At 40.7% G+C, this 58869-nt stretch overlaps 2 protein-coding genes across 3 annotated transcripts; one reads left to right on the plus strand and one right to left on the minus strand.

Moving 5' to 3' along the window:
* Window positions 1-312: 312 nt before the first annotated feature.
* Window positions 313-7733, minus strand: eci1 (enoyl-CoA delta isomerase 1). 2 transcript variants are annotated; one of them, XM_034190764.1, is made up of 8 exons: window positions 7636-7733; window positions 4114-4233; window positions 3905-4032; window positions 2922-3068; window positions 2528-2649; window positions 1020-1198; window positions 830-918; window positions 313-439 (listed from the first exon to the last, which is right to left on the minus strand). In XM_034190764.1, the coding sequence occupies exons 1-8, from the start codon at window positions 7676-7678 to the stop codon at window positions 419-421; spliced, it is 849 nt and encodes a 282-aa protein (XP_034046655.1). In that variant the 5' UTR covers window positions 7679-7733; the 3' UTR covers window positions 313-418. The 2 variants fall into 2 exon arrangements, with proteins under 2 accessions (XP_034046655.1, XP_034046654.1); XM_034190763.1 differs by lacking the exon at window positions 313-439 and having other exon boundaries at window positions 740-918; window positions 7636-7678.
* A 7194-nt stretch (window positions 7734-14927) lies between these two features.
* Window positions 14928-28934, plus strand: LOC117528724. The gene is made up of 5 exons (XM_034191361.1): window positions 14928-15066; window positions 20276-20451; window positions 20564-21392; window positions 25639-26236; window positions 28811-28934. Exons 1-5 carry the CDS (start codon window positions 14928-14930, stop codon window positions 28932-28934), a joined length of 1866 nt encoding a protein of 621 aa, XP_034047252.1.
* Window positions 28935-58869: the final 29935 nt, after the last annotated feature.

Here is a 58869-nt window from a genome sequence, read left to right on the forward strand (position 1 = left end):
AAATTATTTGCAGAGATGTTTGCAAAACAGCTGAAAACCCCCGTTTTACATCCATAAATTTGACAGAGGACACCGGGCGAACTATTGCATTATCATCACAGATATACTGCTGACTTGAATAAGTGAATGTTCGCCGAAGTTTAACTTTGGACAAACAAACCTATATGATTGGTTTTACTATCTCGCATATGAACTTCTGCAGAGGGAAAGTTCTGGTTTTTCCAAGAAACCTTTCTAATAATTCTCAGGCCATTTAAAAAAAAATCTTTTCAGATACACTGATACAAATGAAATTCTCTACATGTCAAGATATTAGTAGGGGTATGTCAGAAAACATGTTTATTCTTTGTGACATAGTAACAAAGTACTTACATAAAGAATGAACACGACTGATGATGATTCAGTCACTGAAATCAGTTCAAAGTAGTTGAGTAAAGTACTAATTTGTGAGATGCTGACTATTTTCCCCCCTAATTTAGGATACAGAGACACACAGCAATGTACTTTTCTTGTACTATTTCCCAAAAGGTCAGTAAGATGCAGTACTTTAATGGTGAAGGCGTGTGGACCCAGTAACTTCCAAAAAACAAAACTAAAAACACACAGCGACATGTCATCTAATCTTAAACAACGTTGCTGGGTAAAACCTCTCTCCCAGTATGTACAAACACCACTAATGATAGACGTATTTTCAAGTAGAGTCTCAAAGCCCCATTAGTGGGTATTTCACTTTACATCTGCCCCATCTCGTCTAGCTCTTCCTGTTCTTAAGCATCTCCATATACATGCTTAGTGACTTCTGAATGGAGTCTTTGGTGATGAAGCGGACAAAGTACTGGATGTCAGCATCTCTGTTAGATGCCAGTTTATCGATGGTTGGCTTCCTCATCATGGACTTGGTAAGCTGTCTGGCATGTTCTATAAGCAAAAGGAGAAACAGTTAGCAGTAGGGTCCACGGTGCACCAGTAGCCCTCAGACTGCTACCGCTCTTCAGGCTGTGAATGTAACAGCGTCATACCTGGAATGGCCAACCATTTGGTCATGGTTTGGGTGGCTGTGGTGAGTAACTGGTCTTCAGGTACCAGCTGATCTACCAATCCTATATTCAGGGCCTCTGAGGGGCTGTAGAGCTGCCCCAACTCCAGGGCCATCTCCGTTTTCCGATGGCCGATAGTATTAAGAATGGTGTCCTTAAACCTAAAGACAGCAAACCCAAATGTTTCATCAAATTAGAGTCTTTCCAGACATACCCATCTCAACTGTGTGAAATTCACTTTTAACATGTTTCATTTAATAATCTCTGGTAAACAAAAGCACCGAGGGTGGTCTGTCTTCACTGTACTATGTAAAAACAAAGAGGGCGACTACTTTGGGAAAGTAAAAGGAACAAAAATGGAGCTTTCAACCCCTTTTCCCAACAAAGCTAGATTTTACATTTCCACATAAGATGTGGTCAAGCAGCATTTCTGTATTATTCTGTTCCCACATTGTCCCCTTTCAACTCTTTTTATACATTACCCTGTGATTTGAATCACGATTTATCTCGACATCCAAAATTTAAAAAAAACGTTTAAAACTTTTCTGATTCATCACAATGTTCTACAATGCTACAGTGATCACGGACTACACCCAATGGCACGCCCAGATTAGGCATCTGATTTTTTCCTCCCTGGAAATCGCAGGCAATCAGATATCAAAAATCTGTGAAGGGAGACAGACTTCACGGATGCAGAGCTCTCAGTACAAAAGGGAAAGGGTCTATAAATGGCTGTTAAAATATTCCAACCTTCCAAAACTTTACAATACTGTAACAAACATTAAAGTATTTTGATATACTTTTACAATTAGAAGTCACTATTGTAATACAACAGTATTAAAAAAGAATACTTCAGTTTTCATTCATTTTCTTCATGACCATCACTGTACCACCATCATATCACAGTCATCACTGCACAGGGATGAGAATTTATCAGATTTTTTTCAATAACAGTGTAACCAGTCTACTTCTTTATCAGTTCCTTTAATGATGCCTGATCAACTTTCTTTGATGCCTGATCAACTTTCCTGTAGCTAGATGAAAATTCAGTAAGGTATGTCTTCTATAATATATTCCAATTCTAAAGTACAACTCTACTAGTGTATACTGAGGTATATCTAAATATCTAAAAAAGAAGAGTAGAACAGAGTAGAGTAGAGCCACTGAGGTGCCTGGTCTTGAGAACCAGGGATGGTAGGTTGAAAAGCTTTTTTAATCACATGGGAACTCTCCCTACCCACGCAAGCGGCTCAAGAAATTTGACATCATGTATATAAGTGATATTTCCATGACATAACACCATGACTGTCAAACGTGACGTCAAACTTGAGTTTTTGCAAAGTGGAACTGTTAGAAAAACACACTGGCACTGATAAGCATCTTGATACACATGACTCCAAACGACTGAAAAATTCGGAACCAGTTCCCGATTCTTATCTCTATCGCTGCAACCACAACTCTCACACCCGTTGTCAATCATCATTCCGTACCAGAAAGGTGCTACAATGCCGAGCTGCGTCTCGTTAAGACCGATGCTGTAACGAGGGTTTTCAACCATTATTCGATAATCACATGACAAAGCCATCAGACAGCCACCAGCAGGGCTGGATCCCTGTAGAGAGTTGACAGAGGAGAAAATCTTGCTCAGGGGCAAGTTGCCAAACAGGTTTGATTCTTTTCATGTTGCTTTAAGCCCTTTTTGCTGTAGCAGAAGGACAGAGCTCACCTGGCAGTCAATCAAACGGAGCAGCATTATTTAACACATTGTTTCGGTTTGTCTCAACCACAGTGGTGAAATCATTCTATATGTTAAGCTGCCGGTAGTTCTGATGCATTTATAAAACATCACTTTTTGTGTGAAAACTGCCCGACATCTATACATACATTTATTGCAGCTATAGTGATCATGTTGGAGCCATAGAGTTTTAGCCACATCTCCTGAACGGCCCTCCAGAACTCTCCACAGTGCTCCGGACTCTTTCCGTACATCTCTGTGATGTCCAGGCCTGCTGAGAACACCTTGGGCAAGCTCTAGACAGCAACAATGCACACAGATGACAAAGTGTGGAGATTTCAATACTTATAATGACACAAAAAAAATTGTTAAGCAATATCAGAGTTAAGACTGAACTTTTTTTTATCACACACTTATCGCATTATACAGCATGCACGTTTGTGCTTAAACGTCTGAGACACTGGCACAAGCTAAAAAACACCTGTGCAGCAACGTCATAAAAATGTTTCCTTTTGATTTGACATCCAGTTTTTAATATATTATCAGGTGGTCCAATATGGACTTTTAGGAGTGCTTAAATACTGGAATCAATGGTAGATAAGCCAGAATAAAAAAAAAATTCTCACTGCACCCAGATGACTGCAATGCCTTGCCACCTCCACCAGCTAATTTTTCAACTTGGCTTGATGCCATAGATGCCAGAGGGCCGATACATTTCGTAGCTTGAGGGGAGCAGAAGACTATGCAGAAAGCCACATTTCAATACCTCATCAAGTTCCTTAGATATGGTAATTTGTGTGTTTTTGGTAATGACCATTAATTTGGACCTGACCTTAGACCTATAATCAGTTTGAAAGAATGGTTCACTGTGGGGATGCACGATCCACATTTTTTCCAGGTCCTTTCCTGGATTGGAAATCTCTGCAGGTTGTACTGGAAATTTCCGTTCCGTGACTTAACGTTGGTATCGGAACCCGATACCAATATTGGACTGGATCGGCCACATCTAGTTAACTGTTTATCCATCAAGGTTAACTGAAATTGTGCTTTGCATTTTCAAGATATGGCCACAAACAGACATATTATATTAAACAAACATTTATTATATAGACAGAGAGATGTTGTACTGTACCGAAGTGATGATGAGGCCTCTGCAGCTTTTATCCATCTCCAGTTTCTCCAAGCTGATGCTGAACTGTGTGAGGAAATCTAAACTGAGACTGTTGACAGGAGGACTCTGCATGCGCATCACTGCCACGCCTACAATATAATGACACAGAAAGGTTGTTTTACCTTAAATGTTTGATAAAAGACTGCTCACATTCAAAGCAATATCCTCACCTGAGCTTTGGTCTAAACTGACGTTGATCTTAGATGAGGTGGAATTGTTTCTCTGCTGACAAACGAGCACAGGAGCTGCACAAACACTGTCATGACTGCTGCAGAGCAGCCGGGAAAGACCTGTGGGCAACAGTGTTTCAGTGAGTGAAACAATAACAACACAACCTTTGGTGGCAAGCATGCAGCAACTCTGTCTAGGTCGCTGTTCATGGAAATATCAACACATATTCAAACTTCATAACAGCTGAATCGTTAGTTCAATTAGTCATTCAATTTGACACAAACATTTTCAACAGTCATTGGTGATGATCAATTAACTGCTTAAATGATTGCCTTTTTCGCAATCCTTGTATTGGAGGGGACATTTTTCAATGAAATTTCCAAGTTTCAAAGGGTACAAAAGCACATTACTTGAAAAAATATCTCCACCAGCATTAAATAAATGTTTGAGATAGTACTGGAGTATCGGAGGCAGCCTGCCCTCCATCCAGGACCAGGAAGCGACCTGGTAATATCTCTGCAGACCCCACACCCTGGACACACTGTTTAAACTCCTCCCCTCTGGTCGACATTACAGAGCTCTGTACGTCAAAACAACGAGACACAGGAACAGTTTCTTCCCACAGGCCATCACACTGATGAACAATTTAACCTGCCAAAACACTCACTAATTCATATTCCTCTTGTACTACTCAATGTTTGTCTGTTTCTCCTTTGCACACATTTTTATTGCACATTTTTATTGTGAATTATGCAGTGTTTGGTGTATATTTATACATGCTTGTACAGAGAGAGTGCAGTTCAAACTGCAGACAAATTCCTTGTGTTCTTTTAGATATGCGGTGAATAAAGGCTATTTCTGATTCGTAGATGCCAAAGAAGGGTTTTTAATATAAAATATAGCCCTGCCTTCTATAACACTATGTAACACAATTTTTGTTCCTGGCTTCTAAGTGTTATATTTCAACTGCTTATGTCTAATGTCTATGGAAAAATGACTACATTCAGCACAAACTTTGATTTTATTATTTTTTTTAATGTTCTAGAAAGTTCTAAAAGTTTCTTGAAATTTCTAGATAATTCTGGAAACTTCTAGAAAATTCTGGACAGTTCTAGCAGTTAAAGAATATTCTAGAAGACTACTCAGTAGTAGTGAAGGCGAATCGAGAATATTCTTGAAACAGACAAATTTCAAAATATCATTGTGCTGATCACGGAAGCAAAGTTTCTGTGGAATAACAGCTATTTTCTATTTATTTAAGGCATAACAGGTTAGGAAAACACACTGTGTACCCAGGAACAAAACAAAAATAAAAATTTGTTACATAGTGTAATTTAATAACAATGCAAGTTGAAATATACACTTGCTTTTTCTGACACACAAATTTACCCACAAAACAGGTATTTAGATGCAAGGTGATCACTCCTTTGGAGCAGTAGCACCTAGGCTATAGAACACTCTGCCTCTTTCCCTTCGCTGTCTAGAGACCATTAGTGTATTTAAGAAGCAGTTAAAGACTTTTCTTTTTAAACAGGCTTTTAGTTAGACAAGGGTTTTTATTGATTTATTCTTTTTATGTTTTCCTGTTTAAAAAAACTATTATTTAAAATGGACCCTCGCTGTATTTTGTGTATTTCACTTGGTTGTTTTGTAAAGCACTTTGTGATGCCATATCTATGAAAGGTGCTATATAAATAAATTTTACTTCCTTACTTATATTTCCAGGGTGTACCCCGTGTCATGCCCTATGACTGCTGGGATGGGCTCCAGCCCCCTGTGATCCTTAATTGGCACAAGTGGGTATATAAAATGGATGGATGGAACTTTTTAACACCTCATGGTAGAATTTGATAATTGCCATGATTATTCACAATGTGGGCCACCATGTACAAGAAACTAATATTACTGAACTAAAAAAATGTAGTCACAATTTCATTAATACCTATTTTTCCACTATGAATCCTTTAATGTGAAAATGCTCATATAAGAGAAAACAATGAAGCTGTTTGTAAGGAAGATGTCTTCTGTGCAGTGACATTTCACAAATATGAGTACAAAGGACTCCTCTCACTGGAATGCTTCTGAAATTATATTTAGGATCGCATCATTTATCAATATTAAAAAGAAATTAATAATAACTAAAGCACCGTGCTCATAGAGTGCAAACCTCTGTCAACACTTCTATTTTCCAATTCCACAAATTTTTGCCTTGGAAAAAATTTTCAAGATTAAAGTCCTGTTAGACACAGCTTTTCATGAGCTAAATCAGATGTGATCAAATGTCAGGAGTACGAATTTACTTCATGCACTTGAAGTTTTTTTCTCTCAAATATGAAAGAAATTTGATCTTTTTGGACAGAGTTCTGAATTTTTGAAAACCAGTTCAATGTTAAAGGATACAGAATAATTTCCTAAAGGATAAGGATTTTTCCAATATTTTTCCTGACTTTGACCTATGATCTTGAAAATTGAATCAGTTCTTGCCTATCAGGATATGAATCCTCTGTAAAAAAAATTTCACAATGATATACGAAGTGTATATTTTGCCGGATACGGCAAGCACACACCTAGCGATATTTGACCGGATCTCCTCGCTAATTGGCTAGTTCAAATGACGTCATCGTAGAGAGTATCAACATGGCGGCGTCTTCGGCATTGAGTGTTGGTGCTAATTTTTCATCTTTAAATGCCGTTTTGGGTGCCATAACGTCATTTGAATCGGAACAGAAAATTACCTACTGCTGGAGGGATTCTCGGACGCTAAAAGCAGCTCAAAAACATGGCATAGCCGTGCCCCAAATTATTTCCACCGTGTGGCGAAAATTTTCTACCGTGCCTGAAATTATTTCCACTGCCGTGCCCAAAATTATCTCCACTGGTGTTTTTTGCGGCCGTTCCGTTCCGTCATGAATAAATTTAGACGGCCGGCAAAACAGTGCAACCCGCCATTTTGCTGGTGCTGCGTACAGGGAAATATCGTACAGTTCAACTTTGCCGAGGGCGCCGCCATGTTGAAATAAACTCTACAATGATGTCATTTGAACTAGCCAATCAGCGAGGAGATCCGGTCAAATATCGCTTGGTGCGTGTTTGCCGTATCCGGCAGAATATAACCTGCCAATGATATATGAAAAATTGTGGGTTCCGGCCTGCTCACAAACAAACAGGCGAAAAACATAACCTCTGTCCATCTTTGTTGGCGGAGGAAAAAAAAAAAAAAAAAAATCAATGACCAACATAATGTGAATGACAACTTGAACTAATGAAAGCTAGCACTGTAAATCTGATATCATCAACAACGTGACTGCACGTGGTGCACAAACCAAACAAGTCAAATCACAGACCATTAAATCCCTCTGTGGTGTGACCTTTCCTCTACTTTGTCAAAGTGCAGAGCAGCTAGCTAACACGGCTAACTCCTCACTGCTTTTATAATAATAATTCCGACACAAACACCTCGACGCAAACCACCTAAGCGTATGCATAAAACTAAATCAAAGTGTATTACCACACAAACATACCCGAAGTGACGCACTTAGTTCTCAATACAGCTTTCAATGCCATTTTATTCGAGCTGCAACAACAAACTTCCACAGCCACACTGCCTCGCGGAGTGACGTCATGAAGGAGGCGGGGCCAAAACTTTACAACCCCCCCAAGAACAACTAAATAATAATAAAATAATCAAATAATAATAATAAAATTATGATCTGATGAATATAGTGAATGGTTCACTGTCTGAACAAAACACTGCAGGACTTGTATTTCATTGTATGCAGTATGAACTCAAGATATTTCAAGTTTTGCATGATTAACCTAATTTTTATTTGTTAATTCCTCATAAATTTCAACATTTAGGTAAGTGGAGATCCAACAGGCAAATGTTCCACCATTCCAAGTTTCACCACTCACATCAAAGCCAGATTTTTTCAGAGCATCAAGGGTGTCTCTTGGTTTCCCCCATCCCTTACAGAAAAAACTATAGGTAATTCTATAGGCATGACCTATAGGTTGCTATAGGCTAGTCCATAGAATTTCTGCAGACAAGCCTATAGAGAAACCTATAGGCCACCATAGAAAAACCTATAAGCGCCTATAGGCAATTGGGATGTTTCGCCTATAGGCTCTCTATAGGCAGTCCTATAGGATAACTATAAGAACCTGCAGGCCAACCCATAGGATCTCCATAAGAACCTATAGGCCGGCCTATAGCATTTCTATCAGGACCTATAGGATCTTTGTAGGAACCTATAGGCCAACCTATAGGATCTCTATAATAATCCATAGGCCAACCTATAGCATTTCTACCAGAACCTATAGGCCAACCTTTAGGATCTCTATGGGAACCTATAGGACAACCTATAGAATCTCTATAGGAACCTACAAGTCATAATGCCATAAAATATGCAAAGGATAATGGTAACAATTAAACATTTAAATATAAATTTTATTTCACAAATACACAATAAACAATACACAAAAAGTGACAAAATTTAACTTTTTCTTGGATGAAATATTGAACAAACTTTAGGGCAAGCCTTTAATCAGCGGTATCACACTTCTTCAGCAAGCGTTTGCCTTTGGTGTTCAAGAGGTGAGTGATGGCCGTTTTGACTGGTTGAACATCAGGAGAACGGGTCTGTTCTTTGATATAATCTGCATATGTAAAATAAATGAATATATAAAATCTGTAATTTGTGGATGCAGCTTACAGATAAAAGCAAAACCAACCAGCACAGGGTTCAACAGCAATTAAAACATTTATTCAAAAATAATTCTCCAAGAAATATTAGTTAAAAATTATACCACCAGTTCCCAAAGCTGGGGAAAAATATTACCATATTTCCTCTATTAGAAGCGCATGGGCTTACGTAAATAACGCGTGTTTTTATGGTTAAAATGAGTAATATTTTAATATTTCTGTATCGAAAGAATTTAATTTTTGGTCTAGGTGCACCTCTAATAGAGCAAATATATTATATGTAAGGCATTGCATTAATAATGTTATTGTTATACCATAGTGTTGTTATGCCTTTGTGAGGGAATCTGATTGTAGCACTTCTGGTGTGTGAATCATCCACAGCAGGGTGTTTGTGTATTCTTTAACATTTGTTTTTTTTGTTTGTTTTTTTTATTTAGTAACCTCTTTTGCCAAACTGTTATGGCCACCCCTGGCCAAAAAGTTACCTAAAATTAAAAGACACTAGGTTAGGCACAAAATAAAGCTTGAGATGATGTACAACAGTAAAAAGTTTCCTACAACAAACAGTATACAAAGCATTGTCTAGAATAAGAAAAACATATTTTTTTCACCATGGAGGCTTGATGTGCACAAATGGAAGAAAAAATATTACTGCCTGGTTTAATTTTGAATATTCCATTATTATTTTGTCTTTTTTTTCCCCCTCTCTTATTAACTGACCAAAATAAAAGATAACTCAATGGCAGTGACTGTTTTTTTTTTTTTTTTAATCTGGTACGTGTTATCAGTAAATTGCACCAAGTAAATAATTTGGCTTTTTGCACAGAACATGATTGTCTGTCCTTCCAGCACAGTCATCTGGTTTTTGAGAATAGTGGTGCAGCTTAGCTAAAATTTCTAAAACAATTTTTCATTTTGTGACTAAAGCACCAAATTTGTCACACAAATGAACTAACACTTATTTTCAGATGTGGAGGTATCCTGGAGCTGACCCCATGACCTACAGGGGCCAATGAAGAATTACACAGAGATCAAAATTTTTGAAAATGTTCCAATCATATTGAAAGGTATATCATATTATTTATCTGAACATAATTCCAAAAAAAAAGGTATAATTTAGACTGTCCTTGACTAAATGTTGTAGAGTTACAGGGTAAAAACAACAAACATGTTGACAAAGGTCAATTTCAGTTTATACAAGGGTCAAAAGATAAAGTTGTTCCAGTTTTGGTAATACGTGATGCAAATTATTGGTTGAGGTAATAGGGTTTTAAAAAGGAATAGTTTGCACCATCTGTCATGATTAGTTATCATATTACAGGGTAACATATGTCACATGTCATAGAATCCAATGGACATCAACCTTGTTTGACCTTTACTTTTGAGACTTTTGGAGACCAAGCATTCAACACAGACAAAACTATTCCATTTATTAATCCTATTAGTTCAATAATTTGCATCACTTTATTGCCAGAATTGGTGCAACTTGAACTTTTGACCCCTGTAATAGTTGAGATTGTCATCTTTTTTGCTGGATTTACCCTGTAACGCCACAAAATTTCAAGTCAAGAATAGCCTAAACTATACCTTTTTGGAATCATTATGATCAGACAAATAATATGATATCCCTTTCAATATGATTGGAAATGTTTAAAATTTTGACCCCTGTGTAATTCTTCATTGACCCCTGTAGGTCATGAGAGGTCAGCTCCAGGATACCTCCATATCTGAAAATAAGTATTAGTTAATTTAGAATATGTGTGCAAAATTTCATACTTTAATCACAAAATGCACAATCATTTTACATATCCACTGCACTATAACTGATACAGATTTAGGATATATATGTGTAGCGGGATGAAGCTCCCGGGTCCTGATTGAAAAGACGTTCCCGCTAGCTTGGCTAACGGGGAATTCCCCTTTGGCTGACCTGGTAGAGTAATGGTCTTTAGTGCGAGCCGTCTGGGGTTCGATCCCACCGCCATCCCGGTCACAAAGGTCCTGCGGTCACATATGTTTACTCCAATCAAGGATCACAGGGGAGCTGGAGCCTACCCCAGTGTAGTGATGGTACTCTAATCTGAGTTGTTTTTTTACTCCTCCCACTCGCTCCCCTCAGGATGTGAACTCACAATTTCTTGCATTCGAGGCAGATGCTCTGACCAGTCGGCTAAAACCCGGGCTCTGGCCTGAGTGACTAGAGTATCCTTTGGTTATCGGGGGAATGAGACCTGTTGGCTACCACATGCACAGCAACTCCTGCTGGCCTCCATCACACTAGCAGTCACAGGGCGTGACGCAGGGTACACCCTGGACAGGACACCAGTCCATCATAGGGCCACATACAGACAAACACATTCTGTTGTGAAAGTGTAGTGACACGGACCCACAACAGGGGGCCAAATGAACGGTCAATAGATGAGCCAAAAAGTAACAATTTAATGTTGTGAAGGTGCACAACGAACATACAAACAATCTCAGAATCTGATAACAGTCAATCCACAAAGGTGACGTGTGGGCAGGCTCGAGGATAGAAGACGTCTGTCCTGAGAAGAGCCAGAACCACACAATTTCCGCCGCCACCGAACCTGGTGAATACTGGAGCCGTCAAGTCCCGAATTCCCAGGTGATCACCGTCCCCGACTGTCGGATCTGGTACTGCTGGCGAAGAGCAAAGACAGTTAAGTGTGGGTGTGTGTACACCCCGTAACAACAACGGTGGGAATGCCACCTCCACCTCTAACACACTCGTGCAGCTCCTGTCTCAAACACTTATCTGACGGGACGTAGGACGAAACAGTCGCGACCCACGCCGGTCCTCTGGTTAGACAGCTGCAACACAATAGCTCTTGGAATCAATCAATACAGGCAGAGAAAGTTACCTCCATAGAAGTACGATATCTCGGTGATGAGGTGGAGATGACGTCTGGGTTTTATGGAGTGAGATGATGAAGAATGAGTGACAGCTGTCAGGAAATAATGAGTGACAGCTGTCACTCCCGGCTGTGTCCGTGGCGGCAGCGCCCTCTCGTGCCTGAAGCCCGCACTTCAGGCAGGGCGCCCTCTGGTGGTGGGCCAGCAGTACCTCCTCTTCTGGCGGCCCACACAACATTAATAACATAAACCACCTTGCTGGCGTCAGACACGTACATCACGGGTCGTTGTGCAAAGACGAGCGAACACTGCATCAGAAAGCCCGCACTTCAGGCAGGGCACCCTCTGGTGGTGGGCCAGCAGTACCTCCTCTTCTGGTGGCCCACACAACACATTCACACCTACAGTCAATTTAAAGTCTCCAATTCACCCAACCTGCATGCTTTTGGAAGCCAGAGCACCCGGAGGGAACCCACGTGAACAAATCCACACAGAAAGGTCTGGGTGGGAAGCGATCCCACGACCTTCTTGCTTTGAGAAAACAGTGCTAACCCCTAAGCCACCTGTATTTCTTAATGATTGATGTAAATAAAGTGCAAGACATTTTCAGTTACTTGAAAACGTTTGTGAATCCATCCCCTGATTTTCTAAAGAAAAATAGCTGTAAAAATGATTATTTAATGACAACTGATCATTTAATATTATTCCACCCTTCCTGATAAGTGATAAGTTAATAATATTGCCTCCTTCCCAACTTTTTTTTGGAATGTGTTGCATTCCTTAAATGCAGGAACAGATGTGTCTTCACAAATGAAATAAAGTTGACAACACAAAAGTTCATACTGCCTGCAAGTCAACTTAAATGTAAGAAGCACTGCAGGGTTTTTTTTTTCTTTGCATATACATATTCCATATCATCCCAACATTTTCTGATTTGGGGTTGTAAAAAGAAAAAAGAGAAAATAACAACCATTTTTGCAAGTTTTGTTGCAAATTTATGCAATTTTAGTAATCAAGTTAATTTTATAGTAACTTTACATTAATTTGTCCGATGGTGACCACCATATTTTATGTTTTGTGTGGTTAACTTAATTTGTTAATTCCTTGTAAATTCCTACATTTATGGCCTGGAAAGTTGTAAGGGGGATTCAACAGGCAAGTGTTCCACCATTCCCAGTTGGTTCATTTTGAAATCACCCCAGTGCGACCTCGCCCCAGGTTATGTCACCCCACTCCAGTAACACTATATTTCAATTCAGATATGTTCACGTAATAAATTATTTATACACACCAGTGGCATAATACATTGTTCTTACTCAAGTTTTGTAAGTGTGAGATGATGCTTAAAGGTTGGGGAATGTAATTGTCAGGTAAAAAGTCCATTGATGGGAGAAGCAGGGACCATTGTCCAGTTTGATACATCACACTGGCAGGTCCCTAACTTTGAACTAGTCATTCTTAATTATTTAAGGAAATAGGGGTGACTTCACCTAGTCCATGAGCCAGTCATCAATTTTGACCTAATCAGTACCACTTAAGGTGACTAAACGACACTTAGAATCCAGCCTCAATGTATCATGGCCTACACAAAATGTATGATAACCATCCCAGGGTGGTAGCTGTAGCCAGCTAGGGGTCAATGAAGAATTACACAGAGGTCAAAATTTAAAAATGCTCCAGTCACATTGAAAACTATATCACATTATTTGTCTGATCATAACAATTCCAAAAAAGTATAGTTTGGACTATCTATGATGGAATGTTCTGGAGTTATGGGGTAAAAACAGCAAAAATGGTGACACAGGTCAGTTTGTGTTTGTACAGGGGTCAAAAGTTAAAGTTGCTCCAATTTCAGTAAAAAAATGACGCAAATTATTGGTTGAAATAAAATGATTAATAAAATGAAATAGTTTTGACTGTGTTGAATGTTTGGTCTCCACAGTAAAGGTCAAACAAGATCGACATCCATCATAGATAGTCCAAACTATACTTTTTTGGAATTGTTATGATCAGACAAATAATGTGATATAGTTTTCAACGTGATTGGAGCATTTTTAAATTTTGACCTCTGTGTAATTCTTCATTGACCCCTACCTGGCTACAACTACCACTCTGGGATGGTTATCATACATTTTTGTGCAGGCCATGATACACTGAGGCTGGATTCTAAGTGTTGTTTTGTCACCTTAAGTGGTACCAAAAACCTGCTTGGCCCATGGACTAACCTGGACTGGAGTGACTTCACCTGGGGCGAGTTCACAGGGGGGTGACTTCACTCGCTACCTTCCCAGTTTCACCACTCACATCCCAAAAGTCTGTCATTGTTTCTTTTTCTTGAAGTGGTCTGAAATGGTGTTCTAAAATGTACAAAACATAAGTACAGTAAAGAATGGAGAGAGAGAGAGAGAGAGAGAGAGAGAGAGAGAGAGATGCAAAGCATGAGTGTAAAGACAGATGATGGAGGAATTGACGATGTCCCACTGAATGACTATTTATTACTTTGAGGTATATAAGAATGAGTATGAGAAGAGTTAGTTTGGAAGGTTCTATGAAATTAAGATGTTGACCAAACCTGTTTTGTTATTGTTTTCAGTGTTCATGAAGGCAGATTGTTTTAATTTTCAGAGATTTGCAGTAATGAGCAATGCAGTAACAGTCACTGGCATGCAGTATTATTACGTATATGCGGAGTTACATTTGCAAATCTGCTGTCCTAGGATACACACATGCTTAAAGAGGCACGCCTTCATATGACTTAAAGGGTGCAATATTGCCATCGGATCTCAAATTTTCGCCACATTGCTTTTCTTTGTTTTGACATACTGGATATCTGTGTTCTTTTTCAAAGTAAAAGTGATGCTGTAGAACTGAAAATTAGAATTGGTGTCAGGGATGTTTTTCACTTGAGCAATAGTAAAAGACTGCCTCATGAGTGTACTTGTCACAAAAAGTGTGATCACTTTTGAAGCAATCAATATTTAGTTTAATTTTGGGGGTCTTCACATTCAAAACAAGTTGCCTAAAATGTTTCAAAGTACTGCATGCATGCATTTTCATTTTACTTTGTTGTGTATCTTTTCCACTTGACAGATTTGAGCATCTTCAGATCAGCGTGTGACTGAGTACCATAGGAAATCCATGTGTGTGCGTCAGCTGTGTGTCCGGTGAGGTAGGAGACTCGTGCACACTCCTTCTCCTCCTTTTGTCATTTTCTTTCCAACCCCACCTTGGATCATCATGGATCTCGTGGAGTATGGAGACATAAGCAATGGTTGTGAAGATGAAAATTATGGCTTGGTGTCAGGTTTCTTGGAGGACTGCTCAAACCACACAGAGTACCAAGGGGAGGAACCAGGTTTTGGATTGATTGAATTAGGTAGGTGCAAACTCATTAGAATTAAAAACATTATTTATGTAATGTTATATGAATTATGACATATGACAAATGAAAAATGAGTTACCTTTGGGGTGTAGTTGACAGAGAAGAGAGTTGGCAACAAATGTGCCAGTATGCTTTTATGTAAAGTGGCACATACACCAAGGGGCAGGCTCAAGGTTACAAGCATGAGGTGAAGGTTCAGCTTAAAACCTTTGTATTCCTTTAATGTTTGGCACTGAGCAGCATTTTCTCCTAAATGAAAATTTAAACTCGCACCAGATAAAAATAAATATCAGAAATACAAATGTCAAACCGAGACTACAAGTCAAATTTTGTTGATATTTTTATTTCTACATTCGGAAGAATCTATATAATGACTCACCTTTATAATTATTTTTACACACAGGACTTATTTTCTCAAAAGAATAATTCAATTATAATTATATATAGTAATATAATTAAAAATGGAGAGTGCTCCTAGAGCACATGCCTCCACCAACACCACACATACAGTGCCTTGCAAAAAAATATTCCTCCCCTTTGTATTTCACACATTTTTATTTTTTAAGCTATTTCTAATACAAAAAGTAAATTAGGCTTCTCAACATAAAAAAATTCTAAAATTATCTTCTTTAAACTCAAACTCAAAGCAAATCTCTACAACTTGATATAAAGTAATTGAAAATATAAAATTAGCATGAAATGACAAACAAACCGATAAACTGCTTGGATGGAAAAACTTTTTTTTTCCTCACCTCCTCTTGTAAATAATCTGAGTGTCATCTATAAATTCTGTGGCGTAGCATTAAAGAAGAGACATAATACTATATTATACTTTGTAAAAGTTAATGTAACATTAAAGGGGAGTTGATGGTCTACTGGTTAAGGCATTGGGCTTGAGACCAGAAGACCCTCAGTTTAAATCCCTGCCTGACTGGAAAATCACTAAGGGCCCTTGGGCAAGATCTTTAATCCCCTATTGCACCTGGTGTGTGGTGAGCGCCTTGTATTACAGCACCCTCACATCGGGGTGAATGTGAGGCATTATTTGTAAAGCACTTTGAGCGTCTTGTGCAGATGGAAAAGCGCTACATAAATACAGTCCATTTACCATTTAAATAAAATTACAGGCTTTATGATAATACCAGCTTTTAACAAAAATCTAACTTCTTACTTCTTGCAGGAATACACCTCACTTGATGTACTTTATCAGTGTGTGTTTATATATATATATATATATATACATATACGAGGTCTGTGAGAAAAGTATCGGACCTTTGGCTGGGGGAAAAAAACTGGCTTACCTGGAGCGTTGGAAACCTAATCACCCTCGAAGTAGTCTCCTTGGGACTCCACACACTTCTCCCAGTGTTGTCGCCACTGTTGGAAGCATTCCAAAAAAGCCTCTTTCGGGATGGAGCGCAGCGCCGCTGTCGTTGCAGCCATGATGTCCTCCCTTGTCTCAAAATGCGTTCCTTTTAATGGTGTTTTGATTTTTGGGAACAGCCAGAAGTCGCAAAGGGCCATGTCAGGAGAGTATGGAGCCAGGAGTTTGGTTTTGAGACAAAAAAGTCCGAATTAAGTTGGAGGAATGAGCTGGAGCATTGTCGTGGTGGAGGCGCCAATTTCCTGTGGCCCACAACTCCCGTCTCTTGCGCCGTACAGCATCACGGAGGCGACGGAGGACATCTCTGTAATACTCCTTCGTTACTGTTTGACCCTGTGGTGCGTACTCGTGGTGTACCACACCACAGGAGTAAAAAAAAAAACCCAGTCAGCATTACCTTAACATTGCTGCGCACTTGGCGCGCCTTCTTCGGTCGTGGCGACGTGGAATGCTTCCACTGTGACGACTGGAATTTGGTTTCCGGGTCGTACCCGTACACCCAGGACTCATCACCAGTTATAATGGTGTCCATAAAGCTGGGATCAGTGTGAATGGAGTCCAGCATGTCCTGTGAGACTTCGACACGGAGGTGCTTTTGCTCCGCTGTCAGCAACCTCGGCACAAACTTCGCAGCCACTCGCTTCATGCCCAAATCTTCTCTAACAATGGAATGTGCCGAAAAAGTACTGATGTCCACTTCCCCCGCAATTTCTCGGATGGTCACTCGCTCGTTCCCGCATCACCACAGCGTTCACTTTGGAAACGATCTCGTCATTTCGGGACGTTGATGGTCGGCCGGAGCGCGGCTCACTCGCCACCGTTACGCGTCCGTCTTTAAACCGGTTGTACCACTCCTTAATCCGTGTGGTGCTCATGGCTTCATCTCCGAAAGCCGTCTGGATTTTTCGAATTGTTTCCACTTGGCTGTCACCAAGTTTCTGGCAGAATTTAATGCAATAGCGCTGCTCCAAGCGTTCTGCCATTTTCCGCACAAACAGAACTCCGACGAGGGGGGTGGAGCACTCCTCCCGCAAGGTGTGCTCACAGGCGAATGACGCAACCGACAGGCGTGGAAAAACTCACGCATGCGCACGAAGGTTCAAGCTTGGCTGACGTAAAAACATATGAATCAAATCCATATAGTTTTTTAAAAAAAATAAAAAGGTATGATACTTTTCTCACAGACCTTGTATGTATCTATGTATATATATATATATATATATATATATATATATATATACACACACACACACACACACACACACACACACACACACACACACACACACACACACACACACACACACACACACACAGTCCTCCAAAAGTTTTAGAACACTTGGTATTTCACACTTTTTATTTTATTTATGCCATTTCAAATAAAAAAAATACAACCCCCCCCCCAAATGATCACCCTTAAACTCAAACTGAAAGCAAATCTTTACAACTTGGTATAAATTAATTAAAAATATCAAAGCCAAGATTATGGGTTGCATAAGTAATGGAACTCTTTGGTATAATACTTGTAAATAGTCAGTTTTATTACCACTTTTCTTCACACAAGTCAGGGGATGGATACATGAACATTTCCAAGTCACTGAATATGTCTTGAAGTTTATTTACATCAATTACCAAGAAATACAAACAGTATGGTACTCTAAGATAAATCTGTGTGGAATAGACAGTTCTCAAAAACCGAGTGAGTCTGCAAGAAGGAGAAGAGTGAGGAAAGCCACCAAGACACCCAGACAACCCAGAAGAAGTTATAGGCTTGTGTGCGTTGCGAAAGTGTAGGAACACGGACCCACAACAGGGGGCGTAAATGAACGGGCAATGGATAAGCCAAACAGTAACAATTTAATGTTGTAAATTGTGCACAACGGAATACAGACAATAACAAGTTTGGAACTACACGCAATTACACGTTGAGTGACGTGTGGGCAGGCTTGAGGATAGGAGGCGCCCATCCAGAACCGAGCCGGATCCCACACGGCCCTCACCGCCAGTGGATCTGAAGAACACCGGAGCCGCCAAGTCCTGGGTCCCCAGGTGGCCACCGTCTCCAGCTGTCAGACCTGGCACTGCTGGCAGAGAACAAAAACAGCACAGATGAGTGTGAGTACGCACACTCAGTAATCCCACAGTCTGTGTTCCTTTGGGAGGGAGCACCTCCACCTCCAATCACACACTCGTGCAGCTCCTGTCTAACCACTTACTTATCTGGTTGGGGTGTGAAGTGAAGCCGTCGCTGATCACACCAAACGCCAATCCCACAGATAAGGCAACACTTACAGGAAAACGGCTGCAAAGAAGTTCAGACTATAAGTCAGTGTTAAGTTCAGACACAGCAGCGAATATTACCTCTAAGGTAGCTGATTTCTCGGCGGGGAGGTGGAGTGGCAGTCCGGCCTTTATGGTGATGGTGATGTGGATGAGTGACAGCTGGTGCTGATGACGAGTGACAGCTGTCACTCCCGGTTGCTATGACGCCCTGTGCTTGAAGCCCGCACTTCAAGCAGGGCGCCATCTGGTGGTGGTGGGCCAGCAGTACCTCCTCTTCAGCGGCCCACACTACAGTGTAACTGTGATTGGAGAAATTGTGCATAGTGTATGGTTTGCATTTTGTATCACCAGTTATACAGCTTCATGATGAAGTGGTACAGAGGAGGGTTTTCTTTAAAAAAAAAAAAAAAAAAGACCTGAAAGTTCAGCTACAATTTGCCTGAAGGTACATCTGAGATGCAAGTCTAGATTTGCCGTTTTGGTGAAAGAAAGTTTTTTCTATGTTAAGTTCATTCTGCTCACTCACTCACTCACTCATTTTTAACCACTTACTCCAATTAAGGGTCACGGGGGACTGTAGCCTATCCCAGCAGTCATAGGGCATGAGGTGGAGTACAACCTGGACAGGACGCCAGTCCATTCCAGGGGCACATACAGACAAACAAACACATTCACACCTGCACGCACACCTATGCACAATTTAAAGATTCCAATCCACCTAACCTGCATGTCTTTGGATGTGGGAGGAAGCCAGAGCACCCGGAGAGACCCCACACAAACATGGGGCGAACATGCAAACACCACACAGAAAGGCCACAGGTGGGAATCAATCCTATGACCTTCTTGCTGTGAGGCACCAGTGCTAACCACTAATCCACTGTGCTGCCATGTTCAACCCAGGTCAATTCAATTTATTGTATATAGCACCAAATCACAACAATGCTGCCCCAAGACGCTTCACACAGGTAAGGTTACCAACCCCCCTGAGCAAGCACGCAGTGGTAAGGAAAAACTCCCTCTGGCATTTTTGCAGAAGAAACCTCAAGCAGACCAGACTCAGAGGCGTGACCAACTACTTAGATCATTCTCACAGTTACAAAGAAGCAGTTACAAAAACAAGAGCATAATGGTGCAAAGTCCATATTAAGGTCAAGCCCACAGAGTCCAAGGTCTAGTTTTGGATGGGATGTTTCAGAGTCCTCAGCAAGGTAATAAGCTATTCTTGAATCCCCGCCTCAAGCAGGGGCACTTCTGGCCATCATTGTGATTCTGTGATGCTTCAGTTTATTGTTAATCAAATGTCAACCAGCATGTGGATGGGGTGTGACCCCATCCACATGCTTGGAAAGTTAACACGAATGCTCAACGTTACAGGTACTTTTCTGTTAGTACTAGAAAAGGTTTAACATTGAAAAAAGTAGACACACATAGAATTCCTAGTGGTAATTCAACTCTGGTGATTTTGCTGTGCCATGTTGTGAACTTGAGTTTAAAATATTCTTTTCTCACGGTGTGTGTTAATGTTCCTTTTTCTAGTGTGTGTCACTGTGGTTTATATTCCGTTGATGCTCCTCGGCCTTCTGGGAAACATACTAACGATTCTGGTAGTTTGGCTCCGCCCCCACATGAGAACGTCCACCTACCTCTATCTGAGCAGCATGGCCGTTAGCGATCTGTTGATACTCTTGCTGTTGCCTCTGGACCTCTATAAGGTATGCACTCAAATATTCATGTGCACAGAAACACAGTGTTTCATTCAGTACAACTAAGACAAATTTTCCTCTGTTGAAAACTAAACACCAAAACAAAATCTCTGCTTCCCAGCTCTGGAGGCCGCGACCGTGGCCGTTTGGAGATCTGGCCTGTAAGCTAACAATGTTTGTGTCAGAGTGCTGCACCTACTGCACCATCCTCCATATCACCTTCCTCTCCCTGGAGAGGTACCTGGCAGTCTGCTGGCCAATCATGGCCAAAACGTTTGTCACACGGCGCAAAACCAGAACTCTTATTGGCTGCCTTTGGCTGGGTGCGGCTGTTAGTGCGGCGCCAGTGTTGGTTATGGTTGGAGTTGAGGACGTGGGAGGAGAAGAGGCAGAACTCTGGGTTAGGGAAGAAGACACAGGGTGGACAAGCACAGCAGGAAAAAAGGGAGGACTCGCAATAGTTGGAGATGTGAATGAACAGTTTGCATCAGTTCATGGAGAATTAGAGAGAGAAAAAGGATGGGGGGAAGGAGTCACGGAGATGAAATGGTTCAGGAAGGAAAGGGAGAGAAACATAGAACCAACAGAATTACAAATACGGAAGCAAAAAGAGGGAGAAGAAACTTACAGTGATATTCAGAATAAAACAGATGTGGGAGGAGGACAAGAAAGAGAGGGAAAGATAAGAGGGAAAGAAGAAATGGAAGGAGGAGAGGATGAGAGCTTTGAAGCGACGCGACGAGGAGTGATGGACAACCGAGAGTGTCGCTGCTTTGATTATGCCATCTCCTCCGGCCTGCTTTCAGCCATGATGATTCTTTCCAACTTGTACTTCCTGATATCACTCTGCATCCTCGGAGTGGTCTACGGCCTGATTGGACGCACATTGTGGCTCCGCCCACAAATCAACCGTAGAGAGCCAAGTCACCGACACACCATCAAAATGCTGGGTGAGAAAGACACGTGCACACAGTGCCTGTGTATGTATCCATATGGGTTGGCATAGACTTTACATTGAGCACCCTCTGGTGGCCATTTTTGGCTGATGAACACATCCCCGAGCTCAATACAAATACATGTAATTGTATCACTTTTCAAAGGGGTCAAACTCATCAATTAAGTCAATTTAAGGTACAATGGTTCATGTCAGGTCAGCTTGGTGTATAAATCTCGTTCCAGGCAATGATAGCTGTCAGCTGGCTGTTAGAAGCAAGTTAGAGACAAAACAAAAGCAGCGGCTGGTCGCAGAAGTACAAATTCTCGCCTTCAGATTGGCCACTTTGCCAGAATTGACGTGTATCTGCCCCAACCCATACAGTAGTGGGCACCGCCAACCAAAAAGTTCGCTTCGATAACCATCAAACTGCTAACTGAAAAGTTAACTTTTATAACGCTAAACTGATAAATGGCCAAAAAAAAATTTAGCTAAAGTTACCACTATCCGCTAACTTTTAGTACTGACTCGGTCGCAGCCACATCGTACTACATTGTAGGCTACTGATTAGCCAGTTTCGAGTTTCCCAGTTTTCCCAGTTTCCCAGATCCCAGCAGCCAAACTACCAGAATCTGGATTCTCCCAGATCCTGGGGGAAGTTGGAGACATGGATTCCAAGTGGACCATGTTCTCCACCTCCACTGTCGATGTGGCCGCTCGTAGCTGTGGTCACAAGGTCTCTGGTCCCTGTCACGGTGGCAATCCCCGAACCCGGTGGTGGACGCCAGAAGTAAGGGATGCCGTCAAACTGAAGAAGGAGTCCTACTTGTCTTTGTTAGTAAGTAGGACCCCGGAGGCAGCTGACAGGTACCGGCAGGCCAAGTGTGCCGCAGCCCGTGCGGTCGCAGAGGCAAAAACTCTGGTCTGGGAGGAGTTCGGGGAGGCCATGGAGGAGGACTATCATTCGGCCTCGAAGAAATTCTGGCAAACCGTCCGACGCCTCAGGAGGCAGAAGCAACTCTCCACCGGCACTGTCTATGGTGCGAGTGGGGAACTGTTGACCCTGACTTGGGATGTTGTCGGGCGGTGGAAGGAATACTTCGAGGATCTCCTATATCCCATTGTCACGTCTTCCGAAAGGAAGGAAGCAGAGACTGGGGACTCAGAGGCGGACTCATCCATCACCCAGGCCGAAGTCACTGAGCTGGTTAGAAAGCTCCTTGGTGGCAAGGCTCCTGGAGTGGATGAAATCCGTCCTTAGTACCTTAAGTCTCTGGATGTTGTGGGACTGTCTTGGTTGACAAGCCTCTGCAACATCACGTGGCAGTCGGGGACAGTGCCTCTGGATTGGCAGACCTGGGTGGTGGTCCCTTTGTTTAAAAAGGGGGACCAGAGGGTGTGTTCCAACCACCTCAGTGACTTTGGCCTGGGTGATGGATGAGTCCGCCTCTGAGTTCCAACTACAGGGGGATCACATTCCTCAGCCTCCCTGGTAAGGTCTATTCCAGAGTACTGGAGAAGAGAATTCGACCGACAGCTGAACCTCGGATTCAGGAGGAGCAGTGTGGCTTTCATCCTGGTCGTGGCACACTGGACCAGCTCTACACACTCCATTGGGTGCTCGAGGGTTCATGGGAGTTTGCCCAACCAGTCCACATGTGCTTTGTGGATCTGGAGAAGGCGTTCGACTGTGTCCCTTGGGGCACCCTGTGGGGGGTGCTCCAGGAGTACAGGGTCCGGGGTCCTTTGCTAAGGGCTATCTGGTCCCTGTACGACCGCAGCAGGAGCTTGGTTCGCATTGCCGGTAGTAAGTCAAACCTGTTTCCAGTGCACGTTGGCCTCCGCTAGGGCTACCCTTTGTCACCGGTCCTGTTCATTATCTTTATGGACAGAATTTCTAGGCGCAGCCAGGTTTGGGGACCACAGAATCTCATCTCTGCTGTTTGCGGACGATGTGGTTCTGTTGGCTTTGTCAAATCAGGACCTTCAGTGGTTTGCAGCTGAGTGGGAAGCGTCCGGGATGAAAATCAACACCTCCAAATCTGAGGCCATGGTTCTCGACCGGAAAAAGGTGCCTTGCCCTCTTCAGGTCGGTGGAGTGTCCTTGCCTCAAGTGGAGGAATTCCATGTTGGAAGGAGCTAGCTGAGGTGGCTCGGGCATCTTTTCCGGATGCCCCCTGGACACCTCGCTGGAGAGGTGTTCCGAGGACGTCCCATCGGGAGGAGGCCCCGGGGAAGACCCAGGACACACTGGAGGGACTACGTCTCTTGGCTGGTTTGGGAATGCCTTGGGGTTCCCCCGGAGGAGCTGGAGGAGGTGTGTGTGGATCGGGAGGTCTGGGCGGCTTTGCTTGAGCTACTGCCCCTGTGACCCGACTCCGGATAAAGTGGAAGAAAATGGATGGACGGATGGATGGATGGATGGGGCTGCTGGGCATTCCCAAGATCACAAACACAAAACGTATGAACGAAAAATAAATAAATAAAAAATAAAATACCAAATACTGTCATCATCTTTATCAAAAGCAGTAAATCACAATATCAGAAGTCACAGTTTATGTATATCAGTTCATATATTATATATTTATAAAATGTTAACAGAGCTACAGCTCACCCATATAGAGTTCATAAACACAAAACAAATGCACGAAAAATAAATAAAAATACTGACTTTTGAGCTGCCAACGTACCATTTTTGTTCAGAGTGTAACTTTTTGTTTTCTTTCCGGCGCTGGTGTGCTTTGACCTGTAAACCAAAAGTGTTAGCTAGCTCTCTGCATTCATAAACAGGAACTAAAATGTATGGTTTTAGGGTTTACGAACGTTTTTGACAGTTAAATTTACTCACTTTACCAGCAAAAAAATGTTAGTCAACTGAAGGTTAGCAGAAGCTAATTGGTCCACTGATGGTTTTCAAAGTTAGTTGAAAAGCTATTCTGCTAACGAAAATGTTAGCTTTGCTAATAGTAGTTAGCAGATTAGTGGAACTGTGCCCACCACTGCCCGTATATACCTTTTCTTTCATTTTCACACTCAGTTAAGCTCATGTCCTGTCACTGTGCCCACCACACACCTCAATGGCAGCCATCCAGGCAGACAACCGGTCCATCCCCATTTCTTAAAAGTAACCATCTATCTACTGTAGTCTGGTGAAACATGGACATGTACTTGATCCTCTCCATCTGCGGAGGTCCTGAACACTGAGGCAACTACATGAAGGATTATGCGAGCACATGGCCAGAACATTGTAGCTGATGTTCCCGCACAATGCAAGTGATACTTCTCAGCTTAGTCTTCCTAAGTAACCTTACATTTATAACAAAGTCATTCAAGTGGTACCCAAGGATCCACCAAAGAGACCTATTACTAAAGACATCGAGTTGACATCTTAGGACACTGAGTAGCATCTAAGTCTCACAACCAATAAGTAAGACAGGAAGCACCAGGACCTTAAAGACTTGGACCTTCATTGTCCTGCAAAGATATTGACATCGGCAAACACTTCTGTTCAATGACTATACTTGACTCTATAAGCTCCTCCCCGCCATCTCTCAGTCTGAAATGTTTGGAGATGTGAAAGGGACCAGATATCAGTGGGTGGATACTCCTACTTTAGATCTGATAGTTAGTATTGGTAGGACTTGAGACCGGTCTTGAAACCAAGACCGGACTCAAGACCAACTTTTCACTTACTTTGTTCTGCCTCAAAGTCTATTTGATCTTGATTCAGTCTTGGACTGGAATATGTATACATATTAATTAAAATGGACAATAAATGATTATATCAAAAATTATTAACACACTCTAACGTGAGCCTTTAAAAGAGCTCAGTATCACTATTTATTTTTTGGACTTTTTTACCTCATTCATTGTTCGAGTTGATGACAGCTGAGCTGCTGAACCTGTCACCCCTACAGAAATTTCACTTTTGAATATTAACAGGGCTCATGTTAAGTCTAACTAAGTTCAAGGTGTCTCGCCTCCTCCAAAGACTCAATCTTGATTCCTAAAGTCTTGGTCTTTAATCAAACCTGAGGTTTTAAGGTCTTGATATCGATTCTGACTTGATATAGGCGGACTTGTCCCCATCCCTACTAACTGCCCCAAGGGTTGGTATAGTGAGGAAGTGGCAATTGCTGTGATGGACTGGCTCCTTCAGGTGGTGTCAGAAGGTATATTATGAATATGATAAAAAAAAAAGGTCTGATATTCCTAATGCTAATAGCCTTTCCTTGATTTTCCTTCCCTCCTTTCTCCTCCAGGAGTGATTGTCTTGGCTTTTGTCCTCTGTTGGTTGCCATTTCACATCGGTCGGACCTTACTCTCGTTTTCTCAGGGTACTGGTACAGACGGACAGGAGGTGCCCATGGAATTGTACGCAGACACTGGAACATTGTCCGACACCAATATTGTCATCAGCACAAACAAAAGCTCCTTTACTGCCCAATCAGACTCAGACAAACACGGCAGGACCGTTTCCGGTATAGTTGTTAACACAGATGCAGATGCACAGAGAGAACTACCCAAATGTGATGTTTGTGTAAAGACTCAAGTGAAGAACAACACATACATGGTCGATATGAGTATGCACGCTGACAATGGCACACGCGGCAGTATTACACGCATAAACACACATGCAGACACGCTGTATTATCTGTCTCAGTACTTCAAACTTGTGTCTTCTGTGTTGTTTTATCTCAGTGCTGCTGTCAATCCCCTACTGTACAACCTGATGTCTGTCAGATACAGACTTGCTGTGCACAGCCTTGTGTGCATGCAGCCTCACTCACACGCTCAGCGACTTCGCACATTTACAGTGACAACACACACCACCACCATCACCACCACCACCACCACTCTGTGATGGATGTACAAGCTGTGTACAAACACTACTGCAAAAACTGTACTACAGAGCAACAGTGAATGTATGACAGGCAGACATATGCACTCAAAAAATGAAAACATTTTAAACAGTTTTTGTGAAAACTTCATCTTCACCAACAAAGCTCTCACCTCCCATCTATCCCGAATTCCAGAGAACCATTAGGGCGCGACTAAAGTTGCCTCAAGAAGAGACAGCTGCTACTACTATTACTACTAGTATTGCTAATGCTAGTTACTTGTGTTGGATGGAATGTTCCATGACGCTTGTCCTCAGACCACTTGATGACACAGTGTACATACCTGATAAAAATAAGGTCTTTGTATCTCCATCTGGGACAACAGGCATCAGGAAATATTCTGTTCTTTGCTTAACATGCTGACACAAGACACAGGCAGCACATAGTTTTAATATAACACATACCATTCAGATAAACAACGTGAGCATGTCACCTGCATATAATGTCAAATGGAACACTCTACTACATCCAATCACACTATACATTCAAACTGTACCGAGTCGTGCAATAGGGTAAGGCCCACCCACCTGGGGGTCGGATGTGCCAAGGCTCAAAATGTAGGCGGGCACTATGTTGGGGTTCTTGGTTGCAACATTGAGTGGGATGCTTGCCATAGTGACTCTGTTCATTCCGTGAAGACATCTTTTTAATACATCATCTGGTTTTTGAAGTCTGTTTCCTGTCAGTCTCTGAGTCTTCGCTCACCACATAAAATTGCTGGTAGGGGATCCGAAGACAGAAAATCCCCTACACTTGCAAAAATGAAGAGGCAAAAAGGTCAAAGGAAAAAGAAGAGAATAGAAAAGCACTGATATTGATATTGCATGTGCTTATAGTCAAAAGAAATGAGACAAAATTCAATTTATTATTCAACTAAACTGCCAATATTTGAATTTTTTAACGTTTATGAAACACTTCTCTAAACAAGGCCATAGGGTCACTGACCCTAAAGAGATTCCCTCCTTGGCACAGTGATCTATTTGTTTTTGTCTCTTTCTCTAAAATTGTATATAATAATCATTAGATTATTAATATATAAACAAAAATAAATTTAAGAAATATTACAATTTGAAAACAAATGCACCCGAACGTGATGACAACTGCAACTGCTTAATGCTAACTTTTAACACTGAAAATGCCATAGACATGCTAACGTGTTAGCATCGTGATCCTAATCACTTGTTCCGCTTGTCATTTCCAACCACTCCACAAAATTTCAACAAAAATAAATTTAAGAAATATTACAATTTGAAAACAAATGCATCCAAACGTGATGACAGCTGCAACTGCTTAATGCTAACTTTTAACATTGAAAATGCCATAGACATGCTAACGCGTTAGCATCGTGATCCGGATCACCACTAAAATTTAATCACTTGTTCCTCTTGTCATTTCCAACCACTCCACAAAATTTCATCAAAATCCGTTCAAAACTTTTTGAGTTATCCTGCTGACAGACAGACAAACAAACAAACGTGACTGAAAACATAACCTCCTTCTTCTTCTTTGTCTTTTGGCTGTTCCCGTTAGGGGTTGCCACAGCAGATCAATTGTTTCCATCTCACCCTGTCCTCTGTATCTTCCTCTGTCACACCAACCACCTGCATGTCCTCTCTCAGCACATCCATGAACCTCCTCTTTGGTCTCCCTCTTCTCCTCCTGCCTGGTGGCTCCATCCTCAGCATCCTTCTCCCTATATACCCTGGGTCCCTCCTCTGCACATGTCTAAACCATCTCAATCTCGCCTCTCTGACTTTGTCTCCAAACCATCCCACCTGAGCTGTCCCTCTGATATGTTCATTCCTAATCTTGTCCATTCTTGTCACTCCCAAAGAGAATCTCAACATCTTCAGCTCTGCCACCTCCAGCTCTGCCTCCTGTCTTTTTGTTAGCCTCCTTGGCGGAGGTAATAATAATAATGGCTGTACTCTGAGAAAAAAGACGAGATCTCTGAATACAGTTCAGCTTAGCTGGAATTAGTTTTAGTACAGAATTTAGTGTTAAAGGGGGCATATTTGCATACATGACATTCATGTCTCCAGGTACTTGGCCTATGAAGCCGAGAAACATCTGAGAAAAGTTTACAAATTCATGAGGTTGCTGGACAGAACTGTTTTGGTGATACCAGTGTCTTTGCTAGAGAACATAGTCTTCAGCCATTAAAATTTAAAATTTTTGCAAAAATCAAAGTCAAGGAATTTGATTTTCAACCCAGTTTGGACCACGTGGTGCACAATCTCTAACTGCCAATTTTAAGTGTCTTTTTTTTTTTTACTTAAAAAAAGTCTCATGTTTCATTTACATCTTGTTTTTTTATTTCATTTTTTTGCTTCTATGTGAACAAATATCTTTTGTGACATTTCCGTGTGTAATGTGCTCAGATACAAATAGCATGAACACATCCCCAGATGCAGGCTGACGGGGAATAGGGCTCATCATTTTGATCTATGTGCTCTCATACAGCCTGATTACTTTTTATGTGATATTACGTTATGTTGCCGCACCAATGTGCTTGCTTTTATTTGATCCTCAGTTTAGGTGTTATCGCCTCTGTTGAAGGAGGTTATGATTCCAAACGTGTGGCTCTGTCAGCAGGGTACCTGCAGCACTGCAGGGTGGATTTCCTGAAGGTGGACGTGCAGACCTCCTTCGCCTGAGGGACAATTGATTTGATTGTTGTTAATTTCATCCTGAGGTTTCTACCAAGACATGATGCCTTTTTGTTTTTACAACTTTGAGAAATTGATTCCTCATTATATGAGTGAGAGAGAAAGGTTACTTATGATTGGTGGTGCGTGAATCATCAGTTGGAATGTTAAGAATGTTATGTAGTTCATATAAAAAAACATTTTTTGTTTGGTTTACTCAGAGGGTTAAATATTTGTACTGCATGACTAAATCAACCACTTAATTGCTGATCAATATCTGCCTGCCTGTTTCATTTTCTCCTGTGTTTACCATTGTCTATATTGGATATATATTGATAGAAAGTTTGTAAAAATGGTTTTTAATCTTTATGTTTCTCAGCTGGTCTTGAACTGTTACAGTACTGCAGCTTCAGCTACGTCTGTGTGCATGTAAACTATGAAGACGTCATTTACAATAATAATAAACAAGATGCACAAAGTGATCAAAAATGGGAGCAAAGAACAATTTTTCTCAGACAGCTTCATTCATCATCTCCACCTATGTTTCAGATCCAAAAACATTAAAGATATAATACCTTTCTCATTATTTAAATGTATTTATTTATTTTTTACCATTAAGTTATAAAAAAAAAAAGATTTTCTTTTGCAATACTACAACTTAGGATTCAAATAAATTATTTCAAAAGTTCATGATCCAAATTTGTCATGTCTAGAAAGTCAGCATTTTTGACCCACATTGGTTAAAATGCAGATTTAGAGTGGGTTTATATTTGTATGAAAGTGTGAGCATTAGGGCCTTGTCACACCTTGACGATTTAGCTAGCATATGCTGACCATATTAAAAACGCTGGCATACGCTGAAATTATTATTTTTTTCCACTGTTGGACGCATACATAGCGTATTCATTACCAGTTGGATATATACATCTCATATTCTTAACTTAAATATAACGTTTGAATGAATTTACACCAACGACTGTATATCGCATTGCCAGTGTACACAACTTACGCCCAGCAATAGTTCCACTTACGCAAAGCGTGCAGCAGCACATCACTGACGAGCACTTGGCAATCACGTGTCATAGCCCTATAAATGGCTGCTGCTTGATGAAGGATCAACATCGCCATCATGCAGAAATGAAGTTCACCTGGCAAGAACTCTCCTGGCTGAGGCCTTGGGTGTGGACGTGGGTGTAAGGAAGATCCACGATCACCCACGCCGTCACCTTCGCACTCAGCCTCTGGAGATGTAGGCTCCAACGCCTCTCAGGCTTCATCTGTGGCCTCAGTAGCTGCGTCCGTGGCTGTATGGTCCTCATTACGTAGTTCCACCATGAGCTGGTCATATATGGCAAACGTTCATCGCCTCCTGATCCATGTTCTCACCCAGGTCCTTCTCCTTTGTTCATCTCTTCTTCTCCTGGCTCTGTTGGCACACCGTGTCAAATCCATGAGATCATGCTGACGTTGGAGGACAACTTGTAGGTATTCTTGCTGCCTTGCTGGATCCTGCATTTCTCTTCATTTATTGTAACCCCTTGTTGATTAGTTTCTTCTGTTTTTTTTAACTGACCTACCAGAATTTTCTTTTCAAGTACTGAGAAATGAATGAGTTAATTTCATTCAGCCATGAAAAATTAAAAGCAGCCAGAGTACTGATTACTAAGTTAAATCTATACAGCCTTTCAAATTTCACAAAACTGACAAAATTTAGATTTATGATGTCAGTTTATTTGTTGGGAAAGTGTAGTGACACGGACCCACAACAGGGGGCGCAAATGAACGGTCAATAGATGAGCCAAAAAGTAACAATTTAATGTTGTGAATGTGCACAACGAACATACAGACAATCACAGAATATCATAACAGTCAATACACAGAGGTGACGTGTGGGCAGACTCGATGATAGAAGACGTCTGTCCTGAGAAGAGCCGGAACCACACGATTTCCGCCGCCCCAGAACCTGGTGAATACTGGAGCCGCCAAGTCCCGAATTCCCAGGTGATCACCGTCCCCGACTGTCGGATCTGGTACTGCTGGCGAAGAACAAAGACAGTCAAGTGTGGGTGTGTGTACACCCAGTAACAACAGCGGTGGGAATGCCACCTCCACCTCTCACTCAATATGTTGCAGCGGTCTCAGCTGAAAAGGAGCGCCGTCTTGCACAGCCTCCTCACAAACGACCGGTTCTCCTGCAAATTCTCACAATAACAGAGTTACAAATCTCACAAAAAGGCTGAGAGTGTTACCTCCAATGAAGTATGATATCTCGGCAACGAGGTGGAGATGACGTCTGGTCTTTATGGAGTGAGATGATGTTGAGTAGATGGGTGACAGCTGTCAAGAGGTAATGAGTGACAGCTGTCACCCCCGGCTGTGTCCATGGCGGCAGCGCCCTCTCGTGCCTGAAGCCCGCACTTCAGGCAGGGCGCCCTCTGGTGGTGGGCCAGCAGTACCTCCTCTTCTGGCGGCCCACACAACATTATTTTTATAAAGTGTTGCAAAATTATAGCTCATTTTATTGAAGAGAACAAATTTACTTACATATTTACTTGGGGAGAACTCTACAATGAATATTTTATTTTCCTTTTAAAGTCATCTACAGGACAACATGCGTGTGCATACATGAGGTTGTGAAATTACCAAAAGTTACCTTTGACCTCACATGATGAGCATACATGGGGCATGCACACTGACATCCTTAAAGAGGTGACACAATGTTTTTTAATGTTTTTTTTTTTTGAGTATTTAAGACTAAAACAGTTTGAAATTTATCATTTCCTGGTGCACAGTTACTGAAAAGATAAATATTCGGATTTTGAACTGCGCGCCACTAAAAACCAGGAACTTCAAGGCGAGTCCAGCGGCCGGCGGTAGAACAAAATGAGACCTGTTTTATTTGAAGGGTATGGATGTCTACTTTTAGAAAATCATGGTTGTACTAAATTAAAATGTGTACAGTGCAGCAGATTAACCCCCTGTTTGCCAAAACATTAACATGTCTTTGTACTGCAATATCTGATATATTCCCCTAACAAAAAAAGCACAATATGTAATCAGGGCATCAATTAACCCCATTTTTTAGGTGTAAAGCATACCACTACACACATTCTTAGGGTTTAATTAAGTTCTTACCCTAGTATGGGGATATTAACCCTTTAGAATCCAAGTTTTTTTTATGAATTTTCCCCCATATATTTTTGTTGATAGCACAGATTATTCATGAGTGAATGGGAATAAAATAAGTTGAAGTTTATAACATTTGACAGTTTTATGTATTTTATTAGAAAATACCAGGTAGAATCATTTAAAATGGGTACAATGCTTCAAATTAACCCTTTGTTAGCGGTAAACCATCAGTCCACAGTTAGTTAGCTATTTGACTGATTGTGGCTGAGAATTCCTTTGGGGAAGAAAGTACATGGCTTTTATATAAAAATCATCACAAAGAATGTTCTGAAGTCCTTTTAATGACAGTATAGACAGTTTTAACCCCTTTCCACATGTTGATCTAGCAATCATTATTTGAAACTTGCAGAGGGTATTTGTGTGACCAGTTTCGACTGTCATTGCAAAATACACATTTGCAGTTATTTTACTGCACATTTGCAGTAAAATGTGATTTGCTGCCTCATTAATTAATGCACAATTGGTCTGCCATAGAAGCACAATGACCTTCTCAGAAACACTCTGTTGACTTAATTAAGTTAATTGAAATTAAAATTTGTACCATCTCATTGTTTCTACTCTTACTTACCTTTGTTAGACCTTTGTTAGATAAATTAATAAAATAACCAAAAAATAATTTTGTTTGTTTAGTCCTGATTGAGATCAAATCCATTTCTTGAAACAAAGGATCAATTGTGGAGCCATCTATAGGCAAATTGAAGACATAGAATCTATGGGAAGCTACACCTGAAAATGATGAAAATGGTTATCAACAGCCAACTGCTCTTTAAGTTGCTGGGTTCAGAAATACAGTGAATTAACTGGGTAAAACCACTGAAAGATGCCTAAAACACTCCGTTGTTTGTATTACAACCCCTGGCAATAATTATGGAATCACCGGCCTCAGAGGATGTTCATTCAGTTGTTTAATTCGTAGAAAAAAAGCAGATCACAGACATGACACAAAACTAAAGTCATTTCAAATGGCAACTTTCTGGCTTTAAGAAACACTATAAGAAATCAGGAAAAATAATTGTGGCAGTCAGTAACGGTTACTTTTTTAGACCAAGCAGAGGGAAAAAAATATGGACTCACTCAATTCTGAGGAATAAATTATGGAATCACCCTGTAAATTTTCATCCCCAAAACTAACACCTGCATCAAATCAGATCTACTCGTTAGTCTGCATCTAAAAAGGAGTGATCACACCTTGGAGAGCTGTTGCACCAAGTGGACTGACATGAATCATGGCTCCAACATGAGAGATGTCAATTGAAACAAAGGAGAGGATTATCAAACTCTTAAAAGAGGGTAAATCATCACGCAATGTTGCAAAAGATGTTGGTTGTTCACAGTCAGCTGTGTCTAAACTCTGGACCAAATACAAACAACATGGGAAGGTTGTTAAAGGCAAACATACTGGTAGACCAAGGAAGACATCAAAGTGTCAAGACAGAAAACTTAAAGCAATATGTCTCAAAAATCAAAAATGCACAACAAAACAAATGAGGAACAAATGGGAGGAAACTGGAGTCAACGTCTGTTACCGAACTGTAAGAAACCGCCTAAAGGAAATGGGATTTACATACAGAAAAGCTAAACGAAAGCCATCGTTAACACCTAAACAGAAAAAACAAGGTTACAATGGGCTAAGGAAAAGCAATCGTGGACTGTGGATGACTGGATGAAAGTCATATTCAGTGATGAATCTCGAATCTGCATTGGGCAAGGTGATGATGCTGGAACTTTTGTTTGGTGCCGTTCCAGTGAGATTTCTAAAGATGACTGCCTGAAGAGAACATGTAAATTTCCACAGTCATTGATGATATGGGGCTGCATGTCAGGTAAAGGCACTGGGGAGATGGCTGTCATTACATCATCAATAAATGCACAAGTTTACGTTGATATTTTGGACACTTTTCTTATCCTATCAATTGAAAGGATGTTTGGGGATGATGAAATCATTTTTCAAGATGATAATGCATCTTGCCATTGAGCAAAAACTGTGAAAACATTCCTTGCAAAAAGACACATAGGGTCAATGTCATGGCCTGCAAATAGTCCGGATCTTAATCCAATTGAAAATCTTTGGTGGAAGTTGAAGAAAATGGTCCATGACAAGGCTCCAACCTACAAAGCTGATCTGGCAACAGCAATCAGAGAAAGTTGGAGCCAGATTGATGAGTACTGTTTGTCACTCATTAAGTCCATGCCTCAGAGACTGCAAGCTGTTATAAAAGCCAGAGGTGGTGCAACAAAATACTAGTGATGTGTTGGAGCGTTCTTTTGTTTTCATGATTCCATAATTTTTTCCTCAGAATTGAGTGATTCCATATTATTTTCCCTCTGCTTGGTCTAAAAAAGTAACCGTTACTGACTGCCACAATTTTTTTTCCTGATTTCTTATAGTGTTTCTTAAAGCCAGAAAGTTGCCATTTGAAATGACTTTAGTTTTGTGTCATGTCTGTGATCTGCTTTTTTCTACAAAATTAAACAACTGAATGAACATCCTCCGAGGCCGGTGATTCCATAATTTTTGCCAGGGGTTGTAGTAGTGGTTAATTTCAGAAAGATTATCAAAACTGTACAGCCAGATGCAATCCGGCAAGTTTCGAAAGAATTCTTGATCAATATGTCATTAGCTGGAAAGGGGTTAACACTGTCTATACTGCCATTAAAAGGACTTCAGAACATTCTGTTTGATGATTTTTATATAAAAGTTGTGTACTTTCATCCCCAAGGGAAATCTCGGCCACAATCAGTCAATGATGGTTTACCACAAACAAAGGGTTAATTTAAAGCATTGTACCCATTTTAAATGATTCTACCTGGTATTTTCTAATAAAAGACATCTAAAATTGTCAAATGATATACACAGCAACTTATTTTATTAACATCCACTCATGAATAATCAGAGCATCAACAAAACGTGGGAAAATTCTTAAAAAAATTTGAGTTCTAAGAGGTTAATATCCCCACAGTAGGATAAAAACCACATTAAACCCTAAGAATGTGTGTAGTGGTATGCCTTACACCTGAAAGATGGGGTTAATTGATGCTCTGATTACATATTATGCCTCTTTGCCAGGTGAATATATCAAATATTGCAGTACAAAGACATGTTAATGTTTTGGCAAACAGAGGGTTAATCTGATGCATTGTACACATTGTAAATTAGTACAACCATGATTTTCTAAAAGTAGACATTCATACCCTTTAAATAAAACAGGTCTCATTTTGTTCTACCGCCGGGAGGGGTATCACCCTTTTCTAGCAGTCTTTTTTGGGCATGGCCACTACTCTAATTGGAGATGGCATCTCTTCACCCAAAGCAATCAAATGGATTAATGGGATTATTAACCATGAGATGATAAAGGTAAAACCGCTTAAATCATTCTAAAGTCACTGTTAAGTAGAAATGAGGCCATTTTAAGCAGGTACGAGGCGAAATTCCATGGTGCTTTGAAATGTCTGATGGGCAGTGAACGCATCAGTTAGCAGCTCACTTAGCTGTTTAGCTCCGATCGCTTCCGCCGCCTTTTATCATGAAATAATGGTGAATTTATGTGCAAATGTTTGTTGTACAAAAGCTTCAGATATCTGTTGCTGAGATAGATGATGACTGGAGTGCAGTTTGAAGCAGAAATGAGGTGTAAACTGCATCATGGGGGGGGGGGTTAGGGGGCCGTTCGGTCTGTGACACTGGTCCCGGATCGGTACAGCAGAGACTCAAACCAGCAACAGGACACCAACTGCCGCTGTCACAGACGGACTTTTCTTCAGCCAGGACAAGGAATTAAATTATTTTCAGATGTCGTTTTCCAAATGTGGATATGTTTTCATCCATCTGTAAAGATGATCTCACTAAAATAACAGGTAAGACTATATATTTACTCCTTGTGTGAATGGTTTTAATATTTAATAACATTTATTTATTTAAAAAAAAATAGCTGATATTTTCAGTCCCTTGTGTCATTTTTCAGATTTGAAATGTATGTACCTGTTTCTAAGAAAAAAAAAAAAAACAGAAATAAAAAATCCACACTTCATCACTTTTTTCTGATGTCACAGATAGTAAGATAAAGTATTTTTTAATCAGCTGGTTACGACCAAAGAGCTGGCAAAAAAACCCACAACAATTTATCATCTCCACCCGCATGTCGAAATCACCTGCATTATTTATTTACATTTTCTGAACTCTGCCAATATCGTCACTGTTCTCAGACTGAAGGTTTTCCTCCAAGGTTTAGTCTCCCTCATTGTGGTCTAAACAGGGGCGTAGGTTTGCATATGGACCATAGGGACAAGTCACAACCAATATTTTGGGATGGCAAAATAGTCCCTACCAATATTTAGCATTTTTTTTTATATATCAAAATCATTCACTATTTTTTTGCGAACTCGATACTATAATTTTAGTCGTCACGTTTTGTGTTTTCGACGTGCCAGAGTGACAGGGTTACCCATGTTGCAATTTCATTGGCTCACGTTCTTCTCACATGGATGTAAACAAAGCGCGTCTCGTGGCAGGCAGTGCTTCATTTGTAAAGTGGGAGGTCCCGGAGCGCAGAGGATGGGTGGCTCCGGTGCAGTGTTGCCAGATGTACGATAATTATCGTATTTGTATGATAGTTTTGCCCTCTGTACGATCAATAATGCGAAAAAATCCAATATGTACGATAATTTCGGTTGGTTGCCAAAACACGCATCTCTCTCTGACACCCAAGAATCATTTTGCAGGCGTTGCACTCAGGCGGCATCAAAGACACACCACACACAGGGCTGCTGCTGGCTTTGGGCGACCGGGACAGTCATTTGAAAGCCCGCCCCCTCTCTATACAAAGTAATAAGTTCCCATCCAATCTCTGTAGGACAGGAAGATTCCCCAACCAACATCTTTTTTTTTTCCGAAACTTTATTTCAACAAATGCAATAACAAACGAACAAAACACAAGAGCAAAGAGATATACAAGAAAAATAATAAAAAAAAGGTTCAAGTTCCTTATGGAGGTGTCAACATTTTTTCTGTGTTCAACAAAATCTGCACAAGTGGCCATGGCATCAGATGACGACAGCGACCTCGAGGTTGAATTCGACTCTTTCTAGTCTGGTAATTGACACGTTTGTGTCCCTTCACAGAAAAAAAAAATCTTTCTAGTCTGGTAGTGCATTTGCTTGTGCATTTGTGTTCTTTCTGTGCCATAGTTTCCCCATTACTATAATTACTGTTTAAAAATGTGACAAAATTCTTTGTAAATTTAAAAAAACAAATCGCAAAAATAGCTACGTTGTATGCGTTTTGTTTGTGTACGATAATTTCTCCCAAATACGATAATTTTGAGGTTTTGGTACGATAGTTTCATATTTCATATCTGGCAACACTGCTCCGGTGCAGAAAAACAAGAAGGGCGGGGCTTGCGAACAATGCTGTGCGCCACACTTAAAATAAACTGCACACCCACACAAACACATCTTCACAAATGACACTAACATCCTGCCTTTTCCTCAAAAATTACTACATTTATGTTTGCTGTCTGTCTCTGTACTTTTCTGTCAGTTTTGCGCTCTTTTTCATACTTTTCCCTCGTTTCAAAAGTCACCGAACGCACTTTACCATAATATATGCAACATATAGCACACTGTTGGAAAGCACGGGTTCTTGGCTTGCTGTCAGTGTTGAAATTTTTCAGAGTGAGGGCTTACATGAGAACTTACGGTAATGAGAATCAGCGGCGCACTAGTGTGAAATTTCCGTGTTTTTCCTCTGCGTTATGACATCACAGGCTTACGTTTACCGTAATACACCATATATGTTATTGGAAATCCCTTTTTTTTTTTTTTTTTTTGGCAAATTAGGTTGCCAGATACCTACAACTGCATTATTGATGAAGAGAATAGATTATACATCTTGGTTGCAAAAACTTTTTTTTTTTTTTTTTAGCTCCACAAGTATATTTTTTGTTGTTGTCTTGTTCTCTCAGGTGTAGGCCTATAGAATAGATTCGTGATTTTGGGTGCAATTTTGTTATTTAAGCTATTTGTTTGTTTGCCTACACACTTAATATTGTAAATAAAGTGTTAAATTATTCAGCATTATGTCGTCATATGTTATGTATTATGCTGTACTTGTGCGTCTAATGGTATGAGTGGGTTAGGGGGTGGTGGTGGGCAGGGGGGCCGGGGGGGTGGGGGTGGTATTGTCCCTACCAAAGCTGAGACCAAACCTACGCCCTTGGATCTAAACAAGGCTCAAAACCATAAGGCTGTGTCTCCACAGCATCTTCAGAAACACCTTCCCAACAGGCAGACTATGTGTTATTCACGTAACCCATGTACGTGTCAATTACATAAATATTTGGTTGAATATGTTAGTTGAATTTATGTGTTTATTGTGAAGTCATATTTACGTGTTTTATGCATGTTGAATATAATGTGCTAAAAAACACGGTTTTCACATAAAATGAACCTAATGTATCTATTGATAATTTTATTTTATTTTACAGGTATACACTGAAAATTTAACTCAGTTTAGATAACGTAACAGTATGGCAGCACATGTTTTGTTTTCAAATAATTGCAAAAAGTAAAGAATTGTCAATCAAAACATCGCTAACACAAGCATGTACAGCTTCTTGAAAAATACACTCGATGAGTTACTGTTAAATGCAGATGCCAAAAAAATTAAGTGTTGAGTGAACTACAGCTCTAACTTTTGAAATACAAGTTTATTCTAAACATACGAGGTGTATTAGATAAGAAACCGACACTTTTATTTTTTTTTTTAACTATATGGATTTGAATGACATGCGATTACACCAATCATGCTTGAACCCTCGTGCGCATGCGTGAGTTTTTTCACGCGTGTCGGTGACGTCATTTCCCTGTGGGCAGGCCTTGAGTGAGATGTGGTCCCGCCCTCTCAGCTGAATTCCTTTGTTTCACACGCTGCTCGAGACGGCGCGCGTTGCTTTATCAAAATTTTTTCTGGACCTGTGAGGAATATCCGAGTGGACACTATTCGAGAAATTTAGCTTGTTTTCGGTGAAAAGTTTAACGGCTGATGAGAGATTATGGGGTGTTTCTGTCGCTGTAAGGACTTCCCACGGAGCGGGACGTCACGCAGCGCTTCCAGGTGCCGTCGTCGGCCTGTTTCGACCCGAAAACATCCTAATTTAAGGCTTAATTCACCCAGGACGTCGTGAGAGAACAGAGAAGATTCAGAAGAGGCCGGCATGAGGACTTTATGTGGACATTCCACTGTTTAAGGACATTTTGTAATGAAAGACGTGCGCGCAAATTTGTCGAGTTGTTTCCGTGACGACTCAGCGAATCTGTGTGCGCCGCGACAGGAAAAACACCTCCGTGTTGAAAACCATTTGTAAAATTCAGGCGGCTTTTGATGGCTTTCAACAAGTGAGTAACTGAGAAATTGTTTAACAGCTTGGGCATGTTCCAACTTGCCCGTTAAGATTTCCAACGGAGGTGTTTTTCCTGTCGCGACCCCCCGCGCCGCCGTGGGCCGTCCTTAAAGCGACACTACCAGACCAAAATCTGTCATCAGCCGTTAAAATTTTTACCGAAAACCAGCTGAATTTATCGAATGGTGTCCACTCAGTTGTGCCTTAGAGTTTTTGAAAAATTTTTTATCAAACAAAGCAGCAGTCTCTGAGCCATTCCTAAACAATGAAAAAATCGACGAGAGGGTGGGCGACTCCTCAAAGACTGCCCACAGGCGAATTACGTAACCGACAGGCGTGAAAAAAACTCTTGCATGCCCACGAGGGTTCAAGCATGTCTGATGTAATCACACGTGATCCAAATCCATATGGTTTTTGAAAAAAATAATAAGGTCGGATACTTTTCTAATAGACCTCGTATTTCTTTTCAAGGTAAATAATCATGGGTAAATAATCTTCTTCTTCTTCCACATTCAGTAGAGGACAGCACCATCTTAAGGCGCATTTACCGCCACCCACAGGGCTGGTGAGTGATCGCTAAGACTACAAAATTCTAGTTCCTGGCAGCCACAGTCATTTGTTTAGATGCATGGGTAATGCTTACATGCAATGATACGAATTATGCCGATTATTCATCATAACGTTTCACATTCGTAGAATCTACTTTGAAAACATGTGAACACTGTCACGAAAAATTCGCGTTGAGTTTTTCATTTACTTTATACATAGAATTTACGTAAATATCACGTGGGGATACGTAACTAGCTTATGATGACCTCCTTTTTACGTATATTTCACGTGCATGTGCCTGCTGGGTTCAGACTGGACTACAAAAAAAAAAAGCTCCACACAAGAAAAAAAAAATAATCCAAAAACTATGGAGCCTCCCTAGGGACATGGTGGTTATTTATTTATTTTGGCCCAGATTATTGCATTCCCTCACAATACTTTTGCGTTCCCTCACAATATTATTGCGCTCTCTCGCAATACCTATTGCGTTCCCTCAATATTATTGCGTTCCCTCACAATAACTTTTGAGTCAATATTTCCAGCCTGGCGACACACAGGTCTGTTGAAGCGTTTGGATGGATTGCACATCATGGATAACCAGAACTTGGTTAAGTTTTACTTTAACCTGGGGCTCACATATAACAGTATACTGGAAGCTTTGTCTGCGAGACATGATGTGATTATGTGCATGAAGACTCTGAAGCATATTTGAATGAAAAACGGTCTCTTTCAGCCAGGAGATGGTAAAAAGAAAAGAAAACAAACGTTCACACTAACTGGTGTTGCTACTTATTATCACTGTTGTATAAATGTAGCAAGATGAAGTTCGGATTGAAAAGATGTTCCCACTAGCTTGGCTGATGGGGAATTCCCCTTTGGCTGACCTGGTAGACATCTGGTCTTTAGTTCGAGCAGGCCAGGGTTTGATCCCACCACCGTCCCAGCCACAAAGGTCCTATGGCAGTGGTGGGCACAGTTCCGATAATCTGATAGCCGATAGCCGTCTGAAGTTTTATAAAGTGAAAATATCAGATATATGTTTTACTTTTAAAGTAATGCGCTAATTTTTAAGGTTTTAGTGTGGGACATGCTGTGCCCAGGTGCATTATGGGTGATAGGGTAATCTCAGTACGTTCACGACATGAGAAATGCATTTGAGACACTCTGATCAGGCTCCATGGACAACAGCATTAAACTCTAGTGCCTAAAACTCTCGTGAATATATTCTCTGGGTTTATAGACGTTGTTATTGTGTTTGCGTTTATTAAATTCCACGCATCTTAAACGTAGCAAGTAGCAACACAGATTTTCTGGAATTTTAACAAGTTTTCAAGGTCTCTACTGCCATCTGCTGGCCAGTAGTGTTCATGGCAGTATTCAAACTGAAGCTGGGCTGATATTTTCAGTCACTGAATTCGGTTACAGCTCAAGCTGTACCACAGAACCACACGGTGTAAAAGTTCAGAGCGCACAATTTATGTTCTCAGTCACACACATTGTATGTTCAAAAACAACACATCGGACTCGTGTTTCCAGAAGCAAAACGTAAACAGAAGCTTTTTTTCAAACTTAATTTACAAAACTTAACTTAATTTAAAAAAAAACAAAAAAAAACATTACAAGACAAGTCTGCGGTGTTTGCACAGGCACAGTGCGAGATACGGGATACCCTCACAACGGCTGACCAGAATATCAAACAGGTTTAATTTTCATCTGACCATACGATCGCCGATCAGGAGGTGGCCGTGAGATGTTAAACGCAGCTTGTTACTCCATGTATACGATGCAGGACGTGCGATTAACCTGAAACTCTGTGCGATCCAAAAACTTCACACACGAATAAAAAATCTGCTGAAAAAGGGCCAAAACTCGCACTGGCACCAGTAGATCATGGCACTGTTGAAATTGCATTTTTTTTAACAAATAAAAAATGGCATATTTTACAAAAGCACATTTATCTGTAAACACCAACACATGACACACCTCACATTAACGTGTTGGTTTACATAGAATGAATCAACCAATCAGTGTTAGCGGGGGCACATTTTACCCAGAATGCCATCTGTCTGTTTGTTACAAAACTTCAGAATTAGTGTATTATTCAACATTAAAAGATATATGTTATATCTTAACTTTGCACAAATGACAGAATTGACATTAATGGTGTTATTCTATCAGTATTCATTTTATTTATACACCAAACCATAACTCAGCACTGCTTTATTTTCCAAGACCTCGGTCTGACAGCAGTGTTGTGATTGAGTAGAGAGTTGAGCTTTGTGGTTCCTCTCAGTTGCTTCTGTGCTGGAAGCCATGTAGTAAACTGGAGCTTCCAGCAGGGGGGAGGATGCTCAAAGACAGAAGCGCTGACTCATTGTTTGGGTCTGTTGTTGCTTTTAATGCTTCCAGAAGCGATCGTGGTGTTAAAACTCAAAATCAGCTCGTTAATAGTTACAAGTGTACCGGAGACAAGACTGGAATTTATCGGTTATCTGTAACTGATACATTTTTTGGTGGTTTATCATTTTAGCTTTATCGAAGATAACTTTTCTGTTATTGAAGATAATTTTTTGGTTATCTGTGCCCACCACTGTCCTACAGTCACATAAACTATGTTTCATACGGAGTCGTACAGCTGTGCAAGTTGTAGCAACTTACTCCCTCATCTCACAGGATCCCATTCTCTCATGAATCCTGTTGCTGTCTGCTGTGTGTGTATGTATGTGTGTGTGCGTGCGCATATGTCCTGAGCTTTAATATGATATTAGGTTATTGCGAGGGAACGCAAAAAGGTATTGAGAGGGAATGCAATAATCTGGGCCAAAAAAAAAGAACCACCATGTCCTTAGGTGGGCTCTGTAAAAACAGCTCAACCTCCGCCGTGGTTACAATTGATTTGGGCTTGAATCAGCAGGTGCCGTTCTCCCGATGACATAGCAACAATATGGCCGCGGCTGAGGGCTGAAATCAGAGAGAACATAGACTGCAGGCTTCAGACAGCTGTTGTTTATCCTTCACCTGCACACTTATCATAGACTTATATTGTTCAGGATTTATTTATTTATTTTTTGCTTTTATTTGTGCACTTTTTTGGTGTCACCTACTTTTTAAGATCTCTTGTAATTCACTTCAGAGGTGTTATCTGACTTCAAAAACAGTATTTGACTTTTGATCATATTGCAGTGTCATTTTAATATTATGAATTCCTTATTTAAAGGCCAAGGAATAACATTATAGTGGTGCCAAAGAAAATGGTTTTGATGACTTCAATCTTAAAATGCCCAGTACTTGTACACCTTTAAAGACTTCTGTTTATGTGTCCCTTTTTATTGGGGATGTACTGAACCGCTCTGCCCCAGTAAAATCTCACGTTCAAGTTTTAACACCTTAATTTATTTATCAGTAGATTAATTGAGAATGACGACACCAGGAAAATAATATTTTTCGAATGCAAAGTGTAAGTAAAAGCAGCATAGTTTCTGGAGCTGTGTAATGTTAGAGAAAAATGCATCAAGTATAGTACTCTTTATGACCTCTAGATGGCGACAGGGTGATAAATCAGACAGAGCGCAGTGGAAGAGAAGGTCAGGAGTTTGTGTTGAAATATGAAGAAGCATTTTTTTAAAAAATATTATTGTTGGATTTTTAATGTTGCAGTGAAAATGGCTTTCAAACATTTTAATCCTCATATAGCCATCAGAGAGATTTAGAGTCTGGTAATGATTTTACTCGTAGAGGTAACAGCTATGTGGTTGTATGCTGCAATAATCTTAATTTAATCCAGTGGAATAACAAACAGCCTGTGTGTTTTATTTAGTCTCCTTTTCACGGTGGGAACCACCACCAAATTACACTAACACATTTGTGGACTTGTGGCATAAATATATTATACCCTCCTGATCTATCGCTCTTTGCCAAAGAATTTGTTTCTTAATCTTTTCCCCCTCGTTTCTTTTCTTGTGCTTTTCTCTCCTCCTGAGGTGAGCCTCTTCTCACATCTTTCATACGTCCATTTAATCACTTCATCCTCTATTACTCAAACTGATAACTGCTGATGAGTTTTTTTTTTTAGCTGGATTTGAACCGGTGATATAAAATAGGCAGTGTATATTTTGCCGGATACAGTAAACACCCACCTAGCGATAGTTGACCTCCTCACTGATTGGCTAGTTCAAATGGCATCATTGTAGTGTTTATTTCATCATGGTGGCGCCATCGGCATTGGGTGTTGGTGCTAATTGTTCATCTTTAAATGGCATTTTGGGTGTCATAAAGTCATTTGAATCGGAACAGAAAATCACCTACTGGTGGAGGGATTCTCGGACGCTAAAAGCAGCTCAAAAACGTGGCATAGCTGTGCCCGGAATTATTTCCGCCGTGTGGCGAAAATTATTTCCACCGCCGCGCCCAAAATTATTTCCACCGGCGCTTTTCGCCACACGGTGGAAATAATTTTTGCAGTCTTGGTAATTTTCTGTGTAGGGTGGGGATGATAAACAAAACCTGCAAATTCAGGACAGAATATAAATGAAAATACAGACGTCCACGTCGGCACGTGTGTTTATCCTGTTTTATCTCTGTCAGTGTCATGTCTGCAAAACCTTCGATCAGCAATATCGAGCTACTATCATGAATGTGAAATAAGGAGATCTTAAACTCTGATCACCTTTAAGTTCCCGCCCGACTGCGGCCATTCTGTCATGAATAAATTTAGACGGCCGGCAAAACAGCGCAAGCCGGAGATCTTAAACTCTGATCGTCTTTAAGTTCCCACCGTACCGCAGCCGTTCTGTCGTGAATAACTTTAGACGGCCGGCAAAACAGCGCAAGCCACGTAAGGCGAAATATCGTCCAGTTCAACTTTGCCGGAGCTGATTTTATCACAGGTTCTAGTGCCAATGATGTCATTTGAATTAGCCAATCAGATAGGAGTTCCAGCAAAACATCGCTCGCTGTAGGTTTGCCGGGTCTGGCAAAATATCCACTGCCTATAAAATATTAGCAGTCCTAAACTGTGCCAGCAATCAACAAAATACACATTTGTTAGGTTTTTGTCAAATATGTACTTGATCACCTCAGTTTAAAAAAAAAGAAAATTTATTTTAAGTCCTCAAAACTAACAAGTTATCGTAATTTAATAATTTGAAGTTAGTGGTATATATATATAAATATATATATATATATATATATACACACCACTAACTTCAAATTATATGCAATCAAAAGATATATATCTTTTGATTGCAGCTCAATTATAATTAGATTAAATTAACTCATATTTTAAAGTTACAGTGAGCAGGATTCACAGTCACATTGCGGCGAGGGAGCAGCGTTATATAGGTTCTGTACAGGGATTTACATATTCTTACAGAATTATTCTGGCAACCACAGCTGCCAAGTTTTTTTATTTTTACTGTTAAAAGCAGTATTTCACTATTTTAGTATTTAAAATTTTTTACATGATTGCACAGTATTGCCCTACATTTCACAAAAATGAGGGTTCCCAAATTTTTCTTCTGACTGCACTCTAAAATGCAAAAGTGGATTAAGTATGTATCTTTTAAAATATGATATTAATAAGGCGTCACAACATGGCGACCTCCATGAAGGTCAATATGACAGCATAATTTTAAGCTTATGAAACCACATTGAGTCCCACTGTTGCAGGTAATTATACGCTCAGGAATCGATGGTTATCAATCAATCAATCAATCAATTTTTTTTATATAGCGCCAAATCACAACAAACAGTTGCCCCAAGGCGCTTTATATTGTAAGGCAAGGCCATACAATAATTATGTAAAACCCCAACGGTCAAAACGACCCCCTGTGAGCAAGCACTTGGCTACAGTGGGAAGGAAAAACTCCCTTTTAACAGGAAGAAACCTCCAGCAGAACCAGGCTCAGGGAGGGGCAGTCTTCTGCTGGGACTGGTTGGGGCTGAGGGAGAGAACCAGGAAAAAGACATGCTGTGGAGGGGAGCAGAGATCGATCACTAATGATTAAATGCAGAGTGGTGCATACAGAGCAAAAAGAAAAAGAAACAGTGCATCATGGGAACCCCCCAGCAGTCTACGTCTATAGCAGCATAACTAAGGGATGGTTCAGGGTCACCTGATCCAGCCCTAACTATAAGCTTTAGCAAAAAGGAAAGTTTTAAGCCTAATCTTAAAAGTAGAGAGGGTGTCTGTCTCCCTGATCTGAATTGGGAGCTGGTTCCACAGGAGAGGAGCCTGAAAGCTGAAGGCTCTGCCTCCCATTCTACTCTTACAAACCCTAGGAACTACAAGTAAGCCTGCAGTCTGAGAGCGAAGCGCTCTATTGGGGTAATATGGTACTACGAGGTCCCTAAGATAAGATGGGACCTGATTATTCAAAACCTTATAAGTAAGAAGAAGAATTTTAAATTCTATTCTAGAATTAACAGGAAGCCAATGAAGAGAGGCCAATATGGGTGAGATATGCTCTCTCCTTCTAGTCCCCGTCAGTACTCTAGCTGCAGCATTTTGAATTAACTGAAGGCTTTTTAGGGAACTTTTAGGACAACCTGATAATAATGAATTACAATAGTCCAGCCTAGAGGAAATAAATGCATGAATTAGTTTTTCAGCATCACTCTGAGACAAGACCTTTCTGATTTTAGAGATATTGCGTAAATGCAAAAAAGCAGTCCTACATATTTGTTTAATATGCACTTTGAATGACATATCCTGATCAAAAATGACTCCAAGATTTCTCACAGTATTACTAGAGGTCAGGGTAATGCCATCCAGAGTAAGGATCTGGTTAGACACCATGTTTCTAAGATTTGTGGGGCCAAGTACAATAACTTCAGTTTTATCTGAGTTTAAAAGCAGGAAATTAGAGGTCATCCATGTCTTTATGTCTGTAAGACAATCCTGCAGTTTAGCTAATTGGTGTGTGTCCTCTGGCTTCATGGATAGATAAAGCTGGGTATCATCTGCGTAACAATGAAAATTTAAGCAATACCGTCTAATAATACTGCCTAAGGGAAGCATGTATAAAGTGAATAAAATTGGTCCTAGCACAGAACCTTGTGGAACTCCATAATTAACTTTAGTCTGTGAAGAAGATTCCCCATTTACATGAACAAATTGTAATCTATTAGACAAATATGATTCAAACCACCGCAGCGCAGTGCCTTTAATACCTATGGCATGCTCTAATCTCTGTAATAAAATTTTATGGTCAACAGTATCAAAAGCAGCACTGAGATCTAACAGAACAAGCACAGAGATGAGTCCACTGTCCGAGGCCATAAGAAGATCATTTGTAACCTTCACTAATGCTGTTTCTGTACTATGATGAATTCTAAAACCTGACTGAAACTCTTCAAATAGACCATTCCTCTGCAGATGATCAGTTAGCTGTTTTACAACTACCCTTTCAAGAATTTTTGAGAGAAAAGGAAGGTTGGAGATTGGCCTATAATTAGCTAAGATAGCTGGGTCAAGTGATGGCTTTTTAAGTAATGGTTTAATTACTGCCACCTTAAAAGCCTGTGGTACATAGCCAACTAACAAAGATAGATTGATCATATTTAAGATCGAAGCATTAAATAATGGTAGGGCTTCCTTGAGCAGCCTGGTAGGAATGGGGTCTAATAAACATGTTGATGGTTTGGATGAAGTAACTAATGAGAATAACTCAGACAGAACAATCGGAGAGAAAGAGTCTAACCAAATACCGGCATCACTGAAAGCAGCCAAAGATAACGATACGTCTTTGGGATGGTTATGAGTAATTTTTTCTCTAATAGTTAAAATTTTGTTAGCAAAGAAAGTCATGAAGTCATTACTAGTTAAAGTTAATGGAATACTCAGCTCAATAGAGCTCTGACTCTTTGTCAGCCTGGCTACAGTGCTGAAAAGAAACCTGGGGTTGTTCTTATTTTCTTCAATTAGTGATGAGTAGAAAGATGTCCTAGCTTTACGAAGGGCTTTTTTATAGAGCAACAGACTCTTTTTCCAGGCTAAGTGAAGATCTTCTAAATTAGTGAGACGCCATTTCCTCTCCAACTTACGGGTTATCTGCTTTAAGCTACGAGTTTGTGAGTTATACCACGGAGTCAGACACTTCTGATTTAAAGCTCTCTTTTTCAGAGGAGCTACAGCATCCAAAGTTGTCTTCAATGAGGATGTAAAACTATTGACGAGATACTCTATCTCCCTTACAGAGTTTAGGTAGCTACTCTGCACTGTGTTGGTATATGGCATTAGAGAACATAAAGAAGGAATCATATCCTTAAACCTAGTTACAGCGCTTTCTGAAAGACTTCTAGTGTAATGAAACTTATTCCCCACTGCTGGGTAGTCCATCAGAGTAAATGTAAATGTTATTAAGAAATGATCAGACAGAAGGGAGTTATCAGGGAATACTGTTAAGTCTTCTATTTCCATACCATAAGTCAGAACAAGATCTAAGATATGATTAAAGTGGTGGGTGGACTCATTTACTTTTTGAGCAAAGCCAATAGAGTCTAATAATAGATTAAATGCAGTGTTGAGGCTGTCATTCTCAGCATCTGTGTGGATGTTAAAATCGCCCACTATAATTATCTTATCTGAGCTAAGCACTAAGTCAGACAAAAGGTCTGAAAATTCACAGAGAAACTCACAGTAACGACCAGGTGGACGATAGATAATAACAAATAAAACTGGTTTTTGGGACTTCCAATTTGGATGGACAAGACTAAGAGACAAGCTTTCAAATGAATTAAAGCTCTGTCTGGGTTTTGGATTAATTAATAAGCTGGAATGGAAGATTGCTGCTAATCCTCCACCCCGGCCCGTGCTACGAGCATTCTGACAGTTAGTGTGACTCGGGGGTGTTGACTCATTTAAACTAACATATTCATCCTGCTGTAACCAGGTTTCTGTTAGGCAGAATAAATCAATATGTTGATCAATTATTATATCATTTACCAACAGGGACTTAGAAGAGAGAGACCTAATGTTTAATAGACCACATTTAACTGTTTTAGTCTGTGGTGCAGTTGAAGGTGCTATATTATTTTTTCTTTTTGAATTTTTATGCTTAAATAGATTTTTGCTGGTTATTGGTAGTCTGGGAGCAGGCACCGTCTCTACGGGGATGGGGTAATGAGGGGATGGCAGGGGGAGAGAAGCTGCAGAGAGGTGTGTAAGACTACAACTCTGCTTCCTGGTCCCAACCCTGGATAGTCACGGTTTGGAGGATTTAAGAAAATTGGCCAGATTTCTAGAAATGAGAGCTGCTCCATCCAAAGTGGGATGGCTGCCGTCTCTCCTAACAAGACCAGGTTTTCCCCAGAAGCTTTGCCAATTATCTATGAAGCCCACCTCATTTTTTGGACACCACTCAGACAGCCAGCAATTCAAGGAGAACATGCGGCTAAACATGTCACTCCCGGTCTGATTGGGGAGGGGCCCAGAGAAAACTACAGAGTCCGACATTGTTTTTGCAAAGTTACACACCGATTCAATGTTAATTTTAGTGACCTCCGATTGGCGTAACCGGGTGTCATTACTGCCGACGTGAATTACAATCTTACCAAATTTACGCTTAGCCTTAGCCAGCAGTTTCAAATTTCCTTCAATGTCGCCTGCTCTGGCCCCCGGAAGACAATTGACTATGGTTGCTGGTGTCGCTAACTTCACATTTCTCAAAACAGAGTCGCCAATAACCAGAGTTTGATCCTCGGCGGGTGTATCGTCGAGTGGGGAAAAACGGTTAAAGATGTGAACGGGTTGGCGGTGTACACGGGGCTTCTGTTTAGGGCTACGCTTCCTCCTCACAGTCACCCAGTCGGCCTGCTTTCCCGGCTGCTCGGGATCTGCCAGGGGGGAACTAACGGCGGCTAAGCTACCTTGGTCCGCACCGACTACAGGGGCCTTGCTAGCTGTAGAATTTTCCACGGTGCGGAGCCGAGTCTCCAATTCGCCCAGCCTGGCCTCCAAAGCTACGAATAAGCTACACTTATTACAAGTACCATTACTGCTAAAGGAGGCCGAGGAATAACTAAACATTTCACACCCAGAGCAGAAAAGTGCGGGAGAGACAGGAGAAGCCGCCATGCTAAATCGGCTAAGAGCTAGTAGCTACGCTAAGCTAGCGGATTCCTAAAAACACGCAAAGCGAATAATGTGTAAATAATTTAGAGGTGATTCAGCAGAAGGAGTGCTTTAGTTAAGGCACGTAAAGATTACACTGGGAAACAAATCGTAATCTAGATAACTAGATCAATCTAACTGCGCAGATCAAACAGCTAACAGATACAGAAAAACACCGCTGTGCTCCGGAACAAGAAGTGATACAATACCGCAGTGAGAGCCGACCACCAGTAGAGTCAAGTAAAAAAGTAAAAAAAAAAAAAAAAATAAAAAGGTAAAAAAGTAAAAAAGTCTTGAAAAAGACTATTAGTTCAAAGTCCAAAGCAGCAGGTAGCAGTCTCTGTGTAAACAGTCCCAACAGAGAGCCAAAATTAACAGATACAGCAAAACACCGCTGTGCTCCGGAACAGGAAGTTATGAATTCCATTTCTGCTAATAACCCCCCCCCCACCCCCCAATCCTATGAATTACATCTGTAAGTTGTTTCAACTTATTATTCAAATGAAATTAACTTCATTTCTAGTCCAAACAACACAATGAGTCCTACTGACATATTTGTCTGTAAATGAGTGATTTGAGAGAACTTCCAGCATTCACTAATTTTCTTGTATTTTGAGTTTTTGTCCCCCGTAGATGTGAACAAAATTTGCATGTGTCCAGACATGTAGTAGGAGTGAGTTAGCCTGCTAACATCCAAACCTGTATTTCATTACTTTGAGTAGCTTGTGTTAGCCGCCATGGCTAAGCATCAGGTACTGACAGCCATATTTATGCTGACGTAAACATTGGTTATCTTTGGAGATCATGTGATGTTCTGAAGAAATGATGTAACAGTCTGAGGGAATGTCCATTGTGATCAAACATACAACCCCAATTCCAATGAAGTTGGGACTTTGTGTAAAATGTAAATAAAAACAGAATACAATGATTTGCAAATCCTCTTCAACCTATATTCAATTGAATACACCACAAAGACAAGATATTTAAACAAAGATGGGGTGAGGATCACCACTTTGTGAACAACTGCCTGAAAAAAATAGTCCAACAGTTTAAGAACAATGTTTCTCAATGTTCAATTGCAAGGAATTTAGGGATTCTATCATCTACAGTCCATAATATAATCAGAAGATTCAGAGAATCTGGAGAACTGCACGTAAGCGGCAAGGCCGGAAACCAACATTGAATGCCTGTGACCTTCGATCCCTCAGGCGGCACTGCATTAAAACCGAGATCATTGTGAAGAGGATCTTAACGCCTGGGCTCAGGAACACTTCAGAAAACTATTGTCAGTTAACAGTTCGTTGCTACAGCTACAAGTGCAAGTTAAAACTCTACCATGCAAAGTGAAAGCCATACATCAACAACATCCAGACAAAACACTGGTGCCTTCTCTGGGCCTGAGCTCATTTGAAATGGACAGACGCAAAATGGACAAATGTGCTGTGGTCTGATGAGTCCACATTTCAGATTGATTTTGGAAATCATGGACATCGTGTTCTCCAGACAAAAGACGAAAAAGACCATCCAGACTGTTACCAGCGCAAAGTTCAAAAGCCAGCATCTGTGATGGTATGGGGGTGTGTTAGTGCCCATGACATGGGCACCATCAACGCTGAAAGGTACATCCAGGTTTTGGAGCAACACATGCTGCCATCCAAGCAACGTCGTTTTCAGGGACGTCCCTGCTTATTTCAGCAAGACAATGCCAAGTCACATTCTGCACGTGTTACAACAGCGTGGCTTCATAGTAAAAGAGTGCGGGTACTAGACTGGCCTCCCTGCAGTCCAGACCTGTTGCCCATTGAAAATGTGTGGCACATTATGAAGCGCAAAATATGACAATGGAGACCCTGAACTGTTGAACAACTGAAGTTGTACATCGAGCAAGAATGGGAAAGAATTCCACCTAAAGCTTCAACAATTAGTGTCCTCAGTTCCCAAACGCTTATTGAGTGTTGTTAGAAGGAAAGGTGATGTAACACAGTGGTCAACATACCAGTGTCCCAGCTTTTTTGAAACTTGTTGCAAGCATCCATTTCAAAATGAGCAAATATTTGTACAAAAATAATCAAGTTTATCAGTTTTAACATTAAATATCTTGTCTTTGTGGTGTATTTAGTTGAATATAGGTTGAAGAGGATTTGCAAATCATTGTATTCTGTTTCTATTTACATTTTACACAACGTCCCAACTTCAATGGAATTGGGGTTGTAGTTTATTTTGCAGTATAATAAAATCATGCAACAATGTCCTGTCCCAAAATCTATATTATAATAGCGAAGTGGCCTCTGTGTGTGCATGTGTACCTGAACCATCCCTTAGTTATGCTGCTATAGATGTAGACTGCTGGGGGGTTCCCATGATGCACTGTTTCTTTCTCTTTTTGCTCTGTATGCACCACTCTGCATTTAATCATTAGTGATTGATCTCTGCTCCCATCCACAGCATGTCTTTTTCCTGGTTCTCTCCCTCAGCCCCAACCAGTCCCAGCAGAAGACTGCCCCTCCCTGAGCCTGGTTCTGCTGGAGGTTTCTTCCTGTTAAAAGGGAGTTTTTCCTTCCCACTGTAGCCAAGTGCTTGCTCACAGGGGGTCGTTTTGACCGTTGGGGTTTTACATAATTATTGTATGGCCTTGCCTTACAATATAAAGCGCCTTGGGGCAACTGTTTGTTGTGATTTGGCGCTATATAAAAAAATTGATTGATTGAATTGATTGATTGATGTGTGCATGCATGTATATAGCTTCAATCACGGTGAAACCGGGGAGAGCTGACATTTGCTGTTTTGGAGGCTTATGTATTTTGGGTCAAGGATGAACTCTGTGAAAACAGAAGGTTGATAGGAGAAATATTTTTGGAGAAATTAGACATTTTAGCTAACCAGTAAACAGTGGATGTTGTGCAGCAATGCACCATGGGAGTTTGAGGTTGTAAATGTTGTTATTGTGGTTCGTGTTAATTTAACAGTGTTGTTAGTGCTATTGATTTATTATGTTTTTGTAGTTAAACTGGTTTAGTTAAATCTCATGTTGCCAGTGTCGCAGACTGAGCGACCCCCTAAAAATTGGTCCGCCCTGCTTCCACTGGCACATGCGTCATTTCGGACCACAGCAGCTCGTCGGAGACAAACTCTCTTCACCCAAAGTGATCAAAGGGAATATTGGGATTATTAACCATCAGATGACAAAGTAAATCCCCTGAAATCATTCTAACATCAGCTTTAAGCAGAAACTAGGCCGTTTTTAGCAGAAACAAGGCGATAATCGGTGACACTGTGAAATGACCGAGACGCTGTGAATGCAGCAGCTAGCAGCTTGTGTTGCTACGGTGCTCTGATTATTTTCTCTGTCTTTTGTTATCAAAAAGTGTTGAATTTATGTGGAAATGATTGTTGTACAAAAGCTTCAGATGTCGCTGAGATAGGTGATGACTGGAGTGCAGTTTTAAGCATAAACGAGGTGATAATCAGCGAAACGCTGGTGACGCTCAGAAATGACGCATGTACAGTGAAGGCATGGCAGGCCGATTTTTAGGGGGGACTGTTCGGTCTGTGACACCGGCACTATGACTGAAAAGTGTATTGCATTTCCGCCACCATTTCCGTTTGTCAAAAATTAGAAGCACCTGCTTGCAGCAGAATGCAGAAGTACATAATAGAATTGTAATTATGTTAAAAATACATGGATGAGAAAAGAAAGTGAAAACACTTATTTACATTGTGATCCATTTAAAAATCAAATGACAAAATAGAAGTAGAAATAAAATAAAATAATAATAATGACAGTAGTGTGTATATGCCACCTGGTCTCACAGTAAGTCGTGATTAAGCAGCACGAAATATACATTAATCTCTTGGATCGTGATATTGCGACAAAAAGTGCCTCATTTTCGTCACAGCAGCACGAATTCATTCTCATTCATTCCGTGATGGCTGCACAAACTTAAAAGTGAAGCGGGGGGGGGGGGGGGGGGGGGGGGTAAGTAAGATTAGGTTATGGTTAAGGTTATGGTCGGGGTAGGAGTAGGGATAGGAATAGTGAGTAAAAAAAACAACCCCGTCACGAAAATTTGACTCATTTCGTCACAGGAGCACGAAAAAAATAAAAATGTGAGACTTGGTTGTGTATATGATAACAAGAACCTAAACAATTTATAAATACATTAAGACAAATGAACATTAAAAAAAATTACATAATTAACAGTAAATAAAAGGGTGGAGTTCCTCTTCTAAAAATTGTTGAGGTCTAATATCTAAAGTTCTAAAAACATTCTGGACTCACACGCCATTCCAAGTCATTATACACGTTTTGCTTAATTTATTACCACTCTTGAAAAAGCTGTCTATTTTATAAACACTACCCAATCTAGAGCCCAGTATAATGTAATACTTCAAACATTGGTGTATTTTTCCTAACTGTTTTTTGGAGCGATTCAATAATAATGTTCTTTCTGACAATTAAAAAATTACTTTCCCCATTTTGCTGATCTACCCACAAATTTTCTTTTTTGAAAATTCTGCACGAGTATTCAAGTAATTCTGCTAACAAACCAGTGTGGCTGAGAAACTAGAAAGACAGAAGAAGGGAAAGAAGAAGGGAACACTGAGGGAAAGAAAGAAGGACAGGAATGAGAAATATACTCGTACACAAGTAGAATGCCAAATTTAAAAGAGTAGGTGGATTAAAGAATGAGGCCAGAGGGAGGAAACAGTAGGTAAGAAATGGAATGAAAGAAGTCAACAAGAAGTGAAAGAAGGGACAAGGTCACGACTGAGGAAGATAAATGAGTGACGAGAAGTGGAGTCTTCCTGTGAGTTGTGGCCTAAATGTGTGTTCATCTGGGTTAATTCTCAACGACAGAACTATTAAAGTTTAACAATGAGCCTCCATGTTTTATTGAGACACACTGCAGTCACAGGCATATGGCCGCCCACAGAACATGTTTCTTCAGGCTCTTATTTTCTCCACCAAAGTAGGACAACCGTATGTTCTCAAAAAACAGTGGTTAGGTGTCAAAAAAGAAAAATTTGTATCTTTTGTGGTTTGACATCCAGTTGTATTAATTATGGAAGTCAAAATAAAAATGCTACATGTAGACAACAGTGGTTTCTGTTCAACTGACCCTCTTGAATTATTAGCATTAACTTTCTTTGAAAGTACCTAAATTATCTAATAAATGAACCAAATCAATTTTGGTTTCAACTACTATACCATATGGATGTGCAAGCTATAGCTAGCAATAAAAGTTGATAGACAGCTATCTGTTTTTAGCTGCGTTTTTAGGTAGCTAGACATGAGCTAGCTATCAAATTTGCTTGATAGACAGCTGTTCATTGAAATGGCTGCCTATTTTGTCATACACAGATGGACAGTGAATTTGGTTTCATAGTGACCGTGTCAGGGGGCATGGTGGCATGCCTTCGAAAATGGATGAACACAAATGCAAAACTCACAACTGCAGCGGCACAGGAGTAATAAAAGGCATTATCCAGAAATCAGGCTGGGGTTCAGTACACAGTGTGACAGTTGGCGAGGCAGAGGTAACAGGCAGGTGTCAGGCAGAGGTGTGGTCAAAACACAAACACAGTTCAATACACGGAGAGACAAAGTTCATGGGCTGAGGCAAGAGCAAGGTCAAAAAATGGAACATGGTCAATCCACAGCAAGGCAAAACAGGGCAATGACAAAAGGCTTGAACGAGGACTTGAGAATCAGCGAACTGGCAGTGAATGACATAACACACAAGGCTTAAATTACATAAGCAGTGATTAAGGAAAATGAGACATAGGTGTGGAGAACATTCAGAAAGGGGCGTGGTTGGACAAAACAAAGATGAGGGAAGACAAGAGGCAAGAGAGTGCAGTTGTACAAATGAGGCTTGACAGTGACACTAACAAAAATGGTGGCGTGGGTGAACAAAAAAGATCATCCTCTACCGCTCGCCACTGCTCAGAAGGTGAAGTGGTCTCTCTCGGCTAGGCCGAACCACCATTAAGATTTTTAATTTTCTGTGCGCATCCACGCTCTGGCCTCATCACCAAGAAGCGATCATTACCCTTAAAGTAGTCCCACAACAAACGAATAAATGCACTGCAAAACAATGCATGACTTGCCGATGTACTAATTTAACAATGTTTTAAGTCACACGAATGGCAAAAATTTCAACAAAATCATGATTACTTATCCTCTCACTGATGCATGCGTGTGGCTTCATGGGCAGTGTGTGAAAAAGATGAGGAAAGACTGGTGAGGAACAAGAGCGTACAGTGACAAAAGTGACATTACCTAAAACCAGTGGTGGGCACTGATCAGCTAATCCAACAATTATCAAAGCTAATGTTTTTGTTAGCGGATTAGCTTTTCAGACAAGTTTTAAAACAATCATTGGACCAATTACCTTCCGATAAATTTAGTTCTGATAACTTTCAGTCTGCTAACATTTATTTTGCTGGTAAAGTGAGCAAAGTTTAACAGTCAAAATCCCAATTCAGATCACCTCCAAAATTCAGTGGAGACATCCATGCCCTAATATCGATCTGTGGTTAAAATTTGGTGAGAATCTATGAAGTAGTTTTTAAGTAATCTTTCAAAGCCTATGTAAAGCGAAATCTTGATCCAGAATCAGTATCTAGATCCATCCATCCATTTTCTTCTGCTTTATCCGGAGTCGGGTCGCGGGGGCAGCAGCTCAAGCAAAGCCGCCCAGACCTCTGAGTGGCAGTATCTAGATCACATCCAAAATTCAGTGGAGTCTTCCATGCTCTAATATCTAGCTGTGGTGCAAATTTGGTGAGAATCCGTGAAGCTGTTTTGATGTAATACGTCAAAGTGTATATAAAGTAAAATCTTGATCCAGAATCTGGATTCGGATCCAGATCACCTCCAACATTTAATGGTGTCTTCCATGGCCTAATGTATTTGTGTTCAACATTTTGTCAACATGTGCACTAGTGCACTAGTTTTGAAGGAATCCTGCAAACCCTAAATAAAGTGAAACTTGATAAGATAAACTTTATTGATCTCACAGAGGAGAAATTCACGTTACGTCAGCTCTTAAGAAAACACACAAGGTGGGTGCAAGTAGAGGAAAATGTTCATCAAACAGCGTGTGCAAGATAAGCAATGATAATAATACTTGTAACAGTACAAGACATAAGAAATGAGGTAGAAATATATATATATATATATATATATATATATATATATATATATATATATATATATATATATATATATATACATACACACACAGTGAGGAAAATAAGTATTTGAACACCCTGTGATTTTGCAAATTCTCCCACTTAGAAATCATGGAGGGGTCTGAAATTTTCATCTTAGGGCCCTGTCCCACTGGCGTTTATGAGGATTTGCATATGGAATGCGCACAAAAGTGGCCCACATCCGCCAAACAACCGCAGTAACCGTGTAACATTCCTGTATGAGTCGGCCGCCATCCGAACACGTCTGTGATCATCCGCAGAGGCACGTATGTCCGCAGGCAGGATTTTTGAGCGGCTCAAAAATCCTGCTGCGGATGAGATCCGCATCACTGAACACCGACTGAAGACGTATGCAGGACATACACAACCAACGCGCCGCATATCCCGTCATCCGCTGATATCCGCAACCAACGGGACCAGAACAGCGTGCAAAACAGATATGACACGTGCCCAGCACGGCCACATCAAGGTCGCAAATGGTATGTCGTGCATGCAGACAGAGTGGGCACGGATGAAGCAAGTGCATCACGGCTGCTGTGCCCCTCATGGGGGCGCCTCCGCGGTCGCCTTCGCTTCTGTTCCCTGTTATATCCGCTTTTCTTCCTCATGTATTCGCTGATCCACCCCGGGACATTTGTCATTTCCGCCCACCTTTGTTGCAGACGCTCAGCTTTTGTCTCCTCATTTCATGCGCAAATCCTCCTAAACGCCAGTGGGACAGGGCCCTTAGGTGCATGTCCACTGTGAGAGACATAATCTAAAAAAAAAAAATAAATAAAAAATCCAGAAATCACAATGTATGATTTTTTTTATAATTTATTTGTATGTTACTGCTGCAAATAAGTATTTGAACACCTGTGGAAATCAGTGTTAATACTTGGTACAGTAGCCTTTGTTTGCAATTACAGAGGTCAAACGTTTCCTGTAGTTTTTCACCAGGTTTGCACACACTGCAGCAGGGATTTTGGTCCACTCCTCCATACAGATCTTCTCCAAATCTTTCAGGTTTGGAGTTTCAGCTCCCTCCAAAGATTTTCTATTGAGTTCAGGTCTGGAGACTGGCCAGGCCACTCCAGGACCTGTGATTATTTCTGCAGCGAGTCTGTGCTCTCCACAGCCACCTGCAGCTGCATTGTTTTGACAACAGGTTTGTCTTCACTGCGCACACATGCACGTTCCAGCCAGAGACGGCTCCAACGTGCGTAAATAGTTAAAGTAGTTCATCAACCGTTCTTGCCGCTATTGTTTCTTTATGAAAACGTTGCTTTTTGTCCCACACATGGACGAGTTATGTTCAGCTTGCCGGATCTTAGTTATTGATCCTTTCAGATATCGTCAATGTTTGTGCAAGACGTCAGACTTGGGAGGTTGGATGAAGCTGGACGACAATCAGACGGAATGCTGACGGTACAGGAACTATGCAAACGATGAGGAACCGCCAAGACAGAAACCAAAACAGAATACAGATGAATTGAGGCTA

The sequence above is a fragment of the Thalassophryne amazonica genome, chromosome 16 (genome assembly GCF_902500255.1).
Source record: "Thalassophryne amazonica chromosome 16, fThaAma1.1, whole genome shotgun sequence".
NCBI classification, from domain to species: domain Eukaryota; kingdom Metazoa; phylum Chordata; class Actinopteri; order Batrachoidiformes; family Batrachoididae; genus Thalassophryne; species Thalassophryne amazonica.

What these genes read in the sequence shown, in the direction of transcription:
- LOC117528724 (XM_034191361.1), top strand. Translation starts at nt 14,928, where the DNA reads ATGGATCTCGTGGAGTATGGAGACATAAGCAATGGTTGTGAAGATGAA. An exon ending in TTTTGGATTGATTGAATTAG is followed by an intron (nt 15,067 to 20,275) that starts GTAGGTGCAAAC and finishes TCCTTTTTCTAG; the next exon opens with TGTGTGTCACTGTGGTTTAT. An exon ending in ACACACCATCAAAATGCTGG is followed by an intron (nt 21,393 to 25,638) that starts GTGAGAAAGACA and finishes TTTCTCCTCCAG; the next exon opens with GAGTGATTGTCTTGGCTTTT.
- eci1 (XM_034190763.1), bottom strand. Translation starts at nt 7,678, where the DNA reads ATGGCATTGAAAGCTGTATTGAGAACTAAGTGCGTCACTTCGG. An exon ending in CAGTTTAGACCAAAGCTCAG is followed by an intron (nt 4,033 to 4,113) that starts GTGAGGATATTG and finishes ATTATATTGTAG; the next exon opens with GCGTGGCAGTGATGCGCATG. An exon ending in CAAATGGTTGGCCATTCCAG is followed by an intron (nt 919 to 1,019) that starts GTATGACGCTGT and finishes TTTTGCTTATAG; the next exon opens with AACATGCCAGACAGCTTACC.